Raw genomic sequence first — 72,089 nt, forward strand, 5'->3', positions numbered from 1 at the left:
TATCTATCTATCTATCTATCTATCTATCTATCTATCTATCTATCTATCTATCTCTCTCTCTCTCTCTCTCTCTCTCTATATATATATATATATATATATATATATATATATATATCTGTCTATCTGTCTATCTATCTATCTATCTATCTATCTGTCTGTCTATCTATCTATCTATCTATCTATCTATCTATCTATCTATCTATCTATCTATCTATCTATCTATCTATCTATCTATCTATCTATCTACCTATCTATAGTAACTAAGCAATTGATTGCTAGACAAAAGATGCATCACAATTCTTACATTACTAGAAAGGAGACGAAACAAAGTGAGAAACGTCAGGAAGAAATAGTTTTCTCCTATAAGTAGAAATGTCAGGAAGAAATAGTTTTCTCCTATAAGTAGAAATGTCAGGAAGAAATAGTTTGCTCCTATAAGTAGAAATCACAGTTTGCCAAGTCTATTTCTTTTCTTAATCTCCCAGTCCTGTGCTCTTTAATCTATCCTCCCACTCTGTCTTACCCAAGCAACCCTGTCTGTTCAAAAGAAAGTAGTCCCACCTGCAATTGTTTCAAATCAGTTAAAACAACACCCTAATAGTTTTCTTTCAGACATGGCGCGCAAGTGATCCACGCCGTAGCTGTCTGCTAGTCAAAGCGTTTACATTTGTGCTCACGCTACCTGCGAGTTGTAAAAATTCTGGATGACTAAGATCAGAGACAATTCATAAATCACTCCGCCTTTGATGGCAATCTTCGGCTCTCTGAGAGACATAGCCGGTAATAAGCCCAATGTTTGAAACTAGTTTTTCTTGATCTACGAGTTTGCACTTATTGTTGAAACACTATTCAATATTGTCTCTTAGAGTTGAATGGAAGAGAATGGTCTTTGTACTTATGTCATAGTATAGTGTTGTATCTGGTCATAGTATAGTGTTGTATCTGGTCATAGTATAGTGTTGTATCTGGTCATAGTATAGTGTTGTATCTGGTCATAGTATAGTGCTGTATCTGGATGTCTGACAATAAAAACATACGATTGTAGTTCTCTTGAAACATGATTTATATTTATCTTGAAATTTGTGACTGGTCCAATGAGGTGCATGTCAAGAACAGGGTTGTCTTAGGGTGGTCATGTAATGTAAGTTGATTCTGTGTCTACCCCGAATAACCGATACCCGACTGACCATTACTCAACTGACCGATACCCGACTGACCAATACCCGACTGACTGACACAACATTAACTTACACACCTATTGACCAGCACACTACTGAATGAAATTACTATTAATCAGAGCACAATACCCGACTGACACAACTTTGACTTACAGAAAACTGACACAGAATTGTTTGACACAGTATTGACTGAGACTGCATATTGTGACACAATATTGACTGAGACTGCATATTGTGACACAGTATTGACTGAGACTGCATATTGTGACACAATATTGACTGAGACTGCATATTGTGACACATTTTGAAATAAATAGTCAAGCTAACAATGCCAAGTACGCCATATTGAAAGCTCCATGTTGCCACCTAAAAACAAAAATGACTATGTGCATTAAGCGAAACAGCTTAGACATTTGATTTTACAGTGCTAAACAGTGCTCACAATGTATCATATGACTTTTTATAATTACAAAACTTAAGACACTATCATTTGTACACCGGATACGCCAAATAGCTAACTGTTTGAAAATATCCGCCATGTTTGAAAATATCCGCCATGTTTGAAAATCTCCACTTTGGGATTTAGTACTACATGCAAAAGTTAACCACGGTAATCTACTCTTTGTTTACACTTGATTTTTTGTTTGTTCTTTAAACAATTATATATAGATCTACAGCAAGAAAGAATAAGTAAAGAAAGCCACATGAAGAAATGTGGTATCTATATAATGGAAACTAAATAAAAACTTAGGAAATGAAGAGAGGAAGAGTATTGTGATTTTGAAATAAATTTACAGAATAAATAATGTCAAGGACAACATGTAAATGGTTACCCCAGGTGGTCAAAAACAAAACAAGACAGATATTAATTTACATCTAAAAAAAAGCTTATATGAAGTGTAATTTTATCAAATAGTTTGGATCAGTCATGCAAACAAAGTTGTATTAAATCTAGACTAACAATAATAAATCTGTGCGATTAGAAATATTTTTCCAATTGTTTCTGTTTATCACTATTTCATGCTTTTACCTTTCACAATACGCTATGATCCCATCACTTATCTGGACCAGTTGGGAAAAAACAATAAGTAGGGGGTTTATCTTAGTCAATGTTGACGTGATCACTTTTGAAATGCATACAAAAGTCAATGTTGACGTGATCACTTTTGAAATGCATACAAAAGTCAATGTTGACGTGATCACTTTTGAAATGCCTACAAAAGTCAATGTTGACGTGATCACTTTTGAAATGCATACAAAAGTCAATGTTGACGTGATCACTTTTGAAATGCATACAAAAGTCAATGTTGACGTGATCACTTTTGAAATGCCTACAAAAGTCAATGTTGACGTGATCACTTTTGAAATGCCTACAAAAGTCAATGTTGACGTGATCACTTTTGAAATGCCTACAAAAGTCAATGTTGACGTGATCACTTTTGAAATGCCTACAAAAGTCAATGTTGACGTGATCACTTTTGAAATGCCTACAAAAGTCAATGTTGACGTGATCACTTTTGAAATGCATACAAAAGTCAATGTTGACGTGATCACTTTTGAAATGCATACAAAAGTCAATGTTGACGTGATCACTTTTGAAATGCCTACAAAAGTCAATGTTGACGTGATCACTTTTGAAATGCCTACAAAAGTCAATGTTGACGTGATCACTTTTGAAATGCCTACAAAAGTCAATGTTGACGTGATCACTTTTGAAATGCCTACAAAAGTCAATGTTGACGTGATCACTTTTGAAATGCCTACAAAAGTCAATGTTGACGTGATCACTTTTGAAATGCCTACAAAAGTCAATGTTGACGTGATTACTTTTGAAATGCCTACAAAAGTCAATGTTGACGTGATCACTTTTGAAATGCCTACAAAAGTCAATGTTGACGTGATCACTTTTGAAATGCCTACAAAAGTCAATGTTGACGTGATCACTTTTGAAATGTATACAAAAGTCAATGTTGACGTGATCACTTTTGAAATGTATACAAAAGTCAATGTTGACGTGATCACTTTTGAAATGCCTACAAAAGTCAATGTTGACGTGATCACTTTTGAAATGCCTACAAAAGTCAATGTTGACGTGATCACTTTTGAAATGTATACAAAAGTCAATGTTGACGTGATCACTTTTGAAATGTATACAAAAGTCAATGTTGACGTGATCACTTTTGAAATGTATACAAAAGTCAATGTTGACGTGATCACTTTTGAAATGCCTACAAAAGTCAATGTTGACGTGATCACTTTTGAAATGTATACAAAAGTCAATGTTGACGTGATCACTTTTGAAATGCATACAAAAGTCAATGTTGACGTGATCACTTTTGAAATGTATACAAAAGTCAATGTTGACGTGATCACTTTTGAAATGCATACAAAAGTCAATGTTGACGTGATCACTTTTGAAATGCATACAAAAGTCAATGTTGACGTGATCACTTTTGAAATGTATACAAAAGTTGTGCGACTTGAACTCAGGGCTTAAGGGGAACTAATTCAACTTATACCACCACATCTGTCAAGTACAACTATTTCCCTTGTTCGATACCAAACAAAATAAGTAATTAGAAATCGTAAATTAATTAATTGGTTAATTTATTTTTATATAGATTTTTGTGTTGTCGAGTACAAATAATTGTGCCAAATTTCAGCTTGATCCAAGATTGGGTGTGGGAGAAATAAGGTGTAGAAATTTTTTACCAGACAGAGTCAGTGAGTCGATATAAGCTTTATACGAAAAACAAAGACAGCATTTTGATAAATACAGACTTACAGACAGTCATAAACTTTTATTTGTTTTTATTTCATATTCTTGAGCTAATGAGACATGAATTAAGAGTTCGCCATACTTAGTGATACATTGAAGCTGATGAAGCATTTTGAAACTACAAAGTTTCATTTATTTCTGTCTTGACTTTTGGTGTGATTGATATACCAAGCATCGGCTGTATCTACAACGAATGCCAATTGGCAGCCAAGCTAAACTCTCATCAATTCTGCTTTTGATAGATTCTTTCTTTTCATCGTTCGAACTGAAAGACCGAAGCTCTGTTTCACACATACTAGTCGTGCTGGTAATGGCAGATGAAGTCATCAAAAGCCTGGCATAGTTTGTGTGAATTGAATTTCGAAACAGTCTTGCTAAAAAAAATCTATTGACGAACAAGAAAATAAAAAAAAAATACATTTTCAAAATAACAAAGCTTATATTAAGCATAGTAGTATCAATTGGTTTGATTCTGTCATATAATTATATTTGTAATAGATCTAGACTAACAATAAAAAAAAACATTTATGTAAAAAAAAAAAGGGGGGGGGGTGAAGGACCTGAATTCGAACTCATGGCTCAAGCCTCCTGATGCCGACACGGTAACCACTCTGCTAGTGAAGTGGTCATGAACAGAGAAGATTGTAGAGTTATGTATTGTTTCTATAGTCTCGTCTTATCTCATGTGTGTTCTTTAAGACTCAGAATACAACCTATAAAGGGGACTAATTCAGCTTATACCACTGCTTCAGTCAAGTACAATCTCTTTCCCTTATTCAAGATTCCAAACCAAATAATTAATTACCAATAGCTAATTAGCTAATCTTTTTTTATTGATTCTTGTGTTGTCAGGTAAAAAGAAATAATTGTGAAAATTTTCAAATTGATTCCAGGTTGGGTGTCTGAGAAATAAAGTGTACAAACTGTTTACCAGACAAACAGACAGACAGACAGAGTGCGTTGGTAAAATCTTTTGATACATTTTTTTTAAAAATATAAAAACAAAAATAAAGATTAAATGTGTTCACGCAAAGTTTTAAGTTGTAATTACACAATACACAGTAATTACATGTATAACAAACATGACTGGAACAAGAAGTATCGATGTCATAACTCTAAAGTAAAACACGTAAAAAGCATGAAACATCTTTGAGAATCTCGCGTTCCCACGTAGCTGTGAGATATACATGCACTTTAAGTATCGTGCTGTGGGCAGTGTCTCTGAACACTTACATAATGGACTCATCTGTCCAGTGAAACTGTACGTAAGTCCTCACATTAGTCTATACCTTGTTTATATCTTAACCAGACATGAGTTTAAACACCACAGTATTCATGATATCATTTTTTGAAATACAAGAGATTTTCCCTATATATAACGTTAAAGGACATTGGTAAAGAAAAGTAATCATGCGTTATAGACAAGGCGACCTTACTTTTACATTTCTTCTCTTGAGTAACTCATTTAGATATATTTATAGTTTCACATCTGCACTTCAGCTAGACTTCCAAATTAGCGTATAACTGAAAACTTATTTAAAGAAACTGTTCCATCGGTAAATGCTTAATGCTAGTCAGTATCTGACATTTTTCACAAGCGCATTCCATGTCTTTAGAAATGCATTTGTTCACGCTATTTTAAATCCACTAACGTAACTGAATCTTTCTTTCCAATTGATGGTGGTGGGGGGGGGGGTTGACCTTCAATAAAGTTAAACACAATTGATGGCATAACCGCAGAGACAAAAAAGTTTTATTGTGTGTTTTTATTACAACTATTAGCTAGCAAACTCTTCATGGGAGGCGGGTGGAAACTGGAAGTTTGACAGGTATGACGGCTCTAATAATTTTTCTAGAAATTTGACAGTTTAATTTTTATCTTTGGGAAACAAATACTAGCTTATTGGCCAAACAATGACCGTTATAATTTTTCAAAATATAATAAAATTTAAATTTGGTTGTAAATCTTTTTTTCATTTAACACAGCTTCGGCTGGAATCACCTCACCCAGCTGAAATATTTGTTTGCATTCAGTAACGAATAAATCACTAGACCTACATGAAAATTTAGCACACCATCTTATGTAGAAACCATGGAGCTGAGATGTTCATAAAGTTTAACTCTTGAGCTGATCTGTTAGTAAAGTTTAACTCTTGTCGCCCAACAAGTTTGAATCCCACTCAGTTATCCGAGGCGCCGACTTAAATTCATGTAATTAATTTATGGTGTAGCTGTAAGTATATTTCTGTAATGTAGGTTTAAACTGTGGTTTGGTATGTTTCGTATTTTATAGACCAGGGGTGGGCAACCTTTTTGCATCGAGGGCCGCATTGAAAATATTTTGGGGATGAGGGGCCGCACACACACACACACATATATATATATATATATGCACTTACAACTTAGAAATACGTTAGCTAACTCTGCATAATGTCTTTTAATTCATATTTATAATTTATACTGTATTATGCATTTTTTTTCACACCCTAATTGAGGAAGCAAATTTCTAAAACTAATTTTACTTTTTTTAAAAAACAAATTTGCTATCGTCGTTTTACATCACAACCTTTAACCCCAAATGTACAGTTGTACTTAATTTGAAGTATATGTGTTAAAACTCGTTCGTAATGTTCCGGAACTGTGGAACTAGTTTACTTGCTGTTATCCTTGTGACTGCTGTCAAATTACAGTCAGTCAACATCAATATTTGATTACACTTGTTTAGTTTCTATGAAAAAATGTTTGTTCATAAATATATGTTTTACCCCAAATAATTTGAAAGTTTAGCAGCAAAGTTTTTTTTAAGTGTGGAAATACAGCTTATGGCACCCATTAAACTCCCGTGGAAGAACTGACTGGAACTTCTCATTCAGGTCATAATTTGCATGGAATTATGTTCTTTGGAGCCGAATCAGTATCTACGCTAAATGGTGATCTAATGGTATTGAGAACTGGTTCTTGGCATATTAAAATTTGCTTTTATAAATTCAATAATTAATGAATCTAAAATAAGTCTTGAACCTTTAACCATTTCACTAGAAATAGTTTAACATGTCAGCAAAGGAAAATGATAAAAAATGTTTTCACTTGTTGGCCTGGAGAAATTGCACTTACATTTCATATGCAAGCAACCCATTGCAGTAAGTGCTGTGAATGACCATGAAATCTGTCTTCCACTGTTCATTAGAAATATTAGTAAAAGAGTCACAGTCATTGTCCTTCAAGGAACATAAATCTTCAAGTACTTGTCGGAACTGCATATGGTGAATGCTTTCTTTCCCAACTGACGATACCAACGTTAATTTGACCTCATTAAATTAATTAAAGTTTTGGTTTATAAACTTTAATAAGTATTATATAAAAAGAGAAAATGCATTCTTCTATAATTCTACGACCTAATAAAGCATTTTCTGATAACATAAAAAAAAAGTTATTTAAGTTTAATCAGAACAGAGAAGTGAAACACAAATGATCAAAATCGGGACCATAGCTCTGTCAATATTTGTCGTGGGTTGCAGTGGATCCAAAATATGTTATTTTGCAAACTTTCTTGTTTACAGTTTATGGTTAAGATATTCTTTAAAACAACAAAACAACAAACAAACAAACAGTTTTTCTCAGTCAAAGATCGCACTCCATCAATTGTTACACTTGCCATCTTGTTTCAAGCATACCCAACACTCAACACAGTTTTTCATGGCATTGAATAAATACTGGCTTGAGATTGTGTCTTAGATTGAGTATATTAAAGTACAGTCTATTAGCTTAATCTTCGTTTACTAGATACTTTTTATGAGACAGATTCAATAATTTATATAGATATTTAGAATTATTTTTAATATATTTTCATTTTTATATGTATATGCTGTGGGCATACCTTATTTCTGTAGGTGCCGGATAAAACACTCCGGCGGGCCGCATGTGGCCCGCGGGCCGTAATTTGCCCACCCCTGTTATAGACCAATATTTTTCTAGACTATTGCTTTTATTTTAGACTTTGAGAGAATTTCTTAATTGCAGCATTGAATGTTCTTGACATATAGGTCTAAATTCTTTGAAATCCAGCTGACCTTTGGTAATCTGACCTTTGGTAATCTGACTTTTGGAAATCTGACCTATTTCGGCAATCCGACCCCCCTTCCACCTGGTCCCGTAACCGTCGGATGATGACGAGTCAACTTGTAGAAGAAGTTGATGGCTCACTGGGAAAACTATTTGCACTAATGAAGCCAAGAACTGACTAGAATGAAAAGTGCTGGACCACCACCAAGGGAGAAGTTGATCTTTTTGTTTGTATTACTAAGTTTTGTGCAGTCTAGTTGGACATGCTCATTGTTGACTTGAGTTTGATCTTGAATGTAAACAAAAGCTGAACTTAAGTCATCTGGTTATGTCTTGTTCTAGAAGTGTGTGTGTTTGTGTTCTTATGTCTCTATATTCAAGTGTGACTATATGACACGTGGGTTATATCTTTATGTTCAACTGAATTCTGTGACTTGTGTGGTTATATTTTTATGTTTGATTGTCAGTCTGTGACTCAAGTGGTTATATTTTTATGTTTGAGTGTCAGTCTGTGACTCTTATATTTTTATGTTTGAGTGTCAGTCTGTGACTCTTATATTTTTATGTTTGAGTGTCAGTCTGTGACTCAAGTGGTTATATTTCTATGTTTGAGTGTCAACCTGTGACTCATGTGGTTATATTTCTATGTTTGAGTGTCAACCTGTGACTCAAGTGGTTATATTTCTATGTTTGAGTGTCAACCTGTGACTCATGTGGTTATATTTCTATGTTTGAGTGTCAGTCTGTGACTCAAGTGATTATATTTCTATGTTTGAGTGTCAGTCTGTGACTCAAGTGAATATATTTCTATGTTTGAGTGTCAGTCTGTGACTCAAGTGATTATATTTCTATGTTTGAGTGTCAACCTGTGACTCATGTGGTTATATCTTTAAGTTCATGTGTACATCTACGACTCATAGTGTTAGTTTCTATCTTTATGTTTAAGTGTCCGTCTGACTCGTGTTGTTGTTGTACGTGCCTCGTTGTTCAAGAGGAATCAGAACATAAAGTAATTATCTAGAAATCTGCTTCAGCAGGTCATTTGATGAGACCGATGTCTGGTCGGTGTGGCTGGCCCCGTGGATGGGTTAGGGACGGCCGACATCAATACTGATGTGGTTAATGCAACAGGAGGCCTGTACTCGCTGATAGATAGGAAGGGAACAAAAGCAGGGGCGTGGAAAAGTTGACTTGAACATTTTGACTATCTATCTATCTATCTATCTATCTATCTATCTATCTATCTATCTATCTATCTATCTATCTATCTATCTGTCTGTCTGTCTGCAAGTCTGTCTGTCTGTCTGTCTGTCTGTCTGTCTGTCTGTCTGTCTGTCTGTCTGTCTGTCTGTCTGTCTGTCTGTCTGTCTGTCTGTCTGTCTATCTATCTATCTATATATCTATCTATCTATCTATCTATCTATCTATGCAACCCACCTTCCCCTTTCTCTCTCTCACTCTCTTTCCCTCTCTCTCAGAACAAGAACTATCTGTGCCATAACGTGAAAGTAAAACACAGGTAAGAACAAGAATCGTTGTGCGAGCATCTCGCTAGGAAGTGTTGCTGTCACTAGTGTTAGGGGAACATTCTCGTTCATTATCGTATTGTAGAAAATATTTCTGAATCTACAATTATATTATATAAGTATATATATATCAATACTATGTGTATGCGTTTGTGTGTGTGTGTGTGTGGTGTAAAATTGTTGTATGTGTGTCCATCTCTATTTGCAATCTAAATTACATAAGTTCTTTTTTTTTAATAAATGAAAAACTGTCATGGAATCCACATATTGATGAAACTATCAAAAAATCAAACAAAGCATTAGGGTTTATTAAAAGAAATTTCTATAAATCAAATAAGAACATAAAACTAAAATGTTATTTAACTTGGTTAGGACAATAATAGAATATGCATCCTCCGTTTGGGACCCCTCAACTCAAGAAAATATTAAGAAACTGGAACAGACACAAAATAGAGCAGTGAGATTCATAATAAACGAATATTCACATTTGACTAGAGTAACATCTTTAGTAAAATCACTAAATTTAGAAAGCCTTCAGGATAGAAGGCTCAAAAGTAAAGTAGCAATTATACATAAAACACTAAACCATAATCTTCAAATACAAAAACAAAATTTAATAAAATACTCTGAAAGACACAAAGATAAAGGCACATTCCTCGTCCCATATGCTAGGGCAAATTTGTACAAATACTCCTTCTTCCCTAGTGCTATTGGAGCATGGAATGGGTTGCCTGAGCTAGCCAGGAAAAACAGTGACTTGGCAGAATTTAAGTCATTGGTTAATATGCATGACTAAATGCATGACGCGTAGGATGTAATCATCTTCTTTTTTTGAAGTAACGTCTGTATTATATAAGATAAGATAAGATAATCGATTTTATTCTTCTTTTACACTCTTTGCTATAGTCATTCTCTCTCTCTCTCTCTCTCTCTCTCTCTTTCTCTCTTCTATCTTGACAGTCTGCAGCCCTTTCCATTATTGTCCCCCACTTTCACTCACTCTACACTCTAATCAATTATGTCCCGTGTTCTCATTAATCAAGGCGCTCGTAAAACTTGCTCTGACATTTAAAACACAATTCAAACTCTTTATTATTGGATTTATTGGTATGTGCATCTAATGTCCTCAAGAAACTTTATGGCTTTCAAAACGTATTAGATAACTAGGTGTACCGGAAACATACCGCCCGTATCAACATCAGTTTCATTATCTCTTTCTGTTATAGTTTAGAAGTCGGCTTTTATTTATAGCCAGTAGATGTATCTAGATAAGGATCAAATTTGTATTTTAAATCGTGACATTGATCTCTGTGTTTGTGGAATATGGTAGTAAGTAAGGAGTCTGACTAATATATATATATATATTTCGAAATTGAATACTAAATTAGGTGTATATTAATGTAATTAATTGTGATTGAAGATGAGCAAGGCAGTAATCACCATAAAGGTAATTCATCACCAAATCTAATGTACATGTTAGACTCTGTGGGATGTGTGGCTGAGAGGCAAACATCGCTTCGTTAACTAGGAAGGGGGCTTGAGTTCGCCCCCCCCCCCCGCCCACCATCTCTCAACTCCAACAAAGATGCGTTATAAAACAGCGATAAAAAAATAGCCAGTGTTTCTCAAACTTGTAAATATGATGTCCCTCAGACAGTGTTTCTTAAACTTGTAAATATGATGCCCCTCAGCCAGTGTTTCTTAAACTTGTAAATATGATGCCCCTCAGCTAATGTTTTTCAAACTTGTAAATGTGAAACCCCCCAGCCAGTGTTTCTTAAACTTGTAAATATGATGCCCCTCAGACAGTGTTTCTTAAACTTGTAAATATGATGCCCCTCAGCTAATGTTTCTCAAACTTGTAAATGTGATGCCCCTCAGACAGTGTTTCTCAAACTTGTAAATGTGATGACCCTCAGACAGTGTTTTTCAAACTTGTATATGTGATGACCCTCAGACAGTGTTTCTCAAACTTGTATATGTGATGCCCCTCAGCCAGTGTTTCTCAAACTTGTAAATGTGATGCCACTCAGCTAATGTTTTTCAAACTTGTAAATGTGATGCCCCTCAGCTAATGTTTTTCAAACTTGTAAATGTGATGCCCCTCAGCCAGTGTTTCTCAAACTTGTAAATGTGAAACCCCCCAGCCAGTGTTTCTTAAACTTGTAAATATGATGCCCCTCAGCTAATGTTTCTCAAACTTGTAAATGTGAAACCCCCTCAGACAGTGTTTCTTAAACTTGTAAATATGATGCCCCTCAGCTAATGTTTTTCAAACTTGTAAATGTGAAACCCCCTCAGACAGTGTTTCTTAAACTTGTAAATATGATGCCCCTCAGCTAATGTTTCTTATACTTGTAAATATGATACCCCTCAGCTAATGTTTCTTAAACTTGTAAATGTGATGCCCCTCAGACAGTGTTTCATAAACTTGTAAATGTGATGCCCCTCAGACAGTGTTTCTTAAACTTGTAAATGTGAAACCCCCCAGCCAGTGTTTCTCAAACTTGTACATGTGAAACCCTCCAGCTAATGTTTCTTAAACTTGTAAATATGATACCCCTCAGATAATGTTTTTCAAACTAGTAAATGTGAAACCCCCCAGCCAGTGTTTCTTAAACTTGTATATGTGATGACCCTCAGACAGTGTTTCTCAAACTTGTAAATATGATGCCCCTCAGACAGTGTTTCTTAAACTTGTAAATACGATGCCCCTCAGACAGTGTTTCTTAAACTTGTAAATATGATGCCCCTCAGCTAATGTTTCTCAAACTTGTAAATATGATGCCCCTCAGATAGTGTTTCTCAAACTTGTAAATGTGATGCCCCTCAGACAGTGTTTCTCAAACTTGTAAATGTGATGCCCCTCAGACAGTGTTTCTCAAACTGATATATGTGATTACCCTCAGACAGTGTTTCTCAAACTTGTATATGTGATGACCCTCAGACAGTGTTTCTCAAACTTGTAAATATGATGCCCCTCAGCTAATGTTTTTCAAACTTGTAAATGTGATACCCCCCCCAGCCAGTGTTTCTTAAACTTGTATATGTGATGCCCCTCAGCTAATGTTTTTCAAACTTGTAAATGTGATACCCCCCCACCCAGCCAGTGTTTCTTAAACTTGTATATGTGATGACCCTCAGCCAATGTTTCTCAAACATGTATATGTGATGACCCTCCCCCAGCCCTGGACAACATTTCCCCCCCCTCCTTATCTGTTGGCTCTGGGGGGGGGAACACTGAAAAGCGGGTTCTGGATAGACTTTGAAAATGTAATGAAATAGAAAAGAATCTTAAACATGCGCTTATAATTATAACATAATTTTTCTGTTTTTTCTTTAGACACACATTTAGATGTTCGGTATCCAAATTCTCATAAAATAATGCCTTCTTCATTTATCTTTGGTCTTGACATATTTTTACATTTTCAATAAACTAATGGAAGTTATTGATCGATATAAGCTTGTACTTGTTACGCCAAATGAAGCAGAAAGTCATAGCAGAAGATCTAGTGTAAAATGTATGGAAAACCATGACGAGTGTATTGTAAACGTATCTCTCCTGTAGAATGTCCCTCTTGTAACGTCGAACCAAACCCACACTCTTTCATTTCAATATTCGGCTTGACAACAACCAAAAGGTAGATTTTTTATTTATTTCAAACAAAATTGAAGGTAGATTTTTTATTTATTTCAAACAAAATTGAAGGTAGATTTTTTATTTATTTCAAACAAAATTGAAGGTAGATTTTTTATTTATTTCAAACAAAATTGAAGGTAGATTTTTTATTTATTTCAAACAAAATTGAAGGTAGATTTTTTATTTATTTCAAACAAAATTGAAGGTAGATTTTTTATTTATTTCAAACAAAATTGAAGGTAGATTTTTTATTTATTTCAAACAAAATTGAAGGTAGATTTTTTATTTATTTCAAACAAAATTGAAGGTAGATTTTTTATTTATTTCAAACAAAATTGAAGGTAGATTTTTTATTTATTTCAAACAAAATTGAAGGTAGATTTAAAATTTTGATTGCAGCTCTAGACGCTTAGACTTTGAATTGTATTTCAATTTTTATTTTTTTATCTTGCAATAATAAAATAATAATATTACACGATGTTTCCATCGATAAATATCAAGTTGAAAAGTAAAAGTACATCTAGATTATTGAACTAATATAACCAGAACATAAAATTAATAAAAAGATTGTGTTACCTAAAAGTTTTACTATGTCGTGGTATTAAAAGCTATAAAAAATGCGGTGCTTCTAGGAAAGAAATATTACAAAGCTATTTAAAAAATGAATCGTTTAAAATATAAGAAATAAAAAAATAGTAACTTACAAAATGAGTAGAAATGAACAATAATTGAGATGTAATATGTAAGCTCTATTTTTTTAAAATTCCAAACTACATCTATGATACATCTATGATACATCTATGATACATCTATGATACATCTATGATACATCTGATCTATGATACAGAAGTTGTGATAAAGTCGAAGCATAACAACATGAAATTTTTTTTTTTAATTTGTAAAAAAAAAAAAATTTCAAATATAAAATTTGAAAGTTAAACTTGTATTTAGCGATGACCCCGGTCAGTAAATTGACCTAAACTATACTGACTTAGTTTATACATTCATTGAATGTTTGATGAATGGGACGTTTTCAAAGCATAAGATAAGACCATTGGAAATAAGACGAGCTGTCTATAACATCCAGTAGATCATTATGACACAGTTAACATTGTTACACATTCGATCATATTAATATATATATACTTTAATTATTATTCTATCATACGTTGTAAAAAAAGATACTGTTTATGCTAAGTCCATATGGACACTTTAATCAGTACCCTACCAAAGCTATTTCTTTAGAGACTGCCCTCTCAGGGAGACATTTTTTCTCTTTCAGTCAGTCGGCACTTCATCCATTTTTAAAGCTTCCTCTCCGAGTAATTCGCATCTCATTTAATTAGCATAGGCACGTTATGGCTGGTCCACACGTCACAGCGCCCCGTCCGCCCTTGCCGTCGCCCTTTGGTGTTACGTTACCTACCCCCACAGGTACACTCCCTTTTTCTACCCCCCCCCCCAGGTCTGAGAGAGAAAGAGAGCGTGAACGAGAGAGAGAGAGAGAGTTAAATTGACAGCCTACTAAGATCGCGAATCCTACTACTTAAATGAGGTCACTCAGGGTGTGTATCTGACAGGAGAATGGGTGATGACCAGATAGACCGTACGTCCCTTCAGCTCAAGGCGTACTAATGGTCAACAGTTCGCACTGAGTAAGAGCAATATCTACCTGTGCGAGTTGCCTCGAGAGAATGAGCAATGGAAGAGGGAGAATGAGAAACTGTGAGAGAGAGAGAGAGAGAGAACAGGAGAGGTTGAGATTACAAAAAACAAAAAAAAATAGAGACAAATAGAAGAAAAGAAAGAGTGAGTGATTGTGTGTGAGACAGAAAGAGATCAAGTGATTGTGTGTGAGACAGAAAGTGATTGTGTGTGAGACAGAAAGTGATTGTGTGTGAGACAGAAAGTGATTGTGTGTGAGACAGAAAGTGATTGTGTGTGAGACAGAAAGTGATTGTGTGTGAGACAGAAAGTGATTGTGTGTGAGACAGAAAGTGATTGTGTGTGAGACAGAAAGTGATTGTGTGTGAGACAGAAAGAGATCAAGTGATTGTGTGTGAGACAGAAAGAGATAAAGTGATTGTGTGTGAGACAGAAAGAGATAAAGTGATTGTGTGTGAGACAGAAAGTGATTGTGTGTGAGACAGAAAGTGATTGTGTGTGAGACAGAAAGTGATTGTGTGTGAGACAGAAAGAGATAAAGTGATTGTGTGTGAGACAGAAAGAGATAAAGTGATTGTGTGTGAGAGAAAGTGATTGTGTGTGAGACAGAAAGTGATTGTGTGTGAGACAGAAAGAGATCAAGTGATTGTGTGTGAGACAGAAAGAGATCAAGTGATAGTGTGTGAGACAGAAAGAGATCAAGTGATTGTATTGAACATTGAAGAAGCGAAAAACGATGAAGAAAAAAAATATTTTATGCGTTTGTGTTTGACACACAGGAGAGAGGGAGAGAGAGAGAGAGAGAGAGAGTTTAAAGAAAAAAAAGGAAGAATTATTATTTAATAACATCATAATTGAGAAATGTATTGAACAAGAGGAAAAGAAAGTAAAAGGAAGAATACAAGAAAAAGATGTAATGACATAATGAACAATCATGAGCAACTCATCCAATGGCTACAAGAAGTAATTAGCTGAGTCGCCATTTCATTAGAGAAACTTTTAGGACCACCTAATTACACAGTGCAATAATGGGGGCGAGACGTTATAATATCCAGGAGAATTAGGGACCCAGGGGTCTATACGTTGGGCCCTGAGTATCACCTTAATTTTGGACCATTAGTAAGACCCTCATTTTTGGGCCCTTGGTAGACTTTATCTTGATCACTAACAAAAGCTAGAGAAAATGTTGACACTGGTATTGTTGACATTGGTATTGCGTAGAATCTGAATTCTGGACTTAAATATTGGATCTTATAAAAAAGTAAAGTTCCCCCTTCAGACCATGCGGTCTATAGGGCAGATAATGTCTAAGTCATCTGTTTCTTTGGCCAACGGTTAACGAGCAGGTCAGCACATTCCCCCAACTAAAGTCAGGTGACCATTAGAGTTGGGTGGACTCAGGGGCACCCTAAGAATCCCGAAATTCAAGATCCCAGGCTTCACCGAAATTCCAACCCAGGACCCTATGTAAAGCCTGAATACCACCCCTCTCCACTATTTCCCTTATATATTAAAGCTTTTCCAACGGTTAGGAATTAAATTAACTTACAAACTTTCGTAGTGCTCAGTTTTATCTTTGGATGATTGCATTTCAAATGGAATTGATTTCTAGCGCTGGGTGCTTGAGGTATAATTGTACTATTCATATTTAGTTTAGCATAAGAGTATGTTTACAAAACAAAATGGCCACCGCTGCCATAGCAACAACAATTTCTACCTTTTTCTCTCTAGATTATTGATAGGGTACTCAAACATAACATCCCTGTATAATATCATTGGATTTGAAGCATAAATAAACAAAAAATAGTCTCCAAGTGTTTGACCTACCCTTAGAAAGATTCCAGTCAATAAATGTGGCCGGTGACAGTCCTCACTTCGCCTTGTACGGTGTATCGATTATGAAACACATTAGGTTACACTGACATTCGTAACGTTTACTTCGAAGCAGGCCGTTTTGGCGCGAAGGTCGTTTTGGCGCGAGCCGTTTTTGCGACGGGACGTTTTGGCGCGAAATACATTATGTACGTTTACTGTATTATTTCTTTTAAAAGCATTATTCATATCTATGTTTTGCACAAGTGTTTGTGTTAAGACATATTTTTCACGTACTAAATGTAAATGTGTGTTTGTTTTTCACATCATTTTCTTTAATAAACATTTTGGCTTGTGTATGTGTGTTTATTAAGAGGCACACTTTTATTTTCAAAAACGTTTTTTAAGATATTACTTTAAAATTAAAAACAAAATGAAACTATGATAGACTAAAAATTGATGCAATTATTTGTTTACATTAACATTGGTTTATTTAATGACTGTATGGTATCTCCAGCTATACATACCAAACACTTGCTAATAATAAGTAAAAATATAATACATGTACCATGTTTCTCAAAATACTTTAAGTTAAGTATACATAGACACCATGGTTATTTGCCTAAGTCGCTGGAAATCAAGGGTTCATTAAAAAAAAGCTAAGTGCTTATTAAATTATCGTCAAATGATATCTCGCGCCAAAACGTCCCGTCGCCTAAAAGGCTCGCGCCAAAACGTCCCGTCGCCAAAACGGCTCGCGCCAAAACGTCCCGTCGCCAAAACGTCACGTACCGTAAGGTATTTGTTAAATATTGAACTGATCTCCAGCTATAAAAGTGAACAAGGAGGGATGCTCTAATTTAAATACTTTGGGCGTTTAATGTTTAGAACTACAGAAACTATTGCGAGCTGTGTCTCTGTATGCCTCGCCTATAAGTTATTAGTGGATAACCAACATCTGAACATTTGCTAGAGCTAATCATTTCTTTTGAAGTGTCACAAATTTCAAGTCATTCTATAAATCACTGTACAATCCAGTTTGTCTGTTGTTATTTTAAAGAGACAACCGCCGGAGTATCTTTGGTGGTCTTTTCAAATAACCAGCTGCTTCGATTGGCTAGATTCAGATGTATATTATGATTTGTTTCTGATTAAGCGGTTGGTCCAATTAACCGGTAGTCAAATAAATAGGATTCCACAATTTAGTTTGATAATGTAAAACAACTTTCACCACACCAAAACAAAAATGCAAAGTAAATTGTGAGTTGGATGAAAGTGAACAGATGTTATTAGAAGAGTTGAAACAATTTGTTTCTGCAGTTGCTCCTATATGCACTACTTTTATCTCGTAACCTTTTGACAAACATCGCTTCCCAACACTTTTATCTCGTAACCTTTTGACAAACATCTCGCTTCCCAACACTTTTATCTCGTAACCTTTTGACAAACATCGGGCTTCCCAACACTTTTATCTCGTAACCTTTTGACAAACATCGCTTCCCACGACACTTTTATCTCGTAACCTTTTGACAAACATCGCTTCCCACGACACTTTTATCTCGTAACCTTTTGACAAACATGGCTTCCCACGACACTTTTATCTCGTAACCTTTTGACAAACATCGCTTCCCACGACACTTTTATCTCGTAACCTTTTGACAAACATCGCTTCCCAACACTTTTATCTCGTAACCTTTTGACAAACATCGCTTCCCAACACTTTTATCTCGTAACCTTTTGACAAACATCGCTTCCCACGACACTTTTATCTCGTAACCTTTTGACAAACATGGCTTCCCAACACTTTTATCTCGTAACCTTTTGACAAACATCGCTTCCCACGACACTTTTATCTCGTAACCTTTTGACAAACATCGCTTCCCAACACTTTTATCTCGTAACCTTTTGACAAACATCGCTTCCCAACACTTTTATCTCGTAACCTTTTGACAAACATCGCTTCCCACGACACTTTTATCTCGTAACCTTTTGACAAACATCGCTTCCCAACACTTTTATCTCGTAACCTTTTGACAAACATCGCTTCCCAACACTTTTATCTCGTAACCTTTTGACAAACATCGCTTCCCACGACACTTTTATCTCGTAACCTTTTGACAAACATGGCTTCCCAACACTTTTATCTCGTAACCTTTTGACAAACATCGCTTCCCACGACACTTTTATCTCGTAACCTTTTGACAAACATCGCTTCCCAACACTTTTATCTCGTAACCTTTTGACAAACATCGCTTCCCAACACTTTTATCTCGTAACCTTTTGACAAACATCGCTTCCCAACACTTTTATCTCGTAACCTTTTGACAAACATCGCTTCCCACGACACTTTTATCTCGTAACCTTTTGACAAACATCGCTTCCCAACACTTTTATCTCGTAACCTTTTGACAAACATCGCTTCCCAACACTTTTATCTCGTAACCTTTTGACAAACATCGCTTCCCACGACACTTTTATCTCGTAACCTTTTGACAAACATGGCTTCCCAACACTTTTATCTCGTAACCTTTTGACAAACATCGCTTCCCACGACACTTTTATCTCGTAACCTTTTGACAAACATCGCTTCCCAACACTTTTATCTCGTAACCTTTTGACAAACATCGCTTCCCAACACTTTTATCTCGTAACCTTTTGACAAACATCGCTTCCCAACACTTTTATCTCGTAACCTTTTGACAAACATGGCTTCCCAACACGTTTATCTCTTGACAAACATGGCTTCCCAACACTTTTATCTCTTGACAAACATGGCTTCCCAACACTTTTATCTCTTGACAAACATGGCTTCCCAACACTTTTATCTCTTGACAAACATGGCTTCCCAACACTTTTATCTCTTGACAAACATGGCTTCCCAACACTTTTATCTCTTGACAAACATGGCTTCCCAACACTTCCTTTAGTTCGTACACCGGTTACACCAAAAAAGCTGGCTAGTTTTAGGTTTTCGCCAATAAATACAAACCTCCACTCAATCTAGATCATACACTTATATCTTATATCTAGACTGGAATCCAGAAATAAATTCTTATCCGCGACTGATCGATTCACAGACTTATACATATATATTTTTTTATGTACGAAAACTCTTTTTTCAGGCTCATAGACATAAATAAATATAGACTGGCCGATTAAAGAGTTTTATGAAACGAAAATTTGTGACTTGCAATTTTATGTACTTTATTATACAACATTTATGAGCAGTATAAAAGTTAAGTATTCATATTTATTTCAGCCATAACCTGTATAAGTATTACATTATTTGCACTAGTGTTTTTTTTTAAATCTCTAAGAATGAAGATCATGCAATTTATTCATAATTCGGAAATACGAATACAATAGATATACATGTTTTCAAGTTACATGAAGTTACTTCCTTTTTCCAGTCTATATTTATTTATGTCTATGTTCAGGCTCCTAGCAATCTCCGAAAAGTAATGATCTTTAGTTTTCAAAGTTTAGAAATAATGCAAAATCATTTCTCGGATATTCACGCAAATATATGAAACAAAGCCATTTCCTGTTTGTTTCCATTGAGATAATGTTTCAAAAATCCTAGATCGAAATAATTCATGTTGATTTAAATTATTTTATGTACATTTAAATAGATTGATTATCTAGATCTTTCTAGATTATGTATCTAAAAATTGCAAAATAATAATTATGAGACCAGAGTACTTTTATTTTTGATGTTCAGTTACTAGATCTAGATATAAAAATTAAATTATATGTTACGTAGGTTAGGGTTGAAAAAAAAATACAAATTTACTTCTTTTAACTACTTTACAAAACAACGCCTTGATCCAACTTTCTAAAAATTTCACGCCATTTTTTGTAGTGCTAAAAAATCTCCATGTCCAGTCTAGAGTAGTATATATAAGTCTATGATCTAAATTTATAAAAATACTCTCTGAACGAATGGAAATAAAATGAAAATGTTTCATTTGTATTAAATTTCAGCTACACAGCGTACTAGTTAGAGTAAGACACCGTTCCACCTTGCGATCTATAGGGTAGATGATGTTAAAGTCATCCATTTCTTTGGCCAACGGTTAACAAGTAGGGTGTCATGTGGCCAGCACAACGACAACCAAATTTACTTTCCCCAACTAAAGCTGGGTACCCATTATAGTTGGGTAGGGGCCCTAAAAATCCCAAAATTCAAAATCCCAGTCTTCAACGAGATTTCGAACCCAGCACTTCAGATTTAGAAGCCAAGCGCTTAGTCAATCAGCCACCGCGCCCCATAGCGTAAAAAGTTAATTTTTAATAAACTCAATCATTACTGAAGTTATCTTTCCTGAAATTGAATCCAAAATAATGTTTAGTCACGCAACAAGAATTTACGTGTAAAGTAGCTAGAACGTACGTGTAAAGTTTCAAATGTTTGGTCACGCTGCTAGAACGTACGTGTAAAGTTTCAAATGTTTGGTCACGCTGCTAGAACGTACGTGTAAAGTTTCAAATGTTTGGTCACGCTGCTAGAACGTACGTGTAAAGTTTCAAATGTTTGGTCACGCTGCTAGAACGTACGTGTAAAGTTTCAAATGTTTGGTCACGCAGCTAGAACGTACGTGTAAAGTTTCAAATGTCTGGTCACGCAGCTAGAACGTACGTGTAAAGTTTCAAATGTCTGGTCACGCAGCTAGAACGTACGTGTAAAGTTTCAAATGTTTGGTCACGCAGCTAGAACGTACGTGTAAAGTTTCAAATGTCTGGTCACGCAGCTAGAACGTACGTGTAAAGTTTCAAATGTTTGGTCACGCAGCTAGAACGTACGTGTAAAGTTTCAAATGTCTGGTCACGCAGCTAGAACGTACGTGTAAAGTTTCAAATGTTTGGTCACGCAGCTAGAACGTACGTGTAAAGTTTCAAATGTCTGGTCACGCAGCTAGAACGTACGTGTAAAGTTTCAAATGTCTGGTCACGCAGCTAGAACGTACGTGTAAAGTTTCAAATGTCTGGTCACGCAGCTAGAACGTACGTGTAAAGTTTCAAATGTTTGGTCACGCAGCTAGAACGTACGTGTAAAGTTTCAAATGTCTGGTCACGCAGCTAGAACGTACGTGTAAAGTTTCAAATGTTTGGTCACGCAGCTAGAACGTACGTGTAAAGTTTCAAATGTCTGGTCACGCAGCTAGAACGTACGTGTAAAGTTTCAGCTCCACATGAGAATGAAATGTCAAAATATACGAGTCCAATTGTGTCTTTGTTTCCTATGATAAATGTGTCAGCTGATAGAAGGAATTAAAAACAGGAAAGAACAAAAAAAATCGAAACCCTTGCCCCATGAATTCGTAGGAATTGAATAACAAGAGAAATGCTGAAAAAATTAGAAATTATACTTCTTTTGGGGCTATAAATTCATTATTAATTTTGGGCAATAAAATCATAATTCTCTTGGGCAATACATTCTCACTTCATTTGGCACTAAATTCATATTTCACTTGCACTAAATTCATATTCCACTTGCGCAATAACATTATAAAAATAAATGGGCAATAAATTCATACTACTTATGGGTAAAAAATTCATACTACTTATGGGCAATCGATTCATACTTCTTATTGGCAATAGATACACCGAAAAAAAAAAAAGATGTTTTTTCGCACTTTCCTTACCAAAGTCATAGTCATACTTTGTAGGTAAAGTCCACCAAAGGGAGACAACAAAGTACGTTGTTTTCCCTTCATGAAACTTTAATCGAACATACATTTGACAATGAACTGATGAATAATAGATTATAAAACATAGTTAAATCTAAGCTCACGACTCTTTCACCTAACAGCATCGTGACCTTTACCCTCAATCAGCTGGCAATTACTATTTTACCACCACAGCCTTGTGGCCTTTGTTTGACCCCAGGATTGAGCACCACTAGACCCCAATTAGGATGAATTAGGGGACACGAAGGTCATATAGAACAAGGCTTCTTTTGAAGATAAATCCATTGTCTCCATATAAAAATGGTAGAAAGAAAATGTGTCATTATAAAGAAGCAAAAAGAAATTGTCTTAATTAACTCTAACTTCAAAGGAAAACAATAATTGAAAATATCTTTAGCTTTAAACATTGATAAATTAAGAGTTTCACTATCAAAATTGAGAAAATATGTCATATAGCTTGTAACATCTTTACTGCTAACCTTTTTCTTATCATGTTTATCACTAACCTATATGAGCTTTATCACTAACCTATATAATCTTTATCCTTAGCCTATATCAGGTTTATCACTAAGCTATATCAGCTTTTTCTTTCCCAAATATAATGTGTATCATTGTCATGGAATGTATGTGTGTGTGTTGTTGATGTAACAATATAGAAAGAAGGGCGGATGTTTTGGTTGTGTAGGCTGAAGAGTTTCGGATGGAACAAAAAGGTGGTCCTGCGTGATTCAAAATGATAAAAAGGTCTGGCTTGACAGTTTCAAAAAGACAAGAGACTTCAAACAGACTTGTATTTGTACTGAGTTATATCTTGCTAATTCATCATTTCATCTGTGTTTCTACATATATCTACTAAGGAGTTCAAGTTGTGTATATTTATAAATAAAACTTATTTTAAAAAACAAGGTTTACAAGAAGTCTGTTTACCTTTACTAAGTTTATTTCATCAAGCATTTAATACGCCTACATAGAGTTAGTTACACAGGGTGACATACCGAAAGAGCCAGTGACCGGGTAATACCAATCATTCACTTGTATCACATGTGTTGTATTTCCTAAACTGTTGTAACAAATCATTCACTTGTATCACATGTGTTGTATTTCCTAAACTGTTGTAACAAATCATTCACTTGTATCACATGTGTTGTATTTCCTAAACTGTTGTACAAATCATTCCAAGTTTACGTGCCAACCTATTCCTCCTACCGCGCACATTCTCGGGTCAAGGTGAAATTTTGCATAATTATTTCTTAGACCTGACAAAACTAAAATCGATAAAAAAAAAATAATTAAATATTGTTCTTGTACATTGGGACATACATTACCAATGCAGTTATTCATTGGTTTCACACCTATATTGACTGTAAAAGTTTGTTTTGGTCTCCTCTGTTATAAGATAATTGTATTACAATACTCGTCTATGAATGGATCAATCCTAACTTGTGCTCTGTCTCAATCATTTGACAATCACCAATAAAACTTTAAAAAAAAAATTCCTCACCATCAATCCAGAGAGGCAAGAAGAAGAAGACGTCCTTGATACACTAACCTGACCACTGATTATAAGATAAGTTATAACATTTTTCTTAACATGACGTCATTCAGAAAATATCATGAAACTCTCTGACGTCACTAGCACATGACCACCATGACGTAGATGTTGTTAGGTCGACAACAAGCTGCAGAAACCAATGAGCTGTCAGTCTAAGGCGGGTTATAAACATCAAAGTGTATCATTTATGAGCATCTCCCAAACTTTCCCCACGTAATAGCTTTTTAATCTGTTTATAGTCCTGATTCTTTTCCACTAAGTCTTTCTACCTTGTTCTTTCACTACTGACATCTAATGTATCTCTCACATCTCTCCCTCTTACTCTCTTTCTCTCTTATCACTCTCTCATCACTCTCTCACTGTCAACTCTCTGTTACTCTCTTTTTCTCAATCTATTATTTTGTTTCTCTCTCATGCAGTCTCACCCGCACTATCTTTCTCTTTTTTTATACGATTACTTTGTCTCTGTCTCTCTCATACACAAAGACTCATCTTTACTCTTTCTCTCGCTTTATCTGTTTTGTCTTTCTCATGCTTTCTCTCTCGGTCTCTCTGCCTCTCACAGTCTCACATTCAGTCCCACTCTTTCTCACGCTATTTCTCCCCATATACACATCTCTCTCACAGTCTCATCTTCTCTCTCTCTCATTCCCGGAGTCACAATTGACTATTTTTTTCCTTAATGTGCCTTACTGCGCCTTACTGCGCTTTACTGTGTCTTACTGTGCTTTACTGTGCCTTACTGTGTCTTACTGCGCCTTACTGTGCCTTACTGTGTCTTACTGAGCCTTACTGCGCCTTACTGTGCCTTACTGCGCTTTACTGTGCCTTACTGTGTCTTACTGTGTCTTACTGTGCTTTACTGTGCCTTACTGTGTCTTACTGCGCCTTACTGTGCCTTACTGCGCCTTATTGTGCCTTACTGTGCCTTACTGTGCTTTACTGTGCCTTACTGTGCTTTACTGTGCCTTACTGCGCCTTACTGTGCCTTACTGTGCCTTACTGCGCCTTACTGTGCCTTACTGCGCCTTACTGTGCCTTACTGCGCCTTACTGTGCCTTACTGTGCCTCTACTAAGTAATGTTTAAACACTAAAAAGTCCAGAAGAATATCCTCCCAATCACCCCCCACCCAGTGAAGGAACTCAAACCTTTAGCGAGTGAGCTACGTCCTCGTGCTCTTTATTCCGTCGCGTCCATGAGTTTCATTACCCACCACCTCCACCACCACCACCACCTCCACCACCACCACCAACTTTCTCCCCCCACACTCAATCAACTTGTCCAGGAGTGAACTGCTTGTTTTAATGAGCTGAAGGAGGGAAGAAAATTCTCTCCCCAGTAATAAACCGAGACTTGTTAAAAGATATCTTTTGATGTCGATGTAACAACCCTGAGTATGCTGATGTTACAACATTCATTATAGTGATGTTACAACAGTCATAGTGATGTTCCAACACTCATTATATTGATGTGCCTATATAGGAGTTAGTTGAAATACTTACCTGCCCCCCCCCCGCCCCCCTCGAAGGCTTAATGGGCCAGGTGAGAGAAAACTCCTCAATTCGTACTTCATAGCCCGGACGAGTTATAAATAGGTGGATCTTTTTGGGATGAAGATGTGTTTTTTTTCCTAATGAGAAAGCTTTGAGTTGTGATGAGAAGAAATTATCTTTTAACAATATCATTAGACCAGTGGTTCTCAAACGTTTTTTCCTTATCGGAACACTTTCTGATCACATTCTGAGTATTTAACGTAACACTTTATTTTTTTTTAGAGAGATAATCATTCCGGTAGTTCGTGGAACGCCTATTTAGGAGTCGCAGAACTCTGTGGTTCCGTGGAACACAGTTTGAGAAACACTGCATTAGAGGAAGTTTCTCTTTGGAGAACTTATACCCATGTGTTCTTCTCAAATGTTTCATGTCCTGTTGTTTTATTTATTTAAAGTTTTTTTTTTCTAATTAACACAACTAATTTCAAAATATTCCAATGGAACAATACTTGTTTAATAAGTGTTAGCTGAATGGTAAAAAGTGAGAAAAAAAATTAATCGAAAGCACAAACGAATGTATGTCATACACAAAGTCGATTACTGCCTGTAACAGAAGAGCTTTATGTTGGAAACACACTAAATGCCATACTTAACACAGGTCAGAAATGTCAAGTTAGGGATGTCGTATTCAGGGTATCATGTTAAGAATGCTTTGTCATGGGTGTCATGCCAAGAACATCAGGATGTAATTTCAAGCCATGTCAGGGATAGAAATGTAGAATCGAGGATATTATGGCAGGGATGTCAAGGATGTCATGTCAGAAATGTGATGTTAGGAATGTCCAGTCTGGAAAGTCAGGTCGAGAAGGTCAATTCGGGAAGGTCAAGTTGGAGATGTCGGTCGAATTAGTTTACAAAAGAAAAAACAACTCATAAAAACAAAACTAAGTTTCAACCAATACTTCTTGCATTCATTATCCTCACGTAATGTTGTTATGTATAATGAAAATTTCGCATCATAAACATTTCGTCTTTTTGATCGTGAGAAAGTTTGTTATTGTAATGGTAGGGCTAAATGTATGGTTTCACTCTACCATGGCTTGCACGAGATGGTGAGGTTCTGGTCAACAGGACCACGTGAATGTGTGTATGGGAAGATGAGATTTTTGAGCAGCTTGGTGACTGAACTTTTGAGAGAGCTAGTTGAGGATTGAACTCTGACAACAAGTAGGTGACTGGATTCTGAGAGAACTAGTTGAGGATTGAACTCTGACAGCAAGTAGGTGACTGGATTCTGAGAGAACTAGTTGAGGATTGAACTCTGACAGCAAGTAGGTGACTGAACTTTTGAGAGAGCTAGTTGTGGATTGAACTCTGACAACAAGTAGGTGACTGAACTTTTGAGAGAGCTAGTTGTAAATTGAACTCTGACAACAAGTAGGTGACTGAACTTTTGAGAGAGCTAGTTGAGGATTGAACTCTGACAACAAGTAGGTGACTGAACTTTTGAGAGAGCTAGTTGAGGATTGAACTCTGACAACAAGTAGGTGACTGAACTTTTGAGAGAGCTAGTTGAGGATTGAACTCTGACAACAAGTAGGTGACTGAACTTTTGAGAGAGCTAGTTGAGGATTGAACTCTGACAACAAGTAGGTGACTGGATTCTGAGAGAACGAGAGTGCGGATATTGTCAGAGTTGGAGATTATACTTAGAGAGTTGTGAGACTAGAAAAGACCGCGTCACAAATAAAGACCGCGTCACAAATAAAGACCGCGTCACAAATAAAGACCGCGTCACAAATAAAGACGGCATCCCAAACTAAGAGATTTGAGACAGGGCTACTAGAGCGATTGAACCCAAGATGACCTGCTAACTATTGTAAAAACACGGAATATAAAACTCTATGGCCATATTACAAGGTCTTCGGGGCTTTCAAAGGCCTTCCTTCAGGGAACAGAAGGAGAACAAAAAAGAAGAGGCAGACAGAGAAAGCGATGGGAAGACAACATAAAAAATGGACAGGTCTGCCATTAAATGAGGCTCAATCAAAGGCAAAAGACAAAGAGGAATGGAGAAAGATGGTTGACAAATCTTGTGTGGTGCCACAACTAAAGGATAGGTGAAGATGGTAAGTGAGATTATGAAATTCTTTTTTTTTCCCTATCATATATCGTCCATGTTGGACGTTGAATTTTTTTAATTGTCTAAACTTCCACAGGTTGTGAAGTTGCAGGTCTTATCTTATAAAGTATAGACGTTAGTTCAAAAATGATTATTACGTCCTACACGTCATGCATCTAGTCATGATGCATGTTAACCAATGACTTAAACTCTGCCTAGTCATAAGTTTTCCTGGCTGATTCAGGCAACCCATTACATTCTCTAATAGCACTAGGGAAGAGGGAGGTCAGTGTTGAGCCCTTCAAAAACGAATGGTCTCACTTGGAGTTGCGTTCCAGTGATCCAACCCCCTAGACAACGTCCTGTACAACCAGCCACGGCAACCCCCCATTTATAGTCGGTCTGTGACAGATCTAATGTAATGAATAGGAAATGAAGTTAAACGTAAATTATGAGGTCACTTTGTTAAATTTCTAATTTTACTAGAGTGCATGTATTCCACTGAGAAATATGGAATTTCTTTGGGAGATAAATTAACTGTATAAATGCAAGATTACTGTGGGGACGCGAGGCGGCGCAAGGGAGGCTGTGGGGACGCGAGGCGGCGCAAGGGAGGCTGTGGGGATGGGAGGGACTTAGGGCACGAGGTGACAACATCTTGGGGAGTGACAAAAAGTGGAACATCGAAAATTAAAAGAGAATATTAGCTTCGACCGTGGCGACTTTTTAAAAATCTAATTCATAAGAGATAAGTACTAAGATGAAATTAAAAACAAGCGTAATATATACAATCCTTTTTTTTTTAATGATCTTAGGGAAAGAACACCGTACTTACAACTATATCTCTCAATAATTTAGACGTTATAACCGTATTCGATATGAAACAAAATAATTAATTACTAATAATTAGTTGACTGATTGGTTAATTTTTTTTAATGATTCATATATTTTCTATGCGAAATCGACCACCGACGGAAATGGTTATGCCTGCGCTACATGTAGCAAAATATGTAGGTCGCAGCTCTGGCTGCGCAGCCACGGGAAATACTGCATTCATCATCAATCTTCGGACTCGAAGACCAGCCTTATTATGCCAATGAATAATTGTTCAAAGTTTCAACTTAATTCGAGAATAAGTGTGTGAGAATTAATGGTGCAAATTTTTTACCAGGCACACAGACAGAGGGAGTTGATAATAAGCTTTCTAAAAGATACAGGTACATTGACTTTTGTTTTTATTCATTAACAAGTGTGACTACGTTTTTTTGTATTAGGTCATTGTTTAACCTTTTTAATGAACCCAAAGTAGATTCTTTAAAAAATTGTCTTGTCAGTATATTCACAGCAGTTGTTTTTTTTTTGGTGTGTGTTTTTAATCATCATTATCTCTGTCTGTGGTCCAGTCTGGGATATAATCCACCCACCGAGATCATTTGTTATAGAGGTCCTCTACTGACCTGCAAAGTCACTACTTTGATGACATTGCCTAAAACACACAAGACAAAACGTAAGTTCCACCACAACAACTAAAGTTACAATTGTTCAAACTTAATGATCGTTAAGTTCTCTGCTGTAAACACATGTAAGTACACAGGCCAAACAAACGAAGTCCTTGAAATTGGGATTTTTTTCTAAGTAGACATTATTGTAACTTTCCACCAATAGAAATTTGAATATCACAAGTTTTTCTTTGATTTAATTTCCAATCTATATAAAGTTTTTAAAATTTGCATGTTTTAAGATTACTTCGGTTCAAAAATAATTAAAAACAAATATGAAATAGAAGAGATAAGATAATAAAGAGTGAACATCGCATAGGCCAGCGGTTCTCAACCTTTTAAGCTTGGCGACCCCTTTTTACAATATACCACTCTGCCGTGACCCCCCCCCCCCCCATAGACACACACAGCAATAGAAGTATAGACAATAACAATCCTTATTTTTGATGGTCTTAGGCGAACCCTGGCAAATCTATCTATCTATCTATCTATCTATCTATCTATCTATCTATCTATCTATCTATCTATCTATCTATCTATCTATCTTATCTATCTATCTATCTTATCTATCTATCTTATCTATCTTATCTATCTTATCTATCTATCTATCTATCTATCTATCTATCTATCTATCTTATCTATCTATCTATTTATCTTATCTATCTATCTATCTTATCTATCTATCCATCTTATCTATCCATCCATCTTATCTATCTATCCATCTATCTATCTATCTATCTATCTATCTATCTATCTATCTATCTATCTATCTATCTATCTATCTATCTATCTATCTATCTATCTATCTATCTATCTATCTATCTACCTATCTTCTTATCTGGGAGAATAGTCAAAGTAATGGAAACCAACCGCTTGGCCTGTTGAAAGTTTTATTGCTCTCAAGGGATCTCTAAACAGTAGTGATTCCAGAATTACGGCCCGCGATGCAGGTCTATCCAGCCTTAAGAAGTTCTGTTCACATTACAATAAATGGGAATGTAAACTATATGATAAAAACCGAAGCGTGTCTTTGACATTTAAAGTTGACTTCTTTTGGTAGCACCGTGAGTTGTAGCTTGCTGTTCAACATTGGAGTGTTGGTGAAACACAAACAAAAACTTGGCTTGGAGTGTATACGATAAAAAGAAAAGTGGAAACAGATTTAACATTTGTGGACAATATACTTCAAGTATTTCTGTTTTCATGGAAATATTTGCACTGCAGCCTGCCATTCAAAAGTTTGTTTCGGTTAAACGACTTGGAGCACCCAACTAGTTGATCTAGATATAATGTTGGATACAACTTGTTGAAAACCAAAATGTCGTATGCTCTATTGCATTTCCATTTTGGCAATGTTGTGGCCCGCGACAAGAGTGTGTGGAATTTCTTAAAAACAATACAATATTAGTAGGTCAAACTTAGGAAATGAACCCATAATAGGGCTGGCTCTATATATACGACCCAACCCAGTAATGGTCAATAACTTTGTGGAACCCTCAAACAGGACTTGAAAAAGTCCCAGTTCACGCCTGGTCGCTGGATAAAAGCCTTTCCAACGACTACTCGGGATAATGGCGTCTTTGGCGCTGATTTCTTACTGAACTTTATCGAAGATTAATTTCAGTAATAACGATTATATGAAACATTATGCAATAGCACCTTAGCACCTCATAAGCCTTCCATAGGCGTGTTCTGCCCACATTATCATCAGTAATTTCAAGTTGTGAGGTGGTCTGTTATAAAAATCGGCTATCTGATATAGCTAACCATAAATATTATTGTTCTACACAGAAACACCAGAGTCCAGACCAAGATCTGGGGTGACAAAAATGAAGTTTTGAAAAGAGGAAGAGTGCATCTATCGACACTAAAACGGACAGCAGATCTGATTGCCAATTATCATTCTGTAGAGCTTTATGCTGCAACTTGATTGGCTGCGGCATCATCACGTGCTATGGACAGATTTTGTTTTGTTTCATCCCTAATTTTATAAAGTCAGACACATGTGTTTGAAGCGTCCCATACTTCGCATCGGTGTTATTGTGCTTGGGAGAAGCAAGTCAATCTTTTCAGAAACACACATTTCAACTTTGACCCTTCCTCTAGTTAATCCAGATTGCTGTATTAAAAATCGCAATATATTTGATAAAAAGCAAAATACAAAAAATCCTTTAAAAAAAAACAAACTAAGCTTATCTAAGAGGAAGAACTCTTCCCTAACAGCTGTATCTATCAATAATGTAGAAATTATTTCCCTTATTCGATATCAAACGATATTATTATTTACCAATAATTAATTGAATGATTACTACATTTTAAGCACATTAGACAAAGCATCAACTTGATCGGAGAATGCGTGAGGGAGAAATAGCGTTAACAATTTTTTAAGGGGACTAAACCCTTCTAAATTAGCCATATCTGTGAATACTGAAGGATTAATCTCCCTTGTTGGTATCAAACAAAATAATATTAATTACTAGTAATTAATTGACCAATTGGTTAATGTTGTTTTTTTTATAATTCATGTCTAGTCTACGCCAATGAATCTATCTAAAGGTGTGAAGTAAAGTTTCAATTCGACCTGATAAAGGGCGTGGGAGAAATAAAGTGTACACACTTTTTACCAGAAAGACAGACAGAGTGGGTAAATATAAGCTTGTAATAAAATATAACAAGTGACATAGTTCTATTACTTAGATATACCACGGTGTACCGATAAAGTAATGGTTTCACAAAGATTTATTAACTTTAATTTCAAACCAATAAAAAGTTTTAAAATTTGCATTTTCATAAAAGAAACAAAAAAAAGAAGTTGCAACGCCATCAAGAACTTCATTGGTCGCTAGGGTCGTGTAGGTCGATTCATGCCGAGTAAGTCTAGACATAGACGTGCTTTGTGGAATATCCTTTAGCCAATTGGAAGTAAGTCAATTCATAGTCACAGAAACAGTGTAGTGGAGGATTTGAAAGAAAGAATAAATATGTGAGTGTGTGTGTGTGTGTTTTAAAGGTATTTGACAACATGGTTGGATCTATCTATCTATCTATCTATCTATCTATCTATCTATCTATCTATCTTATCTATCTTATCTATCTAATCTATCTAATCTATCTATCTATCTATCTATCTATCTATCTATCCATCCATCCATCCATCCATCCATCCATCTATCTATCTATCTATCTATCTATCTATCTATCTATCTATCTATCTATCTATCTATCTATCTATCCATCCATCTATCTATCCATCCATCTATCTATCTATCTATCCATCTATCCATCTATCTATCTATCTATCTATCTATCTATCTATCTATCTATCTATCTATCTATCTATCCATCCATCCATCTATCTATCTATCCATCTATCTATCTATCCATCTATCAACCTGCCCAGTTGAAGGTGTTATTACTCACAGGAACCCTGTACACTGCCTACTTGTGGGTGTGGTTAATATGAGCATTGACAAGCACAGCACATGCACACACTCACACACATTACACTAGATCTAACAACCACACATACTCAAGCAAATGGCGACCTTTAAATAGAATCCACTTAGAAAACAATACAAAAAGTAGGTGATACTATACGAGGGCTGGCTTGTGTGAAAAAGTAGGTGATACTATACGAGGGCTGGCTCTGGGTTTTAAACCAAATATAGGTCAATAGTAGGCAAAAGAAATACAATACCCCTTCCCCGCTCCCAAATAAGTAAGATCCTCCGCTTGTAGGCTGTAGAAGTAAACCAGTTCGAAGATGAGCCAATTCCACCTGCTCCTCTCAAAGTTGGCTGTTTTACAAAACGAACATGTGAGATTGATCTCTCTTGCATACTTTTAGCCTCACGAAATAGTTTCAATGTTTGTGTGGATCAAATGCACACTTCGTACAAAGTGTGAGATAGGCACAATACTCATTGAAAGTTGTATTCGATCAGTGACGATCACACACTATGCAGCTAGCATGTTCAATTCGCTATGCCACAGTGTCAACATAAAACAAAGAAAAAACTGACAATAAAAAAGGTCTCATGGAATCTGGAAACTATAATACATCAATCAGTGACTGTAATTTATAACCTCGGGAAATAGAATAATGAGACGCTATTATTGCAATTCTTGAAACCAGGACAAATGTAGAGAATCCAGGAAGTAATGAATTACACCGGGAATCGGGACAAAACGGGAAACTCGTGGTATGAATGTTACTTATGACACCAGGAACTGTCACACAAAAAATCGGGAAATGCTTGACTCGAAGGATCACACTAAGAAAGACAGTTAAATGTGGCGACCGAAACAAAGGCGAGCAAAGCTTGGATCGTCTACTGAGCTCTCGACTTTGCTGGTGCGAGCGCGTGAGTAAATCCAGGGCTAGATGTGAACTGTATTCATTCATTCGGGTGACATATGTGTGGCCAGGATTGTTTAGTTGATTTATGTCCTGGAACAGATGACAAGAGAAAGAGATGGAAGGGAAAAGTGAAAGAATGATGAGTTACATGAAAAGAGCGAGCAAGAAAGAAAGAAAGATCAGGAAGCAGATAGTAAACAAAGAAGAATTCGGAGCGATAGAGAGAAAGAAAAGGAAGATTCTAGACCGTTAAGATTTACATTGTGTAGCATAAAACACTATACACTAGACGCAGCTTATAGCTTACATACGTTTCTTTAAAACAGAAGATAATTATATCTGACGCGTATCCAAATGTTAATCTAATCGTGTTAATTAGAATTAAACTTTGATACAATATTTAAAAAAAAACAACAGCAAAGCACCCATTTCAGACCTTGCAATCTATATAAAGGTCAGCTGCTTCTGTGGACCACGGTTAACGAGGATATCATGTGGACAATACAACGTCCAACCGCCTTTACTTTTCCCTAACTAATATCAGGTACCCTTTAGAGTTTTGTGGATTCAGGGGCACCCTGAAAATCCTGAAATTAAAAATCAGTCTTCCTAATTCATAGCGATTCTTAAACTCTGCTAAGTTATTGGTTTTCTTGGTTGCATGGTCGTCTGGTTTGCAACCTGGACTGTCGTACGAGACACGATAGTCCCTGGTTCGAATCCTGTCCACTGTCGTCCTTCGAAGTCCTGCGAGAGATTTCGACAAGGATATAATTCCGCAGGAACATCCTAAACATGTTAAACAAAACAAACTCTCTAAACAATTCAGGCAACCCGTTCCATGCTCTAATAGCACGAAAATAGAAAGATCACCTGTATACAATTGTCGCATATGGAATAAACCATTTAATTTGACCTTTGTTTCTTTCTAGTACTTTATAAGGTTATGTTTCTATATTTGCAAGTCAGGGTTCGGTAATGTATGTAAGACACTGGATACCATTACAAATGTATAACTAATATATCTGTATGTTAAATAACAATAGGATTCATCTTTATAAGACTTATTAAAATATAGATGTAATGCTTACTTCAGAAACTAATTATACATTATAAAGGCAAGAGAACTTCTATGAATGAAATGTGAACATGGAGTCGTGTACAATTAACTCTTGATTGTCAGACGGTCACCGGACCGGGCTAGTGTCGGATTACCGATTACGCGGATTAGAAAAGGTTAGCTGTGATTCAATGAATTTAACTATAAATGTCAATAAAATTCTAGATTTATTTATGATGTAACAAGAATTTCAAAAAGACTTTCAATTCTATAAAATAAACAATTGACAAAAAAAGCAAAAAAAAAAATTAAAAAAAATGTATGGTTTCAACTTTCCCATACTGTATAATTACAATCTACATTCTAAAATATACGCACTAGACTACTACACATTAATTACGTGAGTTCACGCAGGTGTATAAAAAACAAATATTGTATTTCTTTCTTCAAAAGATAACGTCGTAACGTTGTTTTTAAATGTCGTTCAACATGAAAACAGTTGAGAGCGTATGCTGTATACATCGGCGTCGCGTCGGATTATCAAATGCCAATTTTTGTATTTAAACACTTATTCTAAATAAAACTCTGACAGCAAAACGTAAGAATATCTACATGAAACATTTATACCAGGAGAGTCATTACATTAAAACTACTGAAAGAATATCTACACGAAACGTCTATACCCGGAGAGTCATTACATTAAAACTACTGAAAGAATATCTACACGAAACTTTTATATCCGGAGGTTCTCATGGTATAGCCTTGCTTTAAAACTATCTACACGAAACGACTATACCCTGCGAGTCATCACATAGATGTGGTCTAGAGTTGTACGCATAAGCTTGTATATATGGAAGACATTTATGTACGTCTGAATGCGTAAGTTAAATTGTAATCCATGGCTGTGTGTGTGCCTAATCACTAGTACCACTGTAACAGATGGCGGAGATCACCGGGCCTGAAACAACGTCAATGATCTTCTCCATTGTATAACTTCTCTCATCTTTCTAGAAAACGGTTCTCAAAATATGAATGAGTAAATGAAGTCTCCTCACGAGGTACAGCGATTGGCCTATTGAAATGTTTAAAATCTAGCTTTAGTTTTAACTTTTATGAACCCCCCCCCCCAGATTATTACTGCCCTCCTCGCAGTCCCCCCTCATACAGCCCTTTTTTATTTCAACCTCATACACGCACGCGCGCACGCACATTAATGAAGCTAAAAAGAATCAAGCCTTTTAAATGTGTAGCAATAGCAGCCGAGGTCTTAAACTAAGCGTCTGGGAAATGGAAGAGAGACAGAGAGAGACAGAGAGGAGACCCGTTGTTTCAAAATGAATATGACCAGATCGATAATGGAGGAAGACAGCAAGACATGGAGGGAGAGAAAAATTGAGTAAGAGAGAGAGAGAGATGGAGAGAGAGAGAGAGAATGAAATTAGAACACGCGGATTATTGAAAAAAAATGCGAGGCTTCTCTTCAAATAGAGAATTACATTTTATACAGTGAGCCCAGAGGCGTGCACCAGTAGAAGGCCGAGCCGTTAGCCTTGTGGCCTGTTATTACGTGCCAACAGAGTGGCTGGGGTTGAACATTTGTCGTAGAGGAATAATTAACAAACAAATTTCCTTTTAAATTTGTGGTAAGAAATTGGGAAACTATAACCTCTATATATTTCAAGATGGTACAGAAAACAAATAAATACAAGATACAGAAAATAATTCTTTGCAAAGCTAATCGAATTCCTCTGAAACATTGCCTCTAAGCACTACTAGAGTACACTTGATATAGTCCGACATTTTCGGGCGCGAGGGAGTTTTAGGATTACAGAAAAAGTCGGATTACCCAAGGTTTGCTGTACTTCAAAGAATTGAATCTTCTGTGTGCAGAAAATTGTAGATGTATTAATGTTGTAATAAAGCATTCTCCTAGATGTTAAAATGTATAAAGGAAACAATAGAAGAAAAAGAAAAGAAAAAGTATTGACCATAAAAATACAAAAAAAGAGGATTTAATCTTCCACATACTGAACCACAATTGAATCCTCCCTCGATTCTACTAATATAGGTTTTACAGTATACATAAATTACATGAATCTACGAATGTTATTAAAAATATGTAATGCTCTTTTGTTATTGTAACGCAAATAATGTCCTCCCCTTTTACTGGACGTCTGTCAACATTTGTACGTGCATACATTGTATACAAACATCGCCGCGACTGTGTGTCCAATTACCAAGTGTCGTACTGTCAAGAGTCAAAGGTCAAGAGATTCATTTGCACAATACCTCTATTCAAGTCACAACTTCATGCAGGGACAAAGGAGGGTGGAACATGGGCACGGATCTCAAAAACGGCTCTCAAGATTTTCCTAGACATTTAACAGTTGATGTATATCGCTGAGAAAAGAATTACTAGCTCGTTGGCCACAATGGAGAAAATCTAGTTTTACCATTATAATTTTTTAAAGTAAAAAAAGAATTACATTTAAGTTTGACTATAAAACAGGGCGTAGCCAGGCGTAGTGTACAGATAATTGAGTTATTTATTGAATTTCATGTTACTTTCACTTTATTGATAGATTATTTAAGCTTTGCTTATAATTTTACGTAAATCTAATATAGATTACATATTCTTTCTAGATCAAGAAGTAGATCTAGGTTAGACCTTAAGAGCTTAAGGTAGATGTCGGTCTAGTTCAATATAATGAAAGCACTAATAACTAATTATACATTCACACAATTGTATTTAGCTCAGTGTCAAACGCCGTGTGGACACCGAGCTGACCATCCTTGAGTACGAGCCCAGTGTCAAACGCCGTGTGGACACCGAGCTGGAGTTCTTGTCTATTAAAAATGTATTTTTAAATGTTTTTATTGTTTTTATTAATAACTCTTTGACATCCCTATATTTTTGACACACACATATATATTGTCTTGACATGCATATTGTTTTGACACATATATATTGTCTTGACACGCATATTGTCTTGACACGCATATTTTCTTGACACGCATATTGTCTTGACACGCATATTTTCTTGACACGCATATTTTCTTGACACGCATATTTTCTTGACACGCATATTGTCTTGACACGCATATTGTCTTGACACGCATATTTTCTTGACACGCATATTTTCTTGACACACATATTTTCTTGACACACACATATTGTCTTCACACACAAATATTGTCTTGACACACACATATATTGTTTTGACACACATAAATATTTTGACATAAATACATGTTTTGCTTTGTTGTGTGCAATAGTACAACTGTGTAACTCTATCCACTATCAATACCTTAGGATACCAGCTTGAATTGACTTCCATTCAGCCAGTCCAGAAATCGATGCACTGCTCAGACATAGATCTATGTTATTATGTGTTATTAATTACGCTTCGTCGCTGTGTATGACTGTTCCATAGTCAAGATAACCACAGTAATCCCCCTTTCCAATAATATCAGATTAAGGCTCAATTCACATCAAATAACTAGAGATAAACAAGTTTTGTTTTTACATCCTTTGCTCAAGTGTGTGTCTTGTTCCCATTCATAAACAACTTCAACACTTTTTTCTTGTTTCAAAACTATTTGAAATATTCTTCTAGAGGAATAACCATCAGTACCGCGGAGCAATATATAAATGTAGAACGACAAAATCACGTGTTAACCTCTTGATTAGTTCAATGAGTTGCTTGAGTTCGAGTCCCATATAAATTGAAAACTTAGTGTTTTCTGAGCGCCCATTACCCCCCCCACACACACACACACACACACATGTCCCCAAAAGACATTTGACCAGAGAGCATCGTACATGCGACACGGCAATGAACGTCTTGATACACGAAAGCCATAATAATAAAAAAATGAGGCCGAGATAGTTTCCACAGTTAACTGTCTGAGATCTTGTCTCAGAGGAAAGGTGGTGAGTGCTGTATCTTTCTAGAGGCTGTAAAAGCCTGGCTAGAGAGAGGCGTCACCAAAAGTCTCTGCGTTCGTCCTTTAATTTCATTCTCTATAGTTGCTTTACATATCAAGTAACGCCACGCGCACCTTTTCTCAATGCTGTTATGTACATCTAAGCTCAGAAATGTTCTGTCTGATAATGCATTTGTGTACAATAGTAGGCAAGAAATCCCCTGGAGTGCGTATGTCTCCTCAGCATAAAGGGCAGCACTCTAACGACACACTCTCAGTACATAGGCATGGGATCTCCAGTGGGATCTCTAGTGCCATGTAACACAGTGTCCTACCATTTAACATTCTTCCTATATACTGTCACACCTGTTCTGGTGCTTATTAAAGTGTCTGCTGTGTACGAACTAAACATGACTTCTCTTCGCTTGAATTGTTGCACTTCTATTGTCGCGAATGTCTACTATACTCTAGTACAACAGACATTGAAATTCACGACTTAACTCATCGATTAGCAGACGATTCACATTTCTTAGCATAAAATAAAATACACAATCCAGCCTTAGAGGCATAAATGGAGATGAACCATCAGAATCACTTGTAAAATGTTACATCCAACATGTTCAGTAATTAGATCTAACAAATTCACAGACAATGTAGATCGTACGCCCTTACACTACTAGAACCAAAGTAAAAACTGATGTCTGACCACGTGATCAGATCCCAAAACGATCCTTGAGCGAGATTTTCGCTTTTCACGTGAAACATGAGAACCAAAGACTCCAGTGAATCTTGACTAGCGTATGTCACAGTGGCCATCAAACCATGCTGTGACATATACAGAATATTTGGTAAATGGTAAATATGTAAATACCAAGGTTGAAGCATCATGCATTATATAAAATATATATATATATAAATAAAAAAGCGGTTATAAAAAAATAAATATATCAACGATTCCTTCATGCCGTAACTATAGTGTGAGTCCTGGAGATTGTACTAGATTAGCCTCCCATAGGAGCTAATGCTATAATGAACAGAAAAAACAGAAAATCGCGTGTAATTATTTCTATAAATAGGAACAGTCTATGTGAATGACAGTAATTATCAGCGGTGGTCTACATTGTCTAGACAAAAATGTAATGCGTAACAAGATATTTACTTCAATATACTGGTGTCAATATAACATAAGCTTAGGACATTGCCCAATGTAAAGAGAATGGCACACCTGGGTCGCAAAACTTTTTCTACTAAAACAATAAGAGTAATAGTAATAACACGAATGTATAATGAAAGTAATAAAATAGCAATGTTTTCGGTTCAGAAAATTTCGAATGCGTTCAGTTTGTCACATGACTAGGCAAACCCAGTTGCGACCTGCATATTTTTCCTCATCTTTAATTTTAATGCAAACAATGTACCGTACAAGACAATTAATACATTTTTTCATACCATCTGTTTCGGGTATAGTAAACAACAAAGCATTTTTACGAAGGCCCCAATTCCGGTTCCCCACGCTACATTTATTTTGGTATTTTGTTCTCTGAATAAAAAGAAATATCAATTTAGTTTTATTAACTGTAATCGTTTATCTCACCCTTTTGAATGTAGCGAAATGACAATAGATCTAGATTATCGTTTTCATATTAGTAGGATTTAGTTTTTTTTGCTTTTTTTTGGGACAGTGTTACATAGTACTATTAATTGCTTTTTCTCTTTCTCTCTAGAAAACAAAAAAGAAAAAGACACTAGATCTTTCTTATTAATGTTATTAGGGTTGGTTTCTTTTTCATTTAGAACGCGTCTAAAAGGAAGTGGAAATGACATCAGCCAAATAAAAAATAAGTTGACTTAGGGAAAAAGAAAAATAAATGCTTTAAAAAATACTGAATTGGCGACATATTTCTATGTATACTTTCTAATAAGACTGCGTTTTTTTTAAGGGGGCGGGGGTAAATACTGCAAATGAAGTACAAAGGTTTGATAGAGCTTAATTTTGTTCGCGAATTGCGATCATCAGGTTGGCAAGCTGTTAAAAACAAAGTTCTTAGTGAGCATCTAGGAGGTAACAAGAAAAACTGTGTAGGAACTTTGGTGCGGATACGTACACAGTTTAAGAGTACTAATGATCAATCAGTGATATTATATATATATGTTTGTAAAATGTTTTGTAAAATGTTTTGTTTTACATGTTTCGGATGTTGCTTCAAAGTTGAAGATAGTTTACTTCATAGACAAACCTCCCGAAGGAAGACGGGGTATGGGAGCGGGCAGGATTTGAACCCTCGACCAACGATAAATCCGAACGACAGTCCAGCGCGCAAACTGCACGACCAGGCAGCCATCCAACCATATATATTGTTATAAACCTGGTGGTGGCACAGATGGGGGTAGCGGTGTGAGTGTAGTCAGCCGACGCAAATCCCCCAGGCCAGCGCTAGACGAGCGGTCAACCGTGACGAGTTACGACGATCGGCCGAGACGGGTGTTAACATGATGGTTCGGGAAGGATCGCCGTCGTGAACAGAGCTCAGGAGCGTCACGAGAGTTGTTATCATCTGACCACCTAGAAATGTCGAACGGCGTTCTGTCCGGTTCGAGAAGGCCAGTAGGGACCCTATATAAAGAGCGGAGGTGTCGCAGTCAAGACGGTTCACGGCAGGGGTTCAGAGCCCGGTTCACTACAGTCCGGTCGACTACAGCACAGTTCAGCGGTGTGGTTCTGTACGGAGCATTACGACGGTTCAGTGCGGAGTACTGTCAAGTACAGTTGAGACGACTGGCGTCTTGATCTTGATCTGTGATCGAGTCCGACACAACGAGCCTAGTGTGTGAAGTCAGTCCTGAACTGTCGAACCCAGTGCAAGCCCGGAACGAGACGGAGAGGCCAGAGTTGATACGGCGGAACGGTGTTATCGGAGAGATATTTGTACAGTGTACGTGTTGCCAATTGTACAGTATTGGCTGTTATTTATTCAACTATTAAAGTGTTAGTTACTTTGGAGCCCTGAGCTGTCAAGTTCTTTAAGTTGGTGGTGTAAGGTGCAGTTTGCAGAGAGCCTGGATAGTGAGATTCGTAACAATATATATATACTAGACATATATTACCCGCGGCCCGCGGGTCTTAATTTGCGTATCACTGTCGATTTGGTCACTGAGAGTGTTTTGGAAACAATTAAACGAAATAATAATGCTATAAGAAAGCGAATGCGTGAATGAAAGAAATTGTATGAATGGAACTATCAAAATAGTTTATCGACCTAAATCCATTTTTTTTAATAAAAACATTTGCTTGTAGGTCTATATATATATTTAGATCTAGATCTAGAGTCTAGATACTATTATAATAGATGTAGACCTACTATTATAAGAGTGAATTCAATGGCTCTTGAAGCTTTATATTAATTAATGTATGTTAGTATATTTAATATCCTCCATATAGATTTATAGAACCTCATGTAGCCTGTCCAATCATAGTCTGTTTACATAGCGGTGTGCACGACACATGAATAGGACTATTAAAATGCATGTCAACATGGAAGCTATAGCGAACGAATGTATGAAAAATGCTTCAGAAACACAAAATTTGAGGGTTCATTTGATCAAAATATGAAATTAATGAATTTTATTTTGTATGTTAATGTGTTAAAGTATTAGATCTAGAATTAGAGTTAGATCTAGACTTTCTAGGGTCTAGACTTAGATGTCGGCTTTATAGATGAATAGGATTATAAAGGTACTTCTAAATTCGCAGATATAAAGATATCTAAAGATAAGACTGATAATCATGGAGGAGTTCTTTTAGCAATAAAAAACACTCTTATAGCAGAAGAAATTACCTTACCTAACTCAAAAAATATAGAATCAACATTTTGTAAAATTAATACCACCTCAACATCCCTAGTAATAGGCAGTATTTACAGACCACCAAATTCTAGTTTAGAATACATACAGGAACTATGTAATCAGATTACTACACTTAAAGAGACAAATAAAAATGCAGTTTTTTGGATTAAGGGTGATTTCAACATACCCGATATAAATTGGAAAACACTAACCATAGATAAACACCAAAACCTTAAGGACATAAATGAGCTTTTCATAGAAACTTTACACAACCTAAGTCTAGATCAAATCATTAAAAAGCCAACTAGATTAAACAACACATTAGATCTCTTCTTAACCAACAGACCTGGATTAGTGGTAGATTATGATATTATCCCTGGTCTATCAGACCATGAGATCATACAAATACACAGTCAGATAAAAGCAGTAGCCAATACAAAACCCAAAAGAAAAATCTTACTCTGGAATAAATGTAACCTAACACAACTACACCAAGCTGCATTAAACTTTCAACAAACATTCTTATTAGAAAAAGACATTAACCAACCAGTCTATGACCTCTGGAATTTCATTAAAAACCATCTTAAAAGCATCATAGAAAATCATATACCAACTAAATACACATCAAACAAAATAAATAAATGCTGGTTTAATAATAGACTAAAGAAGCTTTTTAAACAGAAGGAAAACCTATATAGAAAATTTAAAGAGTTTACAAAAAGTATATAAAAATTAAACACTTAACCAAAAAAGTAAGCAGACAGCTGCAGAGTGAATACATAAACAATGTAATATCTAAAGATAACAACAAAAACCTATGGTCATACATTACGTATGCATGACGCGTAGGACGTAATCATCTTCTTTTTTGAAGTAAAGTCTGTATTATATAAGATAAGTCTAAGAAAATGGAAACAACAGGCATAGCGCCATTAAAAGATGAACATAACATAATACATAATGATAATGAAACTAAAGCAAACATCCTAAACAAATACTTTGCATCAGCATTCTCAGCCCCAGGAGACAAAGACATATTACTTAATTTGAACCAAGTAGACAACATAGAAGATATAGTAGTACAAGAAAATGGAATTCAAAAACTATTAGTCAACACCAAACCAAATAAAGCGTCTGGACCTGATGGTATTCCAGTTAGATTACTCAAAGAACTTAGCAATGAGCTAGCCCCAGTGTTCAAAATACTCTTTCAGGCTTCGCTTAACCAGGGCAGAGTACCAAAGGACTGGAAAGAAGCTAATGTCACCCCCCTATTTAAAAAAGGAGAAAAGTCTGACCCAGGAAACTACAGACCAGTATCACTTACCAGCATTACATGTAAAATCCTAGAACACATATTATGTAGCAACATCATAAACCACTTAGACAAACATAATGTCCTCACACCATACCTGGATTGCTTTATGAAATATAGATCATGTGAAACACAACTAATAGGACTAATTGATGATTTTTCTAAAGGTTTAGATAATAGTGAATAAATAGATGCTATCTTACTAGGTTTTTCTAAGGCTTTTGACAAAGTTCACCACCATAGTTTGTTGAAAAAAATTAAAATATTTTGGCATTAATGGACCACTGCATCAGTGGATTAAAGATTTTCTGATAGGGAGAGAACAAACTGTAATAATAAATGGCTCTAAATCAACACCGATAACAGTAAACTTAGGTGTACCTCAAGGAACAGTCTTGGGTCCACTACTATTTTTAATTTACATAAATGATTTACCAAATTGCATTACTTCAGGAACAAAAGTCAGATTATTTGCAGACGATTGCATAATATATAGAACAATAAAAACAACACAAGACACAGATATTTTACAAAGAGAATTAGATGAATTACAGAAATGGGAATCAAATAGGAGCATGTCTTTCCACCCAGAAAAATGTCAGTTGTTAAGAGTAACAAAAAAACTAAAACAAATTAATTCCACTTATCTTATTCATGGCAAATCAGTAACACAGACTAAAAACGCAAAATACCTAGGTGTTATAATAAATGAAAAACTGTCATGGAATCCACATATTGATGAAACTATAAAAAAAATCAAACAAAGCATTAGAATTTATTAAAAGAAATTTCTATAAATCAAATAAGAACATAAAATTAAAAAATGTTATTTAACCTTGGTTAGGCCAATAATAGAATATGCATCCTCCGTTTGGGACCCCTCAACTCAAGAAAACATTAAGAAACAGGAACAGACACAAAATAGAGCAGTGAGATTCATAACATTTGAATATTCACATTTGACTAGAGTAACACCTTTAGTAAAATCACTAAATTTAGAAAGCCTTCAGGAGAGAAGACTCAAAAGTAAAGTAGCAATTATACATAAAACACTGAACCATAATCTTCAAATACAAAAACAAAATTTAATAAAATACTCTGAAAGACACAAAGATAAAGGCACATTCCTCGTCCCATATGCTAGGACAAATTTATACAAATACTCCTTCTTCCCTAGTGCTATTAGAGCATGGAATGGGTTGCCTGAGATAGCTTGGAAAACCAGTGACTTGGCAGAATATAAGTCATTGGTTAATATGCATGACTAAATGCATGACGCGTAGGACGTAATCATCTTCTTTTTTGAAGTAACGTCTGTATTATATAAGATAAGATAAGATATAAGGAACGAATTTATGTAAAAATGCTTTTGAAAGACACATTTGAAGCTTAATTTTATTAAATAATGAAATCAATAGACTATATTTTGTAATTTTCATGTCAAAGTAAAAAACTATCTGTGCAAAGTGCAGTTTTATAAATTAGATCTAGATGTAGATCCTTTCGATCTTCTCTCGTGTAAACATGATAAACATGGCCTAGAATTATGAAATACTAATACTTTAATAGAGTTGGGAAACTGTTTTTTTGAGGATCGTACGTTTATTTTAGGGCTACTATACATACTTCACGGCTCCAGTTAGATAGATAGATAGATAGATAGATAGATAGATAGATAGATAGATAGATAGATAGATAGATAGATAGATAGATAGATAGATAGATAGATAGATAGATAGATAGATAGATAGATAGATAGATAGACAGACAGACAGACAGACACACAGATAGATAGATAGATAGATAGATAGATAGATAGATAGATAGATAGATAGATAGATAGATAGATAGATAGATAGATAGATAGATAGATAGATAGATAGATAGATAGATAGATAGATAGATAGATAGATAGATAGATAGATCTAAATGTAATGATTGACTCAAGAGATAGAAGAGATAGAAGAGAACACTAAAAACATTTTCTTGTTTTACCCAAACTTCTGGTTCGGAGTTGGGGGAAAAAAAAAGTGTCTGGGAGTCGTCCAAGCTAAGACCTAATTCACTGGTCACTAATGGCGCCCTTTCTGCCTGCATTTATTATCGTCTGGAGTCTTCTCTCTAGACGCGGGCTCAGTGAAACACGAAAAAAAAAAATGAAGTTGGCGGTTCTCAAGATTCGTACATGAATAATAAACTTTGGGGACCTGTTTGCGAACTGACACTCCAGACTACAAAGTTCTATGATTACCGTGGGACTATACATTTAAATAACTTAATCTAGTTTATGAAATATTGGTATTAAATTATATTTGATAACGAAAAAAAGAAAATAAACGTTACTTTATTAAGATATATAGCTGTAAATGTGGAGTCCTTCCACGAGGTTGTAGGATCAACGGATTTTTTTTTAAAATTCGTGCAAGTTGTTACTTAGTCCATATACATCAATCTCTCTCTCTCTCTCTCTCTCTCTCTCTCTCTCTCTCACTCGTTCTCAATCTGTATACACATCAATGATAAATACATGTAAATGCATTAAGTGAATCTAAATCTACCAACGTAAATACTTTGAATGCTATTGTTTCTATGTATTACTTTGAACCCGAAGCAAAAAACAGGCAGAACGTGAAACAACAAACTATCTTGAAAGTTTTCTCAAAGAAACCAAGCCCAAAACCTCTTCCATTGAAGTTTAGAAAAGCGAACACACAAAATATTTATAGATAAGACCTCGTTTTAATTCTTGGCTTAAAAATCAATTCATCCTGAATCATTTCATCCAGACTTGATTGTGAAGAGCTACAAGAGAGAAAGGGTTAGAACGAACTGGAAGGAATGGGGCATAAAGCTTGTGTGTATCTGAGGATTGTGGGTCAGTGCGTGCAGAACAAACGAGTGCCTTAGCTTAGCCTTTATGAACTAAAAACAGAATAGAATGACATCTAGAGAGAGAGAGAGAGAGAGAAAGAGAGACAGAGAGAAAGATATAGAGAGAAAGACAATAAGAAGGAGAGAGAGAAAGAGAGTGAGAGAGAAAAAGAGAGAGAATAAGAAGGAAAGAGAGAGAGCGAGAGGGAGAGAGAAAGAGAGGAGAGATAGTGAAAGAGGAGAAGGAGAGAGAGAGAGGGAGAGGGAGAGAGTTACGAAATGACACTTTAAGAGACATAAATAAATATCTACAGAAAAATGTAAAGATGGCGTCAAGACTGCCCATATTTTATTTGTTCAGCTTGGTGATTTCTGTGTGAGGGCTTAGAATGTGATACAACACTATAACAGCAACAATACAACAAGCTTTTTACCTTCATATTTTTTTGTTACTGTCATAAAACGCGATAGTGGGGAACTTCCGATGGTCTCAAAATAAGACAGGACAATATCCACCGAATTTGGATGCCTCCTTTAACACCCCTCCATTTCCTCCCGCTATTTCTCCTTTCACAACAGTCACAGAAATAGAACCTGTTGCTCACGTTCGTGGGCGCACCCCTCATCCTCGCCCCTTCACCTCCCAGCAGGCACATACCATCGCTCCCCCCCCCTTCTTAAAGCGCCCTCTACTCAAACTTCAAAGAGCATTCATTCGTACAGACCCTTAAGGCCTGACCAGCCACACGTTCTGATCAGGAGCACTTCACGGGTAACAATAAAAACTAGGTTTGGGGCGTGAGTCGGGGCTGAATCATATTGAAGGGGGGAAGGAAGGGGGAAATTGGAGGGAGGGGGAATTGTCAGCTTCAAGCTGTCTGGCGTTGTCTAGGGGCTGACTCGCTGGGGGGGGGGGGACTACAAAAGGTCAATTTTATTGTTGTCTGGAGATATGCAAATTAGAATGCGAGGAACGACAGCCTGTCTTGAATATTTTAGAGGCGTCTTCAATCTCCGTTCACGTCCCCGTATGATGATCTTCTACATCAAATTTAGAGCACGGGTCGATATATTTATAGCTCTGTATCTCTGGGCTCCATTTGATTAAGCTACAATAATATTCCGTCTAGTCTCTTAGAGCAGGCTGTATACACCATAACAAAACACAGTGTCTTAAATAATATTCCGTCTAGTCTCTTAGAGCAGGCTGTATACACCATAACAAAACACAGTGTCTCAAATAATATTCCGTCTAGTCTTTTAGAGCAGGCTGTATACACAATAACAAAACACAGTGTCTTAAATAATATTCCGTCTAGTCTTTTAGAGCAGGCTGTATACACCATAACAAAACACAGTGTCTTAAATAATATTCCGTCTAGTCTTTTAGAGAGGCTGTATACACCATAACAAAACACAGTGTCTCAAATAATATTCCGTCTAGTCTTTTAGAGCAGGCTGTATACACCATAACAAAACACAGTGTCTCAAATAATATTCCGTCTAGTCTTTTAGAGCAGGCTGTATACACCATAACAAAACACAGTGTCTTAAATAATATTCCGTCTAGTCTCTTAGAGCAGGCTGTATACACCATAACAAAACACAGTGTCTCAAATAATATTCCGTCTAGTCTCTTAGAGAGGCTGTATACACCATAACAAAACACAGTCTTAAATAATATTCCGTCTAGTCTCTTAGAGAGGCTGTATACACCATAACAAAACACAGTGTCTTAAATAATATTCCTTCTAGTCTCTTAGAGCAGGCTGTAAACACCATAACAAAACACAGTGTCTTAAATAATATTCCGTCTAGTCTCTTAGAGCAGGCTGTATACACCATAACAAAACACAGTGTCTTAAATAATATTCCGTCTAGTCTCTTAGAGCAGGCTGTATACACCATAACAAAACACAGTGTCTTAAATAATATTCCGTCTAGTCTCTTAGAGCAGGCTGTATACACCATAACAAAACACAGTGTCTTAAATAATATTCCGTCTAGTCTCTTAGAGCAGGCTGTATACACCATAACAAAACACAGTGTCTTAAATAATATTCCGTCTAGTCTCTTAGAGCAGGCTGTATACACCATAACAAAACACAGTGTCTTAAATAATATTCCGTCTAGTCTCTTAGAGCAGGCTGTATACACCATAACAAAACACAGTGTCTCAAATAATATTCCGTCTAGTCTCTTAGAGCAGGCTGTATACACCATAACAAAACACAGTGTCTTAAATAATAATCCTTCTAGTCTCTTAGAGCAGGCTGTATACACCATAACAAAACACAGTGTCTCAAATAATATTCCTTCTAGTCTCTTAGAGAGGCTGTATACACCATAACAAAACACAGTGTCTCAAATAATATTCCGTCTAGTCTCTTAGAGCAGGCTGTATACACCATAACAAAACACAGTGTCTCAAATAATATTCCGTCTAGTCTCTTAGAGCAGGCTGTATACACCATAACAAAACACAGTGTCTCAAATAATATTCCTTCTAGTCTCTTAGAGCAGGCTGTATACACCATAACAAAACACAGTGTCTCAAATAATATTCCGTCTAGTCTCTTAGAGCAGGCTGTATACACCATAACAAAACACAGTGTCTCAAATAATATTCCGTCTAGTCTCTTAGAGAGGCTGTATACACCATAACAAAACACAGTGTCTTTGTAAAAAAAAAGACTTTCTAATCAGAGCTAGACTTGTGGTTTAGACAACTAATAATCTGGATGTCCTTTCTAGGCAGTAAAAGAAATAGTGGTTTCAGAGCACAGTATAAGGTTGAAGTCCAAACGAACATAAAACAGAAACACTAATAATAAATAATACTAGCTAGGCTTATAATATATCTGGTAGCACGAAGGAGAACACTCGTCTGCAGTGGCTTTCTCTTTACATTTATCATGGCAGAACTGAATTGACCAGTGTTTCCCGAACTGTGTTCCACGGAACCCTAGAGTTCCTCGAAGGTTGAATGGGTGTTCCACGAACTACTGGAATAGTTAAATAGTAGGTCACCACTTGAATTAGTCTCTCTAAACAAAAATAAGCAAAGTGTTCCGCTGAATACTTAAAATAAGGTAAGATCATTTTTATTGATCCCATCAAATGGAAATTTAGTTTGAATACAACTGACAACCTCAGCGTAACTACTGTTACTAAAATGTACGGAGTGTTCCATTAAGGGACAAGTTTGGGAACCACTGGCCTAGACTTAGAAATGTATCCCTTGCTCTCTGGAGCTTTATTTTGTTTTATAAGTTTCGGATTTACCTTCAGAGTTATTACATCTTAGCCCAAATCTCCCCCAGGACGACGGGGGAGGGGGATGAAGCGGGCAGGGTTCGAACCCGGGACCATCGACACAGTAGCTCAGACGGCACAACACGACCGTTAAGGAAGTAGTCACGTGACCAACACAACGGGCAACCACAGCCTGTTGCCCAACGTAAAGTGGCCAGTAGAGTTGGATTGGGTGTCCAAACCAATCCCAGTCTTCAACAGGACTCCAACTCGAGATCACGTGGCTTGAAACAAAAAATTAATTAAAAGATTCAAAACAACATTCACAGTATGATTAAGAAAGAATTGGAGTCTTTATATTTAAGCAATAAATCTCTAAATGTTGGTGCTTAATTTTTGTTGGGGTCTTAAAGTGTTGTTTTAATAACAAACTTTGTGTACTTAAGCCTCGTTCTGAAGACGAGATAATGTATGCAAATATTTCCTGCAGACTGTCTAGCATTGGAAACTTCCGACTTTATATATAGAAGGAATGAATAAGATGTAAATTTTTATCAAGGACATCTATACGTATTTACAAACTAATATTCAGTATAGAGAGGAAAATAAAACACCATCTTAGAAAACTAAATAGTCTGAAAGTAGAGATGAGAACGCCATCAGACAAGACCCAACACAGTCATGTACTTCACTAGGATGAACACGTACACACATACACACACGCTTTGACTTCAGCCAATTTATTGAGGTCGATGTGCTGACTTGCTGTCTTATCTAGTTCACATTTATTGGAGAACCAGGTCATGTCAACACCAAATGGCGCCCCTCCCCCAAACCAAAACTAAAAAACAAGTATAAAAAAAGAAACACTTTGAATTTAGTTATCGTGATAGCATATTCCTTCCTGCTTTCTATCTATATGCGTCAACATATTGTTCTCATACATACACACTGTGTACACACGCACGCACACACACACACACACACTCTTACACTCAAAACCCACACACAAGAAGCTCTCGTACAGATGTAGCTCAATCTGGGTAAATGAACTATGAACAATTAGTTCATTTCATTTACGATTGAGGAATACAAGAGCGTTAGAAGTGGTACGGCCAATACATTGGTCTATATGTGCGTGTATTGGAGGTCAAAGTTCGTGGACATAATTAAGTGTAAGACTTTTATTGACAGACTCTCAAGAGTCTGAAAACTCTGAATAGATTTATTTAAAAACAAACATGGCAAACATATTTCATCTACTCATGTGTAAAAGTTATTGAGTTAAAACTGTATAAACAAAATTGTCATAAAGAAGTTTGTCGGTGTGATATTTATTTTTAAAACATGTTACCAACATTCCGGTACACTTATTACAAATTATATTAAATATGTTCGTCCCTGATACATGCCCTGTACAATACAATCAGTATAAATTAGGCTACTTTAAATCTAAACCGTTTAAGTTTCATATTTCCTCAAAAAGTATATTGATACTAAAGATGTAAATTTAAAGCTTCAAGCCTCCTCGTATGCAGCAACGGTTGCTATAGTTACATTTCCAAGGTTCACGAATTCTCTGAAACATCATCGTCCCATTTTTTTTTTTCGGTAATTCCCAACTTACTTTAGTTACTTCATGTGCTCATAATGATTGTAGTGTTAATAGACCAGATGAGACAAGACAAGATAATTTTTATGGATTTTTATTGGTAAACATGAAAAGTCTGCAACATTCATCGACATTGCCACTTATCCATTGACGTTACACAAAGACAAGGAGGACCATAAGAACAAAATATGAGAACCTTCGCTGGCAGATTAAGCGTCTGTGGAAGTTAAATAAATCTACATGTATTCCCAATTGTGATGTCAGCCGAAGGGGTTAGTCAGGGCCGACCTTAGGCATAGGCAAATTATGCAACCGCCCAGGGTCCTTGATTGGTGAGGGCCTCGCACAGGACAAAGAAATTTTTATTTTTTTTGAGAAACAAAAAGCAAACCAAGGATTGAACCTCAAGCATAGCAGAACTGTAAGGCCCTATTATTACAAGCCTAGCTCAAAGTCTCTACCATGACTCAGGATTTGTTCATCAATGTTTCCAGACTACAAATGTTAGAAGACCATTGTGTTTTCTTTTTGGTGAAATATAGAAACATTATTTCTAGTCTGGTGATCAGGAATCGTCCATGATGCATATTATTGCTATCGGCGCTATATGAATAATTTTTTTTTTTTATTCCATTCCATTAAGGGCCACCTCGTTCACTTCGCCTATTTAAGGCCGGCCCTGGGTTAGTACTAATGACTTCCTGACCTTGAACATTCTTAGGAAGATTTTCATTACTTATCAGAGGGCAGTTCCGCTGCAGACCTGCCATATCATCAAAAAATGTCTCAGTGGACACTCTTAAGGGGAGACTTAACTGTATTCAGTTTTCTTTAAATTCATCTCCATCCTGTTAGTTTAAGAGTAAGGCAAATACTTTATGTTACAAATAATCATTTGTCACGTCCATAGTTTCACTGGACTGACTTACCAATTTGAGAGCATCCAGTCTCACCAGATAAAAACTATTTCCACCGTTCAAACGTGACACTGACCATAGTCAAATAAAGAAGACAAATGCATGGATCTGTTGTACCTCAGCACCATGATTTATTCACGCAGGAGCTTTGATTTAATGTCAATAAACACCCACCATATCAACTGCTCTTCTGTGACACCTTTTTACACTGACTCATATCAGTGAGCTGTGGTCTGCGTGTGTGTGTGTGTGTGTATGTAGTTCTGTGCTCTGCATGTTTGTGTTTGTGTGTGTGTGTGTAGTTCTGTGCTCTGCGTGTCTGTGTAGCTCTGTGCCATGTGTGTGTGTGTCTGTGCTTAGCACTGAAAGAATATCGAAACTTTTCAATTTCCACCATGCAATTATTGAAACCGCCTTCACCGCGTGCCTCTCTCCACCACCCCCTCCACCATCCCCTTCACATTTCTAAATTCAGGGTCTGAGGATTAAAATGCAAGGAAGCATCAAATTAAAGAGGTTTAGGAGATTTCCCTTCCATTTACTTCTCTCCTCATCCTCCCCGCCCTCTTTGCCTCTCTCTCTCACACACACACACATTCTCTCACACCCAAAGCGTATTTCTCTTGGTTCAGGTCGAACTGGTCTCGCGACACTCAACAGGAGATGTAAATGCGGCAATGTTTACATAACAATAACACGGTGTTGCCCCCCCCCCCCCCCCCCGTGTCCTAGACAATAAGCTTTTCTCCAAAAAGTCTAAACTCTGAATCTCGACTCTATTTGCTATCGCTTTCTATCCTTCACTTTATGAGGTCACAAATAAGGCCTAGCTAAATTTATACAGTTCTTTGGGGCACTACTTTTTGGAAGCCTAGATTTCCATTGTCAGTGCTGGATTGAACTAGATCCAACATAAGCTATAGTTAAGGACACAAACTTGCTTTTGCCCCCCCCCCTTCCCTTTCCCCATGGCTCCAATTATATTTTAAATAGTTTTGAAGAAAGAGCAAAGGAAAAAATGTCTTATGTTGATTACAAGGGGCGCCATTGATCAAATAGCTTAGGGCCTTATCAAATCTAAATCCGATCCTAACCATTGTGTTGTTTGTAATATTTAACTACTAGAGAAGTTTATTTTTGGCGATAAATTTAGAGTCTTTTTAAAAATTACAAGTACAATCTAACAATCTATACGCATGTGTTAATAAAGTCATTTATTACACACTTAAGGGAAACTGAAGTTTTATTTAAATATGTCATTCAGTTTTTAAAATATGCATATATGTAACCCTGCCGGACCAAGTAAAAGGGTTACATATATGCATGTTTTTCGTATTTTCTATACAGTCGTTTACCCCTGCAGCAGTTAATCTTAGTTTTTAAAATAAATGTATGTTAATGCTTATAATATCTCTACTGGTCAAATAACCGGTCAAATCAGTTAAAGGCATATGTCAAACTGACCCAGTCAACAAAGTTCAAAATGTGTAAACACTTAATAAGAAAATTGAACAATGGATATAGCTCTTGCAGGAATGCATGCAAACACACACACATAGTAAGACAAAAGGGACATAGAGGACACACAATCAAAGTCATCAGAAGGGCAGCTTAAAAACCTCAAAGTCACAAAGAATGAGGCAGATAAGGGACGGACCTTGACCACACACTATTATCGTCTTCCTCTCAGAAGTGTAACCTGTAAAATGGCGAAAGTTTGTGATGATTGCATGAGAAAACTTTCGAGCGACGTACGTCTCTTCAAGAGCTCAATCTATTATTCTACATACAGAATTGTGTCACAACCAAAGGGTCTCTTAAAATGAGCATTATCTAACTTCTCAATTTCATCAAGTTTCTATACAAAGACCTCAAATCTAATGTTACCATATCGAGTCTATTTGATGTTTGTTTCTATCACATTGTTTAGGAATTACATTTCGATACATACAACTTCTTTACAATATAAACAAAGACAAAACATCTTTACGAACATGGATATGAGATGGATGTTGGATACATTTCTTGTTATGATCACTTTAAGAGAATTAATGTTTTAATTTAAGATGATACTTTTAAAATATAATTTTTTGTTAAATATTTGTATTTTAATATAATTATCCTTCATAGCTATATAATATTAACGTGTTAAGTTGGGGGGAGGGTACAATAATTGCAACACAAATTATAAACTTGGAAATATCTATTACTGTCTGATCTTTCTCTTTGTGTCAAATAAGGAGGCCTGATAGTTGTGTGTATATATATATACACAGAAAACAACTAAAACTACTTGAGCGCTTTCACCAAAGAAGACCACACTACAAACAGCGATGTCCTTGCGAACGCTGGTCTGGACAGTACGGAGGGACTTCTTATATTGGTCCGACAGTTACGCTGGGCAGGGCACGTATCCCGTATGGAGGACAGGCATGCCAAAGGCAGTCTTTTTTTTGTGAGCTAAAAGGTGGTCGACGTAACAGAGGCGCCGCACGGAAACGCTTCAAAGACCAGCTTATGCGCCAACTTGCCTTAGCTGACATAGAAGATAGCACCTGGTTGCATGAGGCCTCAGAACGAGACAGCTGGAGGTCATTCACAAAGGCCGCTGGATACACATTTGAGACCAAAAGAAAATCCGCTGCGGAGGACAGACGCAGACGGCGAAAGAAAATCTAAATCGACCACCTTCGGACAATGGTTATGCTTGCCCTGGATGTGGCAAAATATCTAGGTCACACCTGGGGCTGCGCAGCCACGGGAAATACTGCATTCCTCACTAATCTTCGGACTCGAAGACAAGCCTATGAGAGAGAGAGATTAGATAGATTAGGTAGGTAGGTAGGTAGATAGATAGATAGATAGATAGATAGATAGATAGATAGATAGATAGATAGATAGATAGATAGATAGATAGATAGATAGATAGATAGATAGATAGATAGATAGATAGATAGATAGATAGATAGATAGAGATAAGTAAGTTGCTAAATAATTTCCCTCCAGACATCGGTACCTGCCTGGTGCTGACATGGAAGTGGTAGAATCTTTCCCAACAGTTACCACTGGTCAACAAAACATCTAGATCTATTTCAGGAGTTCTCTTTCTCTTTTTTTTTTCCACGGACATAATGCAGAAATAATTGGTCAGTTTAGAATTCATGAAAATTGAACCCACGATGTCGGCCAGCGCGATTGGCCAGACCTAGTCTAGATCTCCAATGCGATTGGTCCGCTCGGGTAAGATTTCCCTGAACACGAAAGCCTTTCAGTCCCATGGTGCCTCACGCTCGAGCAGACGTTGTTTTGTTTTTGTTTACTTGACAACATCGAGCCACCGGACATAACAACACCACAAAGTTAGCACGAAGCTTGGACACGAAGACTTTCTCGAAGGGTAGTCCAGAACACGAGAACATCAACTGTGTCTTTTGTTCGCTAATAGTTATAGTCACTGTCAGTTATGTTCGCTAATAGTTATAGTCACTGTCAGTTATGTTCGCTAATAGTTATAGTCACTGTCAGTTATGTTCGCTAATAGTTATAGTCACTGTCAGTTATGTTCGCTAATAGTTATAGTCACTGTCAGTTATGTTCGCTAATAGTTATAGTCACTGTCAGTTATGTTCGCTAATAGTTATAGTCACTGTCAGTTATGTTCGCTAATAGTTATAGTCACTGTCAGTTATGTTCGCTAATAGTTATAGTCACTGTCAGTTATGTTCGCTAATAGTTATAGTCACTGTCAGTTACGTTCGCTGTAGGATATGCCACTCTTTCAATAATACAAACTCTAATAATATAATTATGTCTTTTGTTGTTTTGTTACGAAAGAAATAGAAATGCAAAAATCCTGTCCTCTTCCGGTTTGAGAGAGAAAGGAAAAATACAAGAGAATAGAAGCATAATCATTACACAATCATTACATAATCATTACATGACATGATTACTATAATTTTATTTTAATTATTTCTTGTTTGTATTACAATTAACCCCGATATTTTTTGTATGTTTTTAAATGTTATATTTTTATTGACTGGTATATTCAGAATTTAGAGATGATTGTAAGACGGTATTGTAAAAATAGTTGTATGATGATTTATAAGAAGACTGGCTCCTGCACATGGCCCACCGAAGTGCTAGTCAGACTGAATGGTATTTGAGATGGTCGGGTGTGTGAGTCTGTCTTGCTTCAATTTTTGTTTCCGACGCGGAGATGTTCACTCATGACTTTTAAAGGCACTGACTTACGACTTAGCTTACATCTTGTGAGTGTTTGTCTTGTGATTGTGTGTGTGTAACACTCTGAGTGTGAGGGTGTGTGTATCTCTATATGTATATCTCTGTTAGGTTGTGTGTATCCTTGTGAGAGTTGTATCCCTGTGTGTGTGTGTATTCCTGTCAGTAAGTGTATTCTTGGTACTGACTATTCTATTCTAAGTCCTAGTTGGATCAGAAAGTTCTTTAAGTGATTTGAACAGCACCTCTCAACTTTTAGTTTACTAAACAATTTCTCGCCTCATGCGTGCGTGTGTGTGTGTGTGTGTAGGTATGTTTTCTTTTCTCCCACCCTTGGTCCAATTTTCACTTAACTCCTCATTATCTCAAAGTCTGCGGAGAGTACTTCAAAATGTCAGCCTGGTTAAGTGTTTCTGCTCTAAGCTTTACAGACATAGAAGATGGCTTCCAATTCAACCTAGAAGTACCTAGACTTCGTGCATAATTTTTAAAAAATGAGATTTGAAACTAATAATATTCCGAACGTTGCGCACTAAATTTAAAACATTGATGTTTATTCAAAATATTATTCAACATTATTAAACAAGAAAAGATTATTCAAAACAGACATTTCTTGAATGTTATTATGTCTTTGATATTATGTCATTATGTCTTTGAACAAAAAACGATGTAAATAGACTCACACACAGAAACCTGGAAGTCGGGATAAAAAGCTTATTAAAATTTAGGCATTTTATACAAGAATGTAAAATGAATGTTTTTCAACACTAAGAAATCAAATTTCAGTTGTTTGGATGTTTAGAGTGCAGTGATTGGACCCCATGGTGACCTGCTAACTATCGTAAAAAACGCAAGCTAAAAATCTATGGCCATATTACAAAATCTTCGGGGCTAGCTAAGACCTTCCTTCAGGGAACAGTACCAGGAAAAAAGAAGAAGAGGCAGACAGAGAAAGCGATGTAAGGACAACATAAAAGAATGGACAGGCATGCCATTGAATGGGGTTCTAACTAAGGCTAAGGACAGCGAGGAACGGAGAAGGACGGTCGACGAATCTTGCTTGGTGCCCCAACGGTCCATCAGACTAAGGGATAGGTAAAGGTCAAGGATTAGAGTGTCGTAAAATAGTGTCAGGGAGTTCGGTGTTAAGACAGAACACAATGAAAGGACAGAAAGTGTGAGGTGATGTCAGGGAGTACTGTGCATCAAGAGAGTGCAGAGTCATATAAAAGAGTATGGTTCAAAACGAGGTCACAGAGTCATATACAAGAGTATGGTTCAAAACGATGTTACAGAGTCATAGCCCCCAATGTAACCAGTGAATGCAGTCATGTGCAATAAGACGGTATCCTACAAGCGTGCAGAGTATAATAAAAGAAAAAAGTTCGATGCAATGTGTAAAATGTAAAATGCGTTTCCAAAGAGTTTGATTTAAATACAGCCGAGAACGTACAATCCATTGACACAGAGTATGGTGGGCGAGAGTTCTGTATCATACAATGCGAGAGAGAGAGAGAGAGAGAGAGGTGCATGCTTGTCTTTTGAGAAAATTCCGTGCTCACTTCCCTCTCTATATATATCTTTTAAGCTACAAGTTTTTTTATATATAATAATCAGAATCGAATTTTAGAATATAATTTTTGAGTAGTTGATGTAGATCTATTTCCAAGGCCCATCTCTTATTATCATTAGCTATCATTAAAAAAAAACTGTTAAATAAAAATATTCTTTTTGTATACCTTATAAAATTAAGAAAATATGACTAATGACAATGACGTCTATGTCTCTATGTAAATATGCACATATGAGTCTTTGTCTATGAGACAAAATAGAAAGATCAAGACGGGGTGGCTCCATGACAACAACAATGTATTTATTATACATGTAAACTGCATATGTGTATGTGTCTAGATGTAAATGTGTATATTTCTAAATGTAAATTTGTATGTGTCTAAATGTAAATGTGTATATGTCTAGATGCAAATGTGTATACGTCTAAATGTAAATGCGTATAGGCCTATGTCTAGATGTCAATGTGTTCTGACTTGTCAACTGCGGAAAATTCACTTTACAGAAAACTTCACATAAGGAAAACAAAAATGTGATCTTATATCCGATAGTGCTTACAATAAAATAAAAAGCGGCATATTGACATGTCTCATCAATCAACTTGAACTAAAGAATTGACTCTGATTTTATGAAAAACAATCACATCTATTTTTAGGCTTTTGTTTAAATTTCATTGATTGAACTTTTCGACCGCAAAACTTCAGCATTATTTCAAACAATAGAAAAAAAATCAATACAAATAAAAGCAACCTTATAGTTGCATTGGATTTTCTTTATTGTCTATATAAGTCATTGCTTTGGGACTGCATGATGTCAGCTTACCTAATAGTAAAGTCGGTTTGGCATACATCATAAGGCGATGTGACTTCGAAGAATAGTCTTAATTGATTAGTAATGTAACTAAGAATCGGAACAAAAACTGGAATTCGTACATAAAAGACACGAGAAGCTGTAACAGAATACACTGAACCAGATGTAACAGAATACACTGAACCAGATGTTACGTTTGATGAAAAGATGAACGTACAATTTTATATTCAATAATCTTCCTAATACATAACTTTCTATCTACTCGCTTTTAAATTGTTATAGTTGCAGGGATCTTATTGGAAAATTTAGTTTAGGTAAATAGATAGATAGATAGACAGACAGACAGACAGACAGACAGACAGACAGATAGATAGATAGATAGATAGATAGATAGATTGATAGATAGATAGATAGATAGATAGATAGATAGATACTAGATAGATAGATAGATAGATAGATAGATAGATAGATAGATAGATAGATAGATAGATAGATAGATTGCACTAGTTTGAAGTGCTCACACTGACAAAGTCCTATGCATAATTGAGCACAATCAGGACTCACTCAACCATGATGAACATCATTAAGAAGCCTGAGCTACTATTTTTAGAAAGCTGGCATTACATATTCCCAAAGAAGAATACCTTCATAACATTTGATTCTATCAACAAAAACTTGCACTTGAGATAATGTTGCAATGAAAAGATCGAATTTTATAAAGTAAACTTGCAAAAATTAACAACTACATATCCAGATCTTATCTATAGTTGGATGCCTAATAAACTGGTGTCAGCTCCAAGAGTGACGTTACAGAATCATCCAAGGACATCTAGAATCTATATACCTATATTATATCCCACGACGTTACTTTTTAGGATTAAATATTTGTCTTTAAAATTACACGATAACCCAATGTGTTAATAATTAGGCAACAGACAACAACGTATAGATCTAGTACTTTCAAAACTTACCTAGATATTTGGGGGAATAATATGTACACCAATGAAAAAACAGTCGTATGTGACGAATCCTGGCACATACATTCAAACACACAGCAGCATATAATCCAAATAAGACGGATGTAGGAATTATTTATGAATAAGCCTTAGAATTAGAACGAAAGAATGCATGCATTGTTAACTCCATAGAGGACTTGCTGCACCGCTGTACCTAAAAAAACACACACACTATTAAAATCCTAGGTCGACACGCTCCAATAGTCTGTGCCAAGACGCTTCTATTTTTAAACTTTTCCCCCCAGTATATTTTTTCCCTTACAAAGGGGTTAAATTCATACTATACAGCAAACCGCTTTTTTTTTTCTCTCTTTAATTATATGCTTCCGCCTGGACCGAATATTTGTAATCACAGAAGAGTGTATAGATTCCTCACACACACTTGCACAGGGTAGAATTCCCTATCAATATGAAGACATGCTCGCAACCCGTGGCGAAAACGGGGGAGAGAGAGGACTCGCGCTACAGCCATGTGATGTTCAAACACGAAGACGCTGTGGCAGAGCGCGAGGTCTTGTCGACTGCTGGGTTTAGCCGGCCAGCAAACCATGGCGGTATTTTCTGAGGGTTTTTTTTTTTCCTCGTCTTCTTCATCTATGGATCTTTTCTCTCCAAGATCAATTCGCGGTTTTTTTTTACTGCGACCCCCTCCACATTCACTTTCTTTTATTTTTTTTTTTTTTGGGGCGGGGTTATCCTAGATGCCTCCCCCCCCCTATTATCAAGCCCTCCTTGATTTCTATCCCCTTTGTTAGGAATAAGATATCTTTGAGCAATATTAACGCCAAATAACCAACTCTAGACAGAATAGTCTTTTGTCTTGACGCTCTAATTCTGCTAATATAGTCTATTTGCTACAGTTCCTGTATCAAACTGGATATGACTGCTGCACCGGACAAATGTTTGTATCAATCATTGCTTCTGTAAAACTGAAAAGCCATCTGTAACTTTCTACCATCTCGAGAAAAAATTCTTCAGAGATCTCTGAGCTACAAGGACTTATCTCTTCTATTTTTGAAATGTCCACTCCATATGTCCCTAAGAGCCTATCCTCTTTGAATGCCCCTTCCTAATCCACCTTAGGCAGACCCTACTTCCACTACAGCCTAACATAACCAACACTCTGTACGGCAGTGCTGAACAACTGAAGAAAACAAAACGCTTTTTTCCCTTGGCACAGTCTGCAAAAGAGCTCACAGCTCAGCAGCAATAAATCTGGCTAGAAGAAGAAGAAGAAGAAATGTCCCTAAGAGACCCCTGCGCTGCAAGGATTTACCTTTTCTAGTTGTGAAATGTCCACTCCATATGCCCACCTTAGGACTCTCATTTCTTGTTCTCAAAAGGTACAGTGTAAATTTATTCACCAAAGTCTTGGAACTTACTTCCCAATGAGCTAAGATAAACCTCGTGCGTAGCTACCTGCTGGACATCAAGACTTACCTGTGTAAAACTTGTTTAGCTTGCGTTCTTGTCTATGATGTATGAACTTAAAATTATGTTGGTTAAGAGCTCTATAAAAAATAATAATATTAATAATAATTGATTATAATTAAACATTTATTATATTATTTTTATAACCACTATTATTTAAAATTATTATTTGTTTTTGATAGAAAAATATGTGTTGAGGGTTATTTTTTCAAAAAGTTCGTGAATTCTCTTTAAAAAATTTCCGTATATATATATATTTTAATGCGATGGAAAGCTATTTGAGCTATGAGGCATTAGACCTATATGTGAGCTATGAGACATTAGACCTATATGTGAGCTATGAGACATTAGACCTATATGGGAGCTATGAGACATTAGACCTATATGTGAGCTATGAGACATTAGACCTATATGTGAGCTATGAGACATTAGACCTATATGTGAGCTATGAGGCATTAGACCTATATGGGAGCTATGAGGCTGTGACAAGTCGGATTAAGATTTGGCCGTTTCGGGTGTCTAGGGGATTTTATAGTTTGAGAACCCTCACTTGCACATATAAACTACAAGCACAGCGTTATAATGCAGGCAACAAATACTATGATGTAAACTTATGTACAGTTTATTATACAAAATAAGATAATGAAAGGTGAAATACAGTTGCTAGTATGGGATCTAGCGTATTTACATATATAGGAGACTATTATCACTAGATTTGAGAACCAAGTGGCCTGAGTGTCATTAGGCTGGTTGCTTAGCTTTTGGTCCGGTGCTGCACTGATGAGACGGGTGTGTCTGGTACTGATGCTGTCTGCTGGTGGGCTGGCGTAGTGGATCCAGGCTCCGTTTGCAGTCCACCGTTGTATGGTTCCAGAGCTAAGCTGCGTCTACCAATCAGTTAAGCCAGTGACGAGTCTGTGGCTAGCGTTGTTACTTGGACTCTTGAAGGATGAGTAGGACTGATGTCTACCGATCTGGTGCCAACAAATCTGGTATCAGCTTTAGGTTGCTAAGATTTCAGGCGGATGTAGCCTATAGATAAAAGCACCAATCCAAAGTGAAATAAGGGAATGAAAATAACCCAGAGCTCAAGCAAGAGATAGATGTGCTCCCTGTCAGCTCTCCAACGAGAATGAAATCGGACGATGAAGTTTTGTCCATATACACGTGGAGAGGGCGTGAGGGGGGAGATAAGTGCAAAGGTGGTCTAGACTATCCGGCTACTTTGACAGAGAGATCCTCGCTTGACCGTGATGGCGTTTCCGGGAGATAGACACCGCGCGAAGGAGCGAGTTGAAAGTCCAGGGAGTTCGCCCAGGTGACAGAGGATATAAAAGGGGGGGGGGGTTATCAGATCTCGGCCGGATCAAGGGAGATTATACCTTGATAATGGCTTGATAATGGCTAGTGCTAGACGAACAGCGTTGCCCGAGGTGTTGAGTTGAATGGACACTTTGAAGTGACCAGCCGCTCCACAAAAAAAAGGGGGGGGTCAACGAATGTTTGCCAAGATAGGAAAAGGGGAGCGTACGCTTTTCAAGCGTCTAGTGTGGCATGTGTCAAGGTGGGGATAGTAAAATGCGGCTTCGATGCCAAAGGGAGGTAGGGGTTTGATTGGAGGGGTGGTGGCTGTGTTTTTAGCGCTTGATTGGCTAAATTAGTAAAATTGATGTTTAATGTGTGTAAATAAATTAATTAAATGCTTAGACCTGAGTGATACCTTGAGTGAGCTAAAACGGTTCGTCACAGAGGCATTACACCTATATGTTAGCTATGAGACATTAGACTATATGTGAGCTATGAGACATTAGACATATATGGGAGCTATGAGGCATTAGACCTATATGTGAGCTATGAGGCATTAGACCTATATGGGAGCTATGAGGCATTAGACCTATATGTGAGCTATGAGGCATTAGACCTATATGGGAGCTATGAGACATTAGACCTATATGGGAGCTATGAGGCATTAGACCTATATGGGAGCTATGAGGCATTAGACCAATATGTGAGCTATGAGACATTAGACCTATATGGGAGCTATGAGGCATTAGACCTATATGGGAGCTATGAGGCATTAGACCAATATGTGAGCTATGAGACATTAGACCTATATGGGAGCTATGAGGCATTAGACCTATATGTGAGCTATGAGGCATTAGACCTATATGGGAGCTATGAGGCATTAGACCTATATGTGAGCTATGAGGCATTAGACCTATATGTGAGCTATGAGGCATTAGACCTATATGGGAGCTATGAGGCATTAGACCTATATGTGAGCTATGAGACATTAGACCTGTATGGGTGATATGAGGCACTACGCCGAACAGCAATGTTTCTCGCCAAGGCACTACGGGAAGAGTAGTCTGTCCTGTCCTGATGCCAATCGGAGTTCATTTCCGGTACATCAAATACACGAAAAAGATTTTAGTTATAAATTTTGTCTCTCTTGCTTTTTCACGAACTTACGCCATGACATACATTTCATGAGCTACCTTACAATGTTTTTTAAATTGAAATCTATGTTTTAGAAACCCTTTTTTAGACTCGTTAAAACATGTTTAAAAAAAATAAATTTAGAGAAATTTATTGTGAGTGGTACAGTTGAATTGGGTCCTAAACGTGTCGAGCTATTTTCAGAAGCCTAATCTCTAACGGTATGCGTTGTTTAAGTTAAGAAATCATATAATTCTTTTTTTATGAAATAAAATAGTTTTTATCCTTCATGAAAAGATTAAACGCAAACTATGTATCGTGCATTAATACACTTCAGAATCCTAATTGAACGATCAATTCATAGCAGTAGACTTAGCATGAAGCTTGTAACTTATAGACTTAACAAACTGATTTCTTTTATTCATTTTTTTAAACTCTTGAATACAAAGAATTTTTTTTACAAATTATGTCATTGAATGAACACAACAGAACATGCTCAACAAGACTTTCCTTGGTGTTGGGGAACTAATTTGAAATATGATATTTGTCCACAACAATGACTCCATCTTGTAAATATTGTACGTGCACGTCTGCAAATCTCGAGTTATATTCCAGTTTTATCTTGACAACTTGACGCTCGAGACATTTGTAATAATCCTTTTAATATTTCGGGGGCGATAGTGTTAGGGATAGGAAAAGGGGGGCTGTCGTAGGTCCTACGACACAGAGGTCAAGGTTAATACAAAGATTTTTTTTCCAAACCTAGCCCATATAAATATATATATATATATAATAAAAGTTGAGAATGGGTCCTGTAACTCATCGCTTGATGAGGGCCGGAACAAAGATTTCGTTAAACATTTAAATGGATATTTTTTTTTGTAATAAAAACATAGACCATACACGAACACAAAGAGGTTAACAACAAACAGTGATTTAAGTTAAATAAAAAAAACAAATAAACATAGTCATGTATAAAAATGTACCATAAAGTCAGGTAATGGTAGGTAAAGATTTAGGAGGAGTGCAGTGTTTCACATGACTAAACCCAGTTGCGACCTACATAGTTTGTCACACCTAATAAAGACAAAGCCACAGTCATTCGGGAAAGGGGGGAGGGTCTATTCAAGTTTTCTGTCTTCTGCGCCTGTCTTCGACAAGCGCTTTTCTTAGGGCCTCAAATGTATTCCCTGCAACATTCGTGAGATGGGCTCTGAAAGTCTTGTACTTGTTGCTCGCCTTTAAACGCTGTTTCAAAAACGGCTTCAATCTCTAGTTCTGTGCCAAGTTTTCTGTTCAAATCAAAATATTGTCAATGTCTTGTGCACTTCAATAGGTGTGTTTAGACCAGGTAGATTATTTGATGTTTGCTCGAATCTTGGACTGGGAATATTGTGTGCTAAAACAGCAGGAGTAGGATGTTTGTTATAAAACATTAGATCGTTCTAAAGCTCATTCTATGTTGCCTCAAGCTCTTTTGTAAAAATACAAACTTCAGTGGACAACAGTTTATTTTGTTTGTATGTGTTTGTGGGCGCCAATGTTTGGATCACAGAAACTGAATAAAGTGTTCTACTTTCTTTATCAACCGGAAATGAAAAAGCTCCTCTCTCCTTTAACATGGACAAACGTGGACCAGCCATTAACACCTGTGTAGTCTACAATACCTTTAATTTAGTTTAATATACCGAACTTAGAAACAACTTAGAAACGTTTTTAAAAAGTAATTGGAAAAAAACTAAAGGTACCTTGCGCTCTATAAAGGCAGATCGTGTAAAGAAATATATTTAATTAACTAGGGCTTCATGTGGCCAGTACAACGACCAACCGCGATTACTCCTCCAAAGTTTTCCAGGTATAAATTATAGGTGAGGGGACTGAGGGGCATTCTAAAAAGCACAAAATCCCAGTCTTTATTAGGACTGGAACCCGAGACCTCTCGGTTTGAAAGCCATGCGCTTTGACATTCATCCACCACACCCCAACAATTTGAGATTGTGATAATTCTATCATAGAAACGTTTCGTATCTGATACTCGTCCATTTTCTCTTTGTTTCTCTTTGTTTCTCAAATAGTCTCATTTCTAATTCTAAACTAGTTTGTTTTGTACATTCAATTTCAGAAATGAAACTTTTACCATCTTTTTATTTTATTAATTGAAGCCTGGCCTTTTTTTTTTTAATTTGATAAAAGTTTAATTTTGTCCATGTTCTCAACACACATACATACATACACACACACACACACACAATTCTTTCAAATTCAATAATGAGATGTTTCTCCTATAGCTGACATTGAAATAAAGTAACCTCCCCTTTCAGAGCTTTTTCTCCGTGTGAAGGTCAATCTGTTTCTATGACCGACGGATACGGAGAATGTCTTGAGTCCAGCACAACAACCTATGTGATGTTAAGGTCATCTGTTTCTTTGGCCAACGGTTAACGAGCAGGGCGTCATGTGGCTAGCACAATGACCAATTGCCTTTACTTACCCCACCAACTAACGACAGACATAAGTCCTTCAGGGGTCTTTTGAAGTTTTCCTTTCGTCATCTGTGCCTGTCTTCGGCAAGGGTTTTTCTTTGGCCTCAAATGTATGTCCTGCAACCTTCTTGAGAACCTCTCTGAAAGTTATGTACCCCAACTATTGACAGATGGGCGTCCTAGGAATCCAGAGGTTCAAACTACTAGTTTGCTAATAATAATAATAATAATAATCCTATACTCTTAAGCGAGCAATTCTTGTATGTATGTATGTATATATATTTATATATAAATTTTATTTTGAAAACTACTCTAACGATTTTCTTTAAAATTTCACGGTATGTGCATAATAGTGAGAAAAAATTCTCAACTCATTGGCCACATCGGGAAAACTCGAAGTAGACCGTTATATCGATTTAAAAAAGGCTAATTATCGAAAAATTAATTTTGGCTAGAATGTTTTATGAATGAAATTTTCTATATGACGTCAATGGGAAAAAAACTTGACACCGCTTACGTCACTCGGCTCACAGCAGTACACTAAGACATTTCTTCGCAAACAAGAAAAAGTTTTAATGATTCAATTGGCGTAATTAAACATTTGCGCACCATGTTATTGTACATTGATCCATTATGAAACTATGGAAGAAAATAATGAAATTAAATATCTTTATGTACCAAAAACATAGGAAATGGTCATAATACAGCTTATCTATGCCTTACTTGCACAACCAGGGCCGGCCCTAACATTTGCGGGGCCCTATGTGAAATGGATTGCGCGCGGACCAGTAAGGGTAGGGATAAGGATAATAAGTGAAAATAAAGATTTTCTATTAGAAAATAAATTCTTATTTGCATTACATTTTTATTAAATGAAAGCTGACGATGCCGTTTTTTAGCGGCCCCCGAAAGGGGAAAAGACGCTATTAGTTTTGTGCGAAATGTCTGTCCGTCTGTCCGTCTGTCAGTCCGTCCCGTTTAGATCTCGTAAACTAGAAGAGATATTGAAAATCCGACTTCACAATATTTTAGACCATTAAAAGTTCTGATGCAACGGCTCCTTTTTTTTTCCTGAAAGCGAAAATTCTAATTTTTAAAATCAGTTATGCAAGCAGTTTTTTATAAGAAAAAGCTAATTAGTATGCATTATATGTTAGACCTAATTTAAGACGAATAGTAATCTTATTAACATAATTTTTGTGAACATTTATTTACTGTAGCAAAATTTTTTTTTGTTTTTTTTTTTGAGGATTCGAATATGAGATTGAGCCTTTTCAAAACAATTAACTTATTTAGTTCGAACCGAGGGTCCCGGGTTCGAATCCTGGTGAAGACTGGGATTTTCAACTTCTGAGTCTACCCAGCTCTAATGGGTACCTGACATTAGTTGGGGAAAAGCAAAGGCGGTTGGTCGTTGTGTTGGCTACATGACACCCTCGTTAACCGTAGGCCACAAAAACAGATGAACTTTACATCATCTGCCCTATAGACCACAAACTAGTTAGGCCAGGTTCACATCTAACTTTACATTCACTTTCACGTATCCTTTGATCTGCGGGACGGTTGGGGCACTACACAAGATCTGTTAACCTTCTTTCTCCATTCTTATCTCTCATTTGTCTTTGATATAATTTCATTCGGATTTTCTTTCTAAAAATATTGAAGCCTATTTGGGTGGACCACTGGTCGTGCGGTTTGCGCGCTGGACTGTCGTTTGGATTTATCGACGATCGAAGGTTCAAACCCTGCCTGCTCCCATCCCCCGTCGTCCTGCCGGAGGTTTGGACTAGGAAGTAAACTATCTTCAACTCTGAAGGATTATCCGAATTATGCAAAACATTTTACTTCGGGGGCCGATTTTGAGTTTGTGTTTCCACACAAACTGTCTTTTGTAACCTTGTTATATCACGCGTAGGACTGGCGTTTACCATATTGATTGACACCCCAAAATGACAATGTTGTCTTTTTAAGGACATTTTTATTGTATGAGTTTCAGGAGTTTTCAAGGAGACCACGGGAACCCTATTATAAATTATAATGGTTTAATTTAATAATTTACACCTAGAATTAGCGCGGGGCTTTTGAACCTTCGGGGTCCACTGCGGCATCATAGATCTAAGGCTGGCCCTGATGATATCCAGGTCGCGGTCAACGAATTTTCATCACGCTTCTGCTTTTTTTGGTTAACCTATAAACCTTATGTTTTAGAAATCACCCAATAAAACCTACTCAGCCCAAAGATCACCGCGCATAGACATCCCTTAACGTGGTAGATAACTTCACATTATCTGGGAAGCATAGTATCAAATGACGCATTGATTTAAAGAGAGGTTGAAATGTGATAGTCGTGCTTTTGGACGCCTCCGATGCCTCACAATAACGCTTCTTTAGAACACTAACGCGATGTTTTTAAGTCTCTTAGGAAAAAATGCGCGATTTTACTTTGTTACTAGTTACACGTTTTACACTATAACGTAGAGATTTTGCATCACTTGATGATTCTTACTAAAGCCATAATAATAAAGCTAGTCTTCGAGTTCGAATATTAGTGAGGAATGCAGTATTTCCCGTGGCTGCGTAGCCCCAGCTGTGACCTATATATTTTGCCACATCCAGGGCAAGCATAACCATTGTCCGCAGGTGGTCGATTTAGATTTTCTTTTCGCCGTCTGCGTTTGTCCTCGGCAGCAGATTTTCTTTTGGTCTCAAATGTGTATCCCGCGGCCTTCGTGAGTGACCTCCAGCTGTATCGTTCGGAGGCCGCATACAACCAGCTGCTCTCTTCTATGTCAGCCAAGGAAAGTTGACGCCTAAGCTGTTCTTTGAAGCGTTTCCGTGGGGCGCCTCTGTTACGTCGACCATCTTTTAGCTCACCAAAAAAAAAAAAGACTGCCTTTGGCATACGTTCTTCTCCCACACGGGATACGTGCCCTACCCAGTGCAACTGTCGTACCATAAGAAATCCCTCTATACTGTCCATACCGGCGTTGGCAAGGACATAGCTGTTTGTAGTGCGGCCTTGCCACCGTATGTCCATGATGGAGCGCAAGCATCTTTGGTGAAAGCACTCAAGAAGTCTTAGTTGTTTTCTGTAAAGTATCCATGTCTCAGAGCCATAATGAATATATTAATTGCAATATTACATGTCAGAAAGTAACCATTTTAGAAGTTACACTGCAAAGACTTTCTTCCAAGCCCAACAGTTTTACGCGAAAGAAGCAATGTAAAACGTTAAGACGTGAGCAGTGGTTTTCTATAGGCCTACTGTTGGGGGGACTTTCTATTCTAATCGCCATGTACAATTACATTGAGAACTGACAGAACGAAAAAGCAACTCTTTGGATTGATAGTCTTTACCCGATCGTTCATTTTGGTAATTACAACAATATTCCCAAAATGACTTAAGGTATATATCCTTCCTTACCAAATTATTCATCCGAGCGAGGCTCGGTCACCTGATATTAATACATAATAATAATAACCAGGCTCGTCTTCGAGTTCAAAGATTAATGAGGAAAGCAGTATTTCCCGTGGTTACGCAGCCCCAGCTGTGACCTACATATTTTGCCACATCCATGGCAAGCATAACCAATGTCCGCCGGTGGTCGATTAAGATTTTCTTTTTAAACTCGCTGTATTCATCTGTCCTCAGCAGCGTATTTTCGTTTGGTCTCAAATGTGTATCCCGCGGCCTTTGTAAGTGACCTCCAGCTGAAGCCGCATGCACCCAGTTTACTAATACGGAAAGGTTGAAGAACTGTCCTCTCTCGGACATGGTAAAAATTGAAATCAAAGGAAAACTGCACCATCACCTGAAGTCTGACTCAATTCAGGGAACCTTCTGCTGAGGTTGGGCAATTTATTTTGTCGTAGAGATTTTAACGTCTGCTTGATTTTATTGAATTCTTATTAAGTTTATCTTTTTTATTTCAATCACCACCCAGCAACACACGCCACACCAACCAGCAACACACGCCACACCAACCAGCAACCCACCTCACACCAACCCTTTTGCTGATCAGCAACCACAATCGAGAATTTAACTTAACGCATGAACTCGCTAACGAGGCGGAATATATGTATCTATGTATCTATGTATCGTTCTTTCTTTCTTTCTGACGTATCCATGTAGGTATACAATATAGACAGGTCACTAACTTCGACAATTCAAAGTATGCTGACCCGCCCCACCCTATTTCAATTCTCCCACCTGCGTTTGCGCTCAGTCCAATCTTTGTTGTGTGTGAGTGTGTGTGTGTGTGATTGAATGTGCCTGGGTGTGTGTATTGTCCATGTGAGGCGGTGTGCGGGAACTGCTAATACAGTTGCCGCGCGAGCAGCTCTTCCATCTGCTCGCTGGGACGTGTGGATAGACTCGGGGAGTCAAGCGTGACGGGCACTCGCTGGAAGAATGTTTCCAATCTCCTCCTGCCGGCACACCCGTTGAACCTTGGAGCCTAGGGTGCCAGAATAGGGCAGAACAAGATGGAAGACTACCAGGCAGAAAGAGCATGGGAACTGGATTGAACCAGCTTAAGCAATTAACCTACTGCCTCATTTTCTCTTCCTTTTAAAATAAAGTCTATAAGAATAGAGGAGAGGGAGAAGGGATCGATTAAATATATTACTTATACTTTTGTTATCTGTCTGTCTTTCTGTCTGTTTATCCATCCATCCATCTCTCTTTCTCTGTATGTATATATATATATATATATATATATATATATATATATATATATATTGTTATAAACCTGGTGGTGGCACAGATGGGGGTAGTGGTGTGTGTGTAGTCAGCCGACGCAAATCGCCCCAGGCCAGCGCTAGACGAGCGGTCAATCGTGACGAGTTACGACTGTCAGCCGAGTCGAGCGTCAACAGGACAGTTCGGGAAGGATCGCCGACGTGAACAGAGCTCAGGAGCGTCACGAGAGTTATAGTCATCTGACCACCTAGAAACGTCGAGGGGCGTTCTGTCCGGTTCGAGAAGGCCAGTAGGGACCCTATATAAAGAGCGGAGTGTCGCAGTCAAGACAGTCGAAAAAAGGGGCTCAATACAGCAAGGTTGAGAAAGCGGGTTCACGACAGGAGTTCAGAACACGGTCGACTACAGCACAGTTCAGCGGTGTGGTTCTGTACGGAGCATTACTACGGTTCAGTGCGGAGTACTATCAAGTACAGTTGAGACGAACGGCGTCTTGATCTTGGTCTGTGATCGAGTCCGACACAACGAGCCTAGTGTGTGAAGTCAGTCCTGAACTGTTGAACCCAGTGCAAGCCCGGAACGAGACGGAGAGGCCAGTGCAAAAGACTTGATACGGCGGAACGGTGTTATCGGAGAGATATTTGTATCGCAGAGCTATTTGTACTGTTCTACGTGCTGCCAATTGTACAGTATTAGCTGTTATTTATGGACATTAAACCTTTACGTTATTCTGGAGCCCTGACTTGTCAAGTTCTTTAAGTTGGTGGTGTATGGTGCAGTTTGCAGAGAGCCTGGATAGTGAGATTCGTAACAATATATATATATATATATATATATATATATATATATATATATATATATATATATATATATATATATATATATATATATATATATATATGTTATGTTATGTATGCACATACATATATACATACATATATAAACACAGGGGATCGCCCAGATTAAGACTATAATAATGCCTCTCCCCCAAGAAATCAGAAGGTTTATTGTGACAAAAAGGTCATTCTGTATGTATTTGTACAACATTGTAACTTATGTACCAACCTTTTCAAATAATAGTGTCTTAACATTGAGTTCATTTTCGATTTGTTTAAAGTTCCAGAGTCGGAAAACTTAAAACGACTATTCTCTAGGCCCGTGCGATCACTGGCCAGGGCGCAAGACACCCCATTACGCCATGATAGCTGTGCCATTGGAAT

At 36.8% G+C, this 72,089-nt stretch overlaps 1 long non-coding RNA gene across 1 annotated transcript; it reads right to left on the minus strand.

The window, feature by feature from the left end:
• Positions 1-3,959: 3,959 nt before the first annotated feature.
• On the minus strand, positions 3,960-60,421 carry LOC129927256 (uncharacterized). Its single transcript, XR_008778894.1, has 2 exons — positions 59,770-60,421; positions 3,960-4,342 (listed from the first exon to the last, which is right to left on the minus strand). It is a non-coding gene; the product is annotated as an uncharacterized LOC129927256 (long non-coding RNA).
• Between the last annotated feature and the right edge of the window lie 11,668 nt (positions 60,422-72,089).

The sequence above is a fragment of the Biomphalaria glabrata genome, chromosome 1 (genome assembly GCF_947242115.1).
Source record: "Biomphalaria glabrata chromosome 1, xgBioGlab47.1, whole genome shotgun sequence".
NCBI classification, from domain to species: domain Eukaryota; kingdom Metazoa; phylum Mollusca; class Gastropoda; family Planorbidae; genus Biomphalaria; species Biomphalaria glabrata.